The following is a 61,941-nucleotide window of genomic DNA, read 5'->3' on the forward strand; positions in this document are numbered from 1 at the left end:
AAAAGCAAAAGTACTCGTTGTTTACCATTACATGTTCAGTAAATGGCGTATTGTTTTTGCATTAATAATATTTAGTGATTATACTTATTCACTATTCTCAGCTTGAAACATTATCGAGAAAACCTGTGTACTTCTAATGGTGAGAAGTAATTTTATAGTTACAAATTTAAGGGCATAAGAAAAAAAAAATATGCTTTTAGTTGCAAATTTTGATGAGACGTCTAATTGCTTTTATTATTAATTTACTAAGATAGACAGCGAAAATAATGATAACCAATAATCAAGTCACAAATTATTTTGAGTTCTTATGATATTTATATTTGTGTTGTTTCAGTCTTATAAATACAATTATAGAGGTTTAATAATAATATTGCATTAAAATATTTTATCATTAGTAAATGTATTTGTAGGTAGGTAGTAGGTACTATACCTAATACTTTAATATTTGATATTTTGATAGGTAGTTTCTATAGTTGTAATTGTAGAGTACATTTTACATAGGTAAGTATTAAGACGTATACACTATACAATATAATACTTACTTTTTACCATACTAAATAAATTAATAACCTATATTTGATGACCAAATAATATATTTTATACTAAATTATTTATAATTACAAAAAGGTGTATTTAAATAAAATTTGCCTATTAGATTTTGTGAAATTTAACGAGCTGAGCTTTTAATTGTTAATAGGTACTTGATCGTTCATAAATTACAATTAGATAAATGGACAACAGTTTAAATTAAGTATTGAATAATATTATGATGGTAAAGTGAAAACTGTGTAATGCGGATCCTGAATAAAATGAAAAATTATCCAATACGGAATTTTTCTATGGCCCCGGAATGTTCCTATAGTTTTATATAGACATTGAACCTCAATAAAACGGCATCTTCCTAACGCGGAAACAGAACGGTTTTGTAGGTCCAATTATGTAAGTAAAAACTTTGCATAAGCTGGAAATATGACACGCGTCATGTTATATTAATATGAATATGAAGGTATATTGTAAAACAATAATTGAAATAAAACTGCATTACATAATATATTAGTTAGGTAATTTGTATTTTTTGGTTATCGTATCTACGATACAAACTTATCTTGTATGATAATGTATTGCTCTTAAACAGTTATGCACCAAAAATTTTACATTGAACAATTTGCTTGTACATACAAAACGTTGTCCATTCAAATACATATAACATTGGAAAAATAGTAACAGTGACAAAACAAAAACTCTACATGATTTTTAGAAAAGCTAAATGTTTAAATTTAATTTTCATCTTCATACTTATGTAATATGTATACATTTTTATTAATTTTGTAAGAACATTAGTCTATAATTATTCTAAAATACATTTTATAAAGTAAAGTAATAAATTAGGTTTATAATTAATCTCTATTACTCTCTAACTCAAAAAATAAAAATTATAGATGTTGTAAACTAATTTTTTAATGTGAAAAACTGATACAAATTTATAGGTAATCCGGAATTTTTCCATTTTATTCAATAAAACAAAAAACTGATTAATGCGGAATTTTTGATTATTCCCATGTTATTCCACATTAGACAGTTTTCACTATATTTATCAATGGCATGTAGATAATGATATTAATTATACGATATTATTAAACATATCATACTTGTGACAAATACCTATACTGAAAAAGTATCTAAAATATTTTTAAATACAAAATCAAATTCTTTTATACTTCCTGGTCAATTTAGTATTTTTATTTTTAGATTTGAATTTAAGTGAATACAAAAAAAAAAAAAATACAATTAAAAATTAAAATTTACAAATTATTTATTTAAATTTTGAGTTTACGTATCTATTATTATTTTATCTAATAAATGTTTGATTATTATGCTATTAATTATAATATTGTTATCTTAATAATTTTAAAAGTTTTGGGTTGCAAACTAAAAAACAAAAAACTTTTATATAATAAATTAATTTAAAATTGTTGGTTATTACTCATTTAATATTTATATCTACTTAAGTTATTTAAGAAATATAATTAATTATTATTAGCGTGATTTCCTTTTAGGGTATGCAAGAATTTTTTTTCGAACATAATATTTTAAATGTCTTTTAAATACAAAATATTATAATATTTAAATAGATCCATCATTTTAAATACATATTTAAATACCGAACAAGTATATAGTTTATTGTTCTAAAAATAGTCTGTGCTAAAAATATACGAAGTTTCTCATACTATCGCCGGATTTATCTCCGTCAATAACTTTTAAACAATTTTTTTTCAGATTTGTTTTTAGCGAATTAATTTATACGAAAATGTATTAAAAAATTATTTATATAAATTATTTTTTATTTATTCAATGTTATTTACAATCTATTAAATTAAAACGATACCCAAATTTGATAGTTAGGAGAAATAAAAATAAAATGTCCATAAAAAACTTGAAAAGGAAGCCGTTCACTAACGACACCTTAGAATTATACATTAGAGTGTTCACTTTTTGTTTTTTAATTAATTTAACTAAAAAAGAGTAGTAGTGATCTTTTTGGACTTTTAGATTAAATGTGTGTTGGTGATAGGTTATCCTGGCATAATATCGGCACGCCCGTACGCACGCCTATGTAATTAAATAGATCTTAATATCTTAAAGAAAAATATGGGATTGTAGAATTAAGAGTACCTGCCTAAGTCCAATCTATTTGTTTTATTTTATCGGAAGTTTTTTTTTTATTTTTAAAGGATGTTTGTAAGAAAGGTTATTTCAATAATAATCAATTTAATAGAATCGCAATTTCAATTCATGATTCAATTGAACATATTTCCTTGATATATTTATTTTAAACAATGTAACATTATAAATTAAATTTTAAGGAAATTAAGTATTTCAGATTTATATATATAAAGTTTTAGATTGAAAAAAAAAAACAAAGATATTATAGGTACAGTATAACATTCAACATTATATATATTATGATTACGTACTATTTATTATTTACATAGGTATTAAGTAGGTAGGTTAAGTATTATATAATTGGCAATTGACATAATTAATTATTACTCAAAGTACCAAGGAATGTATCCATCTAAACAATAAAATATTAACTTGGTAGTTTATAAATGTTATAATCAATTAAATAAAATATAAAATCGGGGAAGTCACTCTGCTATTATACTTATACACTAGATTTAGAGTACACTAAGTCATTGAGTAGATCACTGAAATAGTGAAATAGATTAAATTTGAATTCAATGATATATCATTGAAAATGATAACATGAAAAACAATTCTAAAGAGGAGATGGTGTATTAACCTTAATATTTAATGATATTTTAAAATTTAAATATATTTTATTAATTTATTTTTAATTATAGTAATAAGTACGAACTTGTACGGTATTCTCAGGTAGATTGAACGATAGATCTTTTAAAAACATCGGATGTACTCGTATTATACTTAAATAACTATTATAATTTATAATGTCATACACTGACACCTATCACATATAATATATTTTTGTTAATAGTTCTTAAGTCTTTACCGCGGCGTACCGTAAAACGGTATAAACAAGTTATTTAATGCTATAAATTATAAATAGTTTAAAATTTTGATTACTTTTTCATTAAATTGTATATAATAAAATAATATATGTTTAATAACAAAAAAATTGTTATTTTTCGCTTAAATATTCAGTTTTATATTATCATCAATAATGATTTTCACGTGGGTATATTTATTTCACTTTATTAAACATAGAGATATAAACTAGGTTTATGTACTTTATACTCAGGTCCGTTCAGAGATATCTTGGGTTCCGGGGCAGAATAATGCAAGAGACTCCTTTTTATTTAAATTTTATTTCAAGATATTAAATCTAGATACATATATTTCACAAAAATATGCTGATAGCTCTTATAGTCTATAGATTATGGTTTTTACACTTATCTAAGGTGGGTTTCTATAAATAACAACAAATTTTATATTTATATGAATTTTATTTATTATGTTTAAATATATTTGTTATACAAAATCATTATAATCGTAAATATTTTTTAAAAAAGTACAATTTATTGATAAATATTAAATAAGTAATTCTTTTTAATATAATAATAATATCTTATATTATTATGTATTAAACCTTGTTTCTCCTAACTAATATATAGGTACACAAGCATATACATCTGTAGAAATATGTTCTGAAATCCTTTTTGATAAATGTTATTAAATATTGCAACCTATTTTCATTTTTTACATCTATTATTATAAATTCATTATAAATTTTGATTCTTTACAGACTTTTTACAAAATTCTTAATCTTTCTTTTAGTTTTTGAGGAAAAACATTATTTGGATGGCTTTTGATCTGCAATATTGACTTATATTTTCTCGTTAATTTGTGTATTTGGTGGATTCACTATTAGAAAAAATAACTACGGAATACTAATTATTGTTCCAAGTTTTCATGATGTCTAATAATAAATAGTCAAATGATAAAAATATCTGAACCTTTTGCTCTAAATTTTGAAATCTTTTTTTTTTTATAATTAGAAAGCGTGAATTATCATGAAGTTTTAATAATATTCGATAGTAGGTATATTGGTATAATCTATAAATATAGAATTATGGAATTAACAATACAGTTATAAAAATCCATAAGAATTATTATATTAGATGTAAAAGGTACCGATCACAAATAATAATTTTACTTTGCAATAATAATATAATGTTAATGTTAATAGTTTATAATGCTCCGTTTATTAATATTAAACAGCATGTTATTAAATTTATTTTTCGTTAAGAGGATGCCGTACAATATAAAATGGATTTTGCTGAACGAAAATTTGCCATGTTGTATATATGTAAGACAGAGATAACACATGCGGGTGCGGCGTCCTCTTAATACAGCATTAAAATTGTCATTATATCTAACTTAAATTTGTGTGTTACACAGGTTGGGGACTTTGGATTAAATAAAATTAATTGATATTATTGTTTTTTTTTTGCACAGACGAATGAGGCTTTTTGGGGGATATCATGATTATTTGTCTTTCGGGGCCTAGAAAAATTTAGATTTTAGATCTATATAGACTTTCGCTCCGAACGGGCCTGCTTATACTATCATATTGAATCATGTTATTCAAAATTCTTATTTTTATTAATTTTTAAACTTTATCATAATATGTACGTACCTATTGTTGCATCAAATATCAAATATCAATTTATTATTTATTGATTATTTAATAATTTTTCGTAATAATATTTTTTGAAATTTCTGGATGATATAAAATATCTTTGACTCCTTAAATTTATAATACAATTTAATTCATGACTATATAAATATAAAATAAATTATAATTGTTTGTTTTTAGGTAGTTTTAAGTATTTTAAAATTAAAATGTTAGTTTTCCATTAAATATATTGTTTACCTATCCGATTTTCGTTTTTACAGAAGTACTTACACCGATAAATACTGAGTGATAGGTATAGGTACCTATAGTACCTACTACAGAAATATAAACTACTATAAATCTAAAAAATTGCATTATTGCTTTAATAATTAAACAATAGTGGGTACTTTATCTTTATGTAATATTTTTATTATACGAATTATACGTATACCTACTACATACATAGGTAATATCATCGTAACCTATGGACTACGGACTGTGATCTATGGTGGCACTTTTAGTATTTTGCGAATATTATGAAGGTATGTGAGAAAGAAAAGTTGTCACCCGGTTCGTGGTCACACTGCGGTTGTTGGGTTTTTCGTCGTCGGAGGTGGAAGCAAAGCCGTGGCGTGCGTCCAGCTGTCATGGAGTGGGAGTCGGTTGCAGGATGATCGCGGGACGGGCGCAGGGGACGAGCGAGAACGCATCTGCGGCGCGTCAACAAAACAACACGGTCCGCTTCGATGTATATACGCGTAACCGGCGGTCGTTAGTGCGATTTTTTTATCGTTTTAACTTGTGTGTGTATATATATATATATATTTATATACATGTACATGTATATATAGAGTAATAATATACGCACACAAAAGTATAAATATATATATGTATATTACATAAATATATACAGTCAGTGTTTTAAATACCGATCTACCGTCGCAAAGAATCATAAAAAAATTTTTTTTTCATTTTTAAATAATTCGGTACATTTTTCTATGGTATACCGCCCGGCAATTATAGTACCGTTGAAGTAACACTTTGAAAATCGAACTCCAAACATATTCGTAGACGATCGTCGAAAAGGAATAAAATACACGTAGTGTTGTTTCTAAATGATAACCATGAACAGCCACTCGAACGACATCGACTACAGTAACGGATACATGGAACCGGAAGAGGAATGGGAACGGGAAGGGCTATTGGATCCAGCGTGGGAAAAACAACAGAAAAAGGTAAACTTTATAATTCGCCACCGACATGAGTGCTATAAATTAAGTGTAGGTTTAATCGAAGAGGCGTTTACTGATTGCGTTAAGATGATTCCCTATTATCGCGAAATGCGAATGATCAGTGTTGCAGTTGGTTTGTCTTATAAACCGAATTAAAAAAAAGAAATAGTTCCCTTACAAAAAATACAAAATGTAAATAGATAACAGATATATTATATATCCTCAAAGACTCGGGTATTTTCCCATCATCAAAATAGACTCGTGGTTTAATTTGATTACCTTCTACAGTTTGCACAGTGATAACAATATCAGATTTTTATGGCTTATTGAGTTTCAATAGCTCAAGTTATATATATTTAAATATATATATATATATATATATATATATATATATATATGACCTCTATGTATGTAATTTTAGTTGTATTAGTATATTTAGCTAATGTGTATCTACTTGTTGAATTATTGTATTGATAAATATAAACAGTAGAAAAATAGGTACTGAACAGATTATTATTTTTTTTTTTATTGTTCTTAAGTTACATTGGCTGCAAAGGCCAATAATTACAATTTTTTTTCTTTTAAACATTTAGATAAATACTAAAAATTTTAAAAATAATATAATATTTGCAGATCTACTGTAGGAAATTGTGTTGTGATACTATTATCATTTAAATTTGACTGAACAGGTCAGTTTTTTTAAAGAAGTTAATCATGTTGTTGATGTCTTCTGTGTTCAGACAATCAAACAGATTATTATTTTTTGGTTACTTACCTTTTAAATAGGATTGAAGAGACTTCTAGTAGTCCAATCTAACCTAACCAAAATGCTGTCATTTATTATTGTAGATATTTTTGCCTATTCGCTGGTTTTTATTTTATAATTCAATATTGACTTTTATATTTAACTTATTATTTTAAGTAAACTATGTATGATTATAAATGTAACTAAATTAATTGTCTTTTAGAATTATAAGCAGATACTATAATTGTGACACACAATAATTTTGTCGTTTCAAGAGAAACCCATCATTAATTTTGATGTTAAAACTTAATTGATTTGACTAGATATAGAAAAAAAAGTTGTATTACCTTAATAATAAGACTTTACCTAAATATTGGCTGATTTTCAATTTTTTTATTGAGTTTATAATGTACTACTAATACTAATTAGTTATATATGTTAATTTAATTTTACAAATAAGTTAGGTATGTAATATACTAAAGTTAATAGATATTAAATAGCAGTTATATAAATTGTATTTGATTTATGAAATAAGCCAATTTATATAAATTTAGACTTGTTATAAACTAAAATAGGTCTACTTAAACTTTATACCTCCTTTATTACATTATAACAATGTTCTTGTAGGTTGAAGTATTTTCAAAATAATTTTTATTGGTATTTGTCATTTGTTATTGTAAACTTGGCTCACAAAAGTTCTAATCCTACACATCACCTATATTTAGTTTTGAAATGTTGGCAACTTTTCCAGAATTAAATAGACCTAAAGTCTTTTTTAAAGTTAACTGTTTTACATTATTATAACATTTATAACCAATACTTCTTTACTAATCTGTTCATTAATGTGTATTCAATTAATTTTAGTCTGTTGTATTTTAATTATTGTTAACAACTATTAATATAGTTGATATATGTAGTAAACATTATTTGAAAGTACCTAGGTAATAGGTATACATAATATCTTATCTTTTTTAAAAACTATTCCTACCTATGCAATTTAATTTTAAATGCTTGGCATTTTTTAGACTGTTAATTACTAGTATTTATCCTTATTTATTTTGGGATGAGTTAGGTAATTAATATGAAGTACTTAGGTAGTTATAGGTATTTATTGTTTTCAATTTTCGAAACTAGATAGCTTAATTGTAAAAGATTTAAAAATATTTTGCTGTAAAGAATATTATTTGTTGATATTTTAATTACCTATTAGAGTATTAATTCTAGAAGATACATTAGTAAAACACTAAATTAATCATGCATTTGAATTCTCACAACATATACTTAAAAAATAATCAATAACCTATTAAAATTAGTTTATTAAACATGTTTGCTGTTAGATTTTTTTAGACATTCAAATTTGGATTATCTAATAGTTTAATTCCAAACATAGTATATTCATTTTTATTTAATTTAAGTTTTTGTTTAAGATGATGGTTAGTAGTGTTTCTATGTTCTATGTTCTGTGTTTCTACTATGTAGTTTAGTTAAACTGATTGAATATAGAGCCAACTGAACTGTGACCGATCTCCTAAGGTTTTTTCATGCGTGAAAATCGAGGCCACTACAACGGTCAGTCCAATCTTCACGGTACTAACCTCTAAATTTTTTTCTCTACTAAACATATAGGTATTATATTGCCTGTGTTGATTATATACATATACATAATTCTATTCATTGTCTAACTACATTATATGATGTATGTGATAAATCAGAACACTAGGTCAATTCATTCATATCCTATTCTCAATAAATAATAATAATAATAATCATATTATATAGTTTTATTTTTTTAGTTGGGTCGATTTATTAATATAATATTAAATATTAATAGCTAGTATCTAAGATGCTCTTATTTGTTACTTATTATTAGAGCAATTATCCTAATGACTTTAAAGGTTATCTAAGATTTAGGTTGTAAATAAATTAACTGTGTTTAGATTATGCAGTATTGTATTTAATTTTTCTCATATATTAATTATCAACATTTAATTTATTTGACCTTTAATAATGTACTTACTGATCTAAAAAGTTCATCTTGTTTATTCTATTAGGTATTTTTTTTAAAAATACATCGATATTAATTGACCTAGTGCAATATTTTTTTTTGTACTTTTTACCTTTTTAGTTATTATAAAAATTGATATCTACTTATTAAAATGTGGATAGACTGTATTAAGTTAGTAAGAAGATGTTAATAGAAGCTTCTATTTCAGTTAAAAAATAATTAATTGTTTTTAGTACCTATTTTGATTAAAAATATTTTTTTGTATCTTTATTTAAAAATCAATTGTGCAAACTTACTGATCATTCTTTTATTAAAAAACAAGTTAGTCCAAGTTTATTTATCATAAATAATTAAATATTGAAATGATAATTGTGCTTATCTTTTTATTAATTATTTCATTATATAAATAATTTATAATTTATATTGATTTGTTAATCTGTTATGTAAACTTGGAATTTGAAAAATGTATCTTATTCAAATTTTTTTTTAAATCTGATAAATTCTAATTTCTAATTACTATCAGTGATAATTGATAAGTTATTTAAAGAATTAATACGTTTCGTGTTTATATTAAGTATATGACATGGTATAGAGGTTGTATTAAACAATAAATCGGAAAATCATCCCAGTATGTCAGTCAAAACTAGATTAATGATTTTCATTTTTTTTACACCTCAGTTAGTATATTTTCTAAATTTTAAAAATTTTTTAATTTAATGTCACTTTAAAAAATCCTTTTAAATACACTTATGAATATCTAGATGAATCTTTTAAGAGTGTGTTTGAGTTTAAATAAATTAAATTTATAGCTAATGTGGTGTTACTTTTGTTAAATTTTAGTTGTTGTACCAAAATTCAAGTAAAAAAGACTTTTTTTAAGTTTTTAACTTAATTTAAGTAATCTTAATGTTAATTGATTTATTGTTTACTGCGTAGTATTTCTATTGATAAGGTTATTAAAAATGCATCTAATATAATGTATTATGTACGTAATATATATTTGTTAAGTATTTCGTGACCGAATATAAAGAAAACATAAATATGGATATTTAAATTAAAAATGCAAGAATCCTGTTTTATATTTTATGTTCAGATTTCAAATTCTTCTATAATTTTACATGAGTGATTCTTTCGTTTTGTTTTCATTGCTTGTTTTGTATTTTTATTCAACTTTTTCAATCATAATTTCAACTAGTCTTTACGATTTTTTTTATATAGATAAAATGTTATAATCATATATTGTCAATAACTATTTTTACGTGAATACATTTTATAATATAATATGTGTTTATGTGTATAATATGTTATGTATACTGTGTATGAATGGTTATTGGGTACGGAATATACCCATTAGTGTGCTGTAGAAAATAGAGTACTCCATAATTAAATTATACAAAACACATATAAAATTGTTTAGTGTTGAAAAGAATAATATAATTTTTGATCACCTAGGTATAGGTGAAATTAATTTAACTTACTTCAACTATTGAAACAAAATAAATTCGGATACATTTTGATATTATAGTTTATAGACATTAATGTATTTTAGTTAATAATAGTAATAATAATTTTATTATAATATATATGTTGAAATAATAATTTAATTATTATACTTTATTAGATTTTAATTTTGTTTGTTTCAAATCTTTTTTTCATTAATATTCATAAAACTTATGGGTTGGAATGAATTTTCTGAAACGATTAACTTAATTAGGTTTAAAAATGTTAAAGCATGTATAACCATTGTATATTTATTTAATTGATGGTTATCTATGATCTGCATTGTGTAATATATATACTCTGGTGATTTAGTGTAGATGAAAATAAAAAGGTCTTTAAGCAGGTTGCGTTTTTACTGTTATTAGAATATTTAAAGTTGGTAGCTATTGTGTATTGCTAAACCACGTCGGTGTTGCTCAAAGATGAAAACAGACAGATAAAAGATTTTTCCTAAATGAATGTAATTAGGTATATCAAAAAGTACAGGCCAAAATTAATACGGTATTCGCAGCGAGATGTCTTTTAACATTTTTATTTCCGCGATACGCTCACCACCCTACCTATCGTTTCGCTCCAGTAGTTATCTGTTGTTACGCTGCAGCTTCGTTGACGACTAAATACGTACGGGAAACAGTGTGCGTAGATAGTCTCGAACGGGTTCATTTCGGAGCTCTCCCTCACACCTCCTTACCTTCTCGACAGGACGACATTGAACGCGCGTTTGATTTTTCTTTTTTTATTAAATCCGACATGAAAATAATAAACCTCTGCGTGACGGAATCGTCGATGATTTCCGTCGAGGACCTCCGCGATGATCACCTATGTGCTTCACTATATTACAATAATATAATATACGCTATGCTTGTGTACATCAGCCTAATTATAGGGCCTCAGGTTAGGACAAGGATGTTATATTAAATGTATATTTTTCAAATTATATGTGTAGGTTACCTCAAAAAGATGTTATACTCTGATTGTATTATTTAACAATAATCATACATCCATACTTTCTTATTGTTATCGTCTTTACTCTTTACCTGATTAAATAAATTAATGATTTATGTTTAAGAGACTGGCTAAATTCTGCTTCCTTGAAGTGAGCTGATTTCAATTTTTTTTAAAAAAATTAATCTTATTAGACTCTTTTCTAGGTTATTTTAGGAATTTTTTTTTATGTGTAAATTAAAATTGTGTTTAAATATCCTATTTTGATTTTTCAAATAACAATAAATTGTTTAAAAACTTCTAGCAGTTATAGAAATAATTTTGATGACGCTTTAAAATTTAAACTGTTACTAATATTATAATCAGACGTTTAAAATCTCTGGTTCGTCGAGATTCTAATAAAAAGTTATCGGTTTTTGATTTCTTTCGATCGTAGGGAGAGGTGGTATACTCAAAATATTGTCTGAATTTTTGTCTGACATCTTTTGTAAAGACACACGTAGCTCTTAAACGACATTTAAAGAAAGCTTTGTTTTACGTCGCTCTTGCGTCATTGTCAAGTGGGATTTTTTTCTCTCCTAATCGTATATAATATGTAGAAACAAAGACGATAGCAATTTGTAAGTCCGCGTTATTACTTATTTATTATGTCATTATCGTGTCAGAACGCAACCGCTGGCCGTTTCGATATCGAAAGGTCGACGACGTGCCTTGTCCCGATTGCTTCCGTTATCGCGTTTACGATTTATCTTCCATTAATTTCAATCGCGTAATCATTCATAATATGTAGGTATCACGTTCACGCGGGCGCGGTTGTGTACAAAAAATATATAAGTACTGTTATATTAAGTTCCGCCCGTCGTGCAGCCATACCCGATTCGCGGGATAACAATATAATATAATATTGTTGTTATAGGTTTCGCCCATCGTTTGGTAGGTGCAAAAAAAAAAAATAATACATTCGAGATTTGTTGGGCTACTGTCTGTTGCGATTAAAAATATTATAAAAGATACTCAATGAGTTCAATCCTATAACATAAATTATTTTTTAAACGATAATTTACTTATGATTATTTATGAATTTATAAGATATTAGTTAGATTTCATAAATCTATGAGATTAGTAGTTGCCTAAAACTTATTTTGTCACCCAGATTTCAAAAATATTTATTTGTCGGCGGAGAAGGAGGGAAACCCATACGGAGATAAGATTCAGTTGTTAACTATTACTGATTATTGGTACTAATTTTTTAAAGTTACCCAGTTAGAATTAAAAACGTCATCCACTCTTACTTAATAACTGAGATTTTTTTTATCATTTAACATGGGAATCGTGAAAGCTGTTCCCATACCCATACTTTTTGAGTGCTTTCGTTTTCTCACGAATTCTTTTACTTCGTACAGCACATTTTGTTATACGCATTTGGAAAATGAGTGAAAGTGACCTGTGTTTTAAATTATAATATTCATAGTGGTAACACAAAGTTATTTCTAATATACAAGTTGAGATCACGATTTAGCGTATTTTTGAACAGATTTTTGTTAATAGACTGCTCTATAACAATATGTTTTCAATTTTCGTTTCTATTCTAAACTTACAGTTGAATTTTTGTTGTCATTTGTTTATAAAAGGTTTTCTGCAAAGTATGTTTTGAAAATTAAATTTATTAAAGCTTATATACGGTCACAATTTGTATATTTTAATTATTACTTCCTTTATTTGTGTAAATCAAAAAAAAAAACCTTTTAAATTAATTGGCTATTATTAATAATATTAGATGGTCATTTTTTTATTACACATTTTATAATTTCAGCATAAAAATGTTTAATCTTATATTGTAAATAAAATACTAAATATACCTCTGTCTATCGAAAATTATTTTCATGAAAATATATCTACAATTTTTAAATAGAAAACTGCCTTAAATATAACTACTTAAGTCATTTGTGATGATCTTATCTTAAATTAAATATTACTTATAAACGAAACATATGTTTGAATGATTTTGTGTAGTATATAGTTAGAAAAATAAAATATACTTACATATTTGTTATTTTTGCTATTTATAATGTATAAATATTTAATATGTAGGTAACCAATTTTTCAATAATTTGTTAAGTTAATATGTTTAATTATTAAGTATATAAAGTTACTATTAAAGCTTCAATCATTCGCATGACTCATGTGATGAATAGTTCGTTTTGTCTATTTTTAAATGTTAAGCTATATATAATATACATATGAGTTATATAAAATTATTTATATCATTTAGTTCTCTGTGGAGCAGATGAAAATATAATTTCATCAAGGTTTCTGTCTGTCCTAATGAGATGTTTGTCATATTGGGAGATTAATTTTGATTTAAGATAAATGATACCTTGACATATTTTCTATGATTAAAAACTTTATTAGTTTAGTTTTTGATATTTTAAATTTAATATTTAAATTATAATAACTATATTTATAAATAAACTATTGAATAGTTACACATATTCAATGGCATATTTTGGACTTCCTTTTGGCGGGTATCTTGACTCCTGACAATACTTTTTCTCCTGATTTTTAACCTGATTATAAAACACTTTATACCTAAGCCATAAATTTCTTGTAAAAATTTTAAGTCTGTTATTTAAATTTTTAATTATAATTATGCTTGGAATAAAGTATAAACAATTTGACTGAATAAGTTAAGACTAATTTAACACTAAAATTTACTTAGTTTAATTAATTTTTTACTTGTATATTGTTATATTCTATAGGTATATTAAAAAAAAAAAAAAACTTAAATTTCTTTATATTAAAGGTAAACGTCTTTTTTACTGTCAATTCGTCTAGTACTTGATTACTTTTAATGCAGTTCTTCCGATTGATACTATGGATAGTCCATTTAACCTTTCTATTAAAAACAATATATTTTTCAATTTTCAAAACAGTTTTAAAATATTTTGTCATACGTTAACAATATTTTTTAATACTTCGGTAATTAAAAGAATTAGAAAAAAAATGGTGAGGAGGTTAACCCCCAGGATACTTTCCTAAATACGCCACTGCGTGTATTAAATAAGATAGTTACTACTAAAAGGTAAATCTTTTTATTTTTTGTTCAAATTAATTATATTTTATAGTTTCTTAGAGTAATAGTTTTTCTACTATACACAAGGAATCTTTTAGCTGTAAGCCTGTAAAAACCTCATTATCTTAAAAATTATTAATGTTAACAGAAATATTTTACACTATTCGGAGGATTAACATTTTGCAAGGTACCCTTGTCTATTAATTTCCGTTAATTAATAAATAATTAATTCCTATTAATAAATTATAAATCATATTAATTAACTACTAGTTTGAAATTTGATTTTGATAAATTGGAATTCCCGGAAAAATATTCTACTTTGTAATAAGAAAAAAAAATCTAAGCTGTTACTTCATGTTATTTAAAAAAGTAAAACCTTAACAATTATGACAGTTAAAAATAATTGTAAAAAAAGTGTTAATATAAATTAATAATTATTAAATAAATTGACAAATTTACCAAAGAAAAACTTTCAAGGTATCGTATACATTTTCATGTTATTTTATTTACAAAATAAAAATGTTGTTATACATTAATTTTAAATGCTTTTATAGTTATAATAGCACATCAAGTACTGATTTCTTATGAAAATTATTTTATATTAAGAAAATCGATTCATGTAAACTTAATTTTGAAGTATAAATTAATTTGTTTTCATTTAAAGTATGAATGAATAAATAATATAATTATTATTTAATTAGTTAACTTAAGTTGTTAGTTATAGAATAATATATAAATGATTTTGATTTATTTTATTTTAACCATGCTTAAACGTTTTTTTCTCAAATTAACCAAAAAGGTCAAATTCTTACAATGGGTTCTTAACAATAGGTAAGTTGAATAGTTAAAAAAAAAGGTAGATACGTGGGTACCGCTCTGTTGTACATTAAATATAGAGTAAGTCACTATTATGAGTGTGTTAAATTTGAATTCAACGATATACTATTGCATACGAAAAACGAATCTGAGCGAAAATGGCCTGTCAACCTATATTACTAAGTATATTTCATGATATATTTTTTTTTAATAAAGCTGTTAAAGTCACTTATTTTACTTAGTATTTTAGTAGATTGATAAACATTTTTTCCGAAAAAATTACAATTATTGTATCATTAATGTTTAATTATTTTAATAATAATATATTCTAATACTTGAATTAAATCACAAATTTTATTGCGTATTATAAAATTTATAATATATAATATATGTAAAAGTTTTAAGGCCAAATTTTAACTTAAATTATTTTAATAAACAAATAATTGTTTTTATAATTTTTTAAATGTCTGATTACAGTATAAACTACTTATGGGAAATTTTGTATTCTATTTTAAAAACTTAGGTATAAAAGAAAAGTTTTTATGAATTTTTTTTTTAACATAAAAATAATTGCAATATTTCGCAATTTTGATAAATTTTATCAATATTTTATTTTCAAACGTTTATAAAAAAAATTGTGATAATTGATTTTTGATATTTTTTAAATAAAATATTTTCAACAAACTAGCTTAGTACTAAATTTTTAAGCATTTCTATTCAATAAATAATTATTTGTAATTAACATTTATAGAAAAAAACTAACAAAAATGGAAAATGTCTCATGCCTATAAATAGCTCAAAAAGAGTTAAAATATTTTGAAAATTTTATTGTAAATATACATTTTTATTTTATTAAAAGAATGATTTATAATCTTTACATACAAATAGTATAATAAGTAAATTTGATAAATAATTTTTGACAATAAGTTGTGTTTACTGGTAGGTACTCATTAATGTTATCAAACCAGATTCAAGTGACTACGGTTATTTTGTTATTTATGTTTTACTTAAGAACAATTTGAACGATAATAATTTATTTATACGGATTTGTGTAACTGTTCCAATTAATATTATTCTAGATAACAATAATTATTCTTTATCTTTATTGAGTATACACTTAAGTAGACTATTTTAAGTTGAAATATTTTAAAAGTTATATAAGTATTTTTGTGATACAAATTTAATTAAATTAAGTTTTATTTTATTTTGGAATTATCGAATATTGTCTCAAATAACAAAATAAATCTTTATGAAATTGATTAAAAATAAAAAAACTTTTCGGTTACCAATTAAATTAATTTTTATAAACACTTCAAATGTGAAAAGTTAAAAAAATAAGTTTCGCTTTTAACCTTATTAGTTATTTGGTATTTGATTGATAGTTGATTGGATTTATACTTTGTAGTATTATTAATAGCTAAAAGTATTTTGCATTGAAGAATTGAATGAAGTGAGACGAGTGCCCAACATTCTTCATGTATAATGTATCCGCTCTTATTTTTTGTTATTATTGATTTGACATTTAGAAAATAAAAACTAATTTAATATGCTAGTGTTCAAATTGCAATATATTCTGTTTTTAATTTTATTACGATTTGAGTACTTCTGACTAATATGACTTCATTGATTTCTATTGTAACATAACGTTTGTAATTGAAATTAGATTTGTATAATATATACAAATATATTCGATAGGATTTGAACTTTTGTCGATGTAGATGGTCCGTCTAGTGTTTAGCGTTCTACTTGATTTAAATCGTAATACAAATTATAATAAGGTACACAATTATAAATATTGTCCGATTTCGTAAAAATTGTTTTCGGATATGACACCATTCTGGGCGGCATAATGATTATTAAATAATAACTTAGGTACTCGTGCGCGTTTGGCTTTTTAGTTTGGTGCTGTGAAAAAAAAAAAGTAGTGCGTATTTAATTTCCCCTTTAGGATTTCGGGGGACAGATGGCAATAGAGCAGTTTACCCACTACATACATACACACGTGCTCATCAAGCACACACGTACGCATTCACGTATATTATATTATATATATATATATATAGAACTATTGGGGCGCCTGCAGCCGCCGCTGATATTTATAGCTTCGCCGTGGATCCAGTCGGCCTAGATCCTCGTTTATTTCTGTGTGACGACGACCGGCGGACTATTTAAAATAGACGCGCATGCGCTACGCCAACCGATGGCTGCTTTTATACACGAACAGCAGGCCGTGGCTCTTGTAGCAGCAGCGCATTATGTTACCCCTCGGTGGCCGGTGACCAAAAATGGGCCGACACGTCGCCGCCGCTGCCGTCCGACCAGCTGCCCTCTGTTCGGGCCGTCGCGCTAGCACATGATGTTCCGCATAAATATTGCGCGAAAGACTATAATACGCGTGCTGTTTTCCTCCCTCCTGCGTCGCCTACCTGTTGCTCTTGTCATCGCTTTTCTCCCCGAGAATTACTGCCGGTAGTTTGACCTTTTTATTATAAATTATATTACCATCGCGTGTTTACAGTAAGACAAGCTGAATGGTTTTCGAATTCAACTAATAATCACAAATAGATTAATTTATTATATAAATTTAAAGACCAGATTTGTATGCATTTTCATATTTTTACTAAGAGTATATGCAGTTCAAGGGGAATAAGAGATATTAACGATTTATTTAGCAGACAAATCATAGAAAAAAAAAATGTAAAATGCAATTAATTGCATGCATGATTATTTTTTATTATACTATAAATTACGATATTTTTATTTTGTATTTTTTATTAAATTGATTTTTACTAAAGAAATGAAGTTTTATGTAAAATATTATAAAAAGTAATTTTCATAAACCATTTAATCAAATATTTTAAAGTGAATAAATTGTTTTTATATTATCTTTAAGTTAATCTAAAATTTTAATAGAAGTTTCGATAATTTTCATAGATGAAATAACAAAAAAAATTATATATAATGAATGCATATTTAACGAATTTTATGCATAAATGTATTTTACTTTAATTTATTTTTGTTTATAGTACATACAGATCCGACTTAAATTACAATCTAAGTTCTATGATTATGTTCAAGCGTACTATATACTCGAAGTGATCATTTTATTGTTTTTGTAATTCAAACATTTATACATAATTATTATTGTAAATAACATCGCTCACGTTTACCTCGTCTAAAAATGTAGAAAGCTAATTTTCGGGACGATGGGAAATAAATCGGTTGTCGCTATAGTATAGGTCATGCATTAGAATAAACTCAGGGGCAAATGAAAACAGTTGTGTCCTACATTATTTACGAGATTATTTTCTATCATTGTTTCGAATCTATAATCTATTTTCTACAGAACCTCTTATAGTAAACTCTGTTATCATTAAATAATATATGCAGTATACACTGTATAGTATCTATGTATGTTTATATATATCATTACGGTTCAATCTATAATAAACCGTGATCAATACTTTTGGGCAAAATACTTTATGTTGTGATATCGTCCGACGGTTTAATTTAATATTGTATTATTTCCGTGTATTAATTTCGTATAAACACTGTTTATAACTATACTACAATTAATTTTTACTTAATTCGTTAAGTGTACCAAAACGTATTAACAGTTATTATAGAAACGAAGATAAACTATGTCGTTGAACATGTTTTTACATTTATACGTATTGTAACATATAAATATTGTCGAATTTGTATAAAATGGGTCAACCGACTATCGTCTTCTGACCATTTTATTGAGATATTCGTCGATTTTGTATTACTATACACTCGTAATATAATTGGTATATATTTATACACTTCATAGGATTTTATATTATTATGCTCGCACATACCCTTCTCGTAGTTGACGGGGTTAAGAGAGGAACATGGGTGAACAATATTATTGTTATTATTGTAATTGTATAACCTGATATAACTTACGCGCGGTTGGCGGCGTCCGTGTTTGATACAATACGTGTTGTTAGAAAAAAAAACCGCCGTCGTCACGTTTTCCGTGGCGGGTCGCCAGTGGTCACATTCCTACATAATAATCGTTCTACTCCGGGGCTATAAGTAGTGGTGGTTGGTTCAAAGTTAAGGAAACCGGCACGTTGTCTTAACTCAGTTTAGACTCAACAATGCGTGGCCTATCGTGTTGCGGTTGTAGTCGGCCGTACTTTTGTTATTCCGATTATTTACTTTCAATTTATACATCTTCGATTGTTAACTGTATTACCTACATTTCGTAATGACCGCGGCGGGTTAGGTAACAATATATAACATTGTTGCTAAAATCCTAACCACGCCCGTGAAGAACCCCATTTATTTTATGCCGACTACACGTCCCGTTCGTTTTTTTTTTTTATTTCGTTTTGGAATCATTAATCATATTTTGTATGTAATAGAAATATACCTATACTCATATGTATTAGTAAATTACCTATTATTTATAGAATGTAGAAGTGTCATTGTTGTTGTCGATTTGTCAACTTAAATATCAAACACGATCAATATGCGTGTATGTTTATATTTTTGAGGTATAAAATATGAAGAGGCTAAGGGATTCTCTAACCAAGGGTCACTGGGAACCTTGATTTGTGTTCCAGCTGTGAGAAAGTTTTACATCCGAATCTAAATTGTTATAATAATATTATTGAATAAGCGTAAACACGGTGGCACGTCGTTTTTTGCGAATATGTAGGAGTAAGTGGTTGCGGTACGCAGTTAACTGCAGAGGCATGTGACAAATCCAATTATGTTGTTTGTGTTATATATTTATTATTTTTTCGGTGTCGAATTACACTTTTGAACACATGACACGCGTATGATGTACACTCATCTCTGACAATCTGACACCCTTTCCTACTATTTTTTGTAAATCACATACGCACATGTCCGTTAAGGAAGAGTAGTAAAACCAGTTGTCATAATTACTGCGTCCTTGAACTTAAACAATAATCGAGTAACAGGACTAGTTGAAAAGAAAAGGATACTATTTCAGGTCGTATATTATGTATTATTATATACATTATATGCACTTGTAAATACTTGGCAGTTATGCATTATAAATATTCAGGATATGACTTTTAGGAGCCATGTGTAATAACTCTGTATAATATACTATATACTATATATATGTATTATATTATAAAAAAAAGTTTTCCTGTTTTGAAAACTTGTGTATAATTTATATCACTACTATAATAATACTACCGACTATTCTTGACAATTATATCGTCATTAGTTTTTAGTCTATGGTATACTCGGGATAGCCTCTGGCACATTTTTTTCTTTTGTCTTATTTTTATCAATTGAACTCGTTATAGACGACAACGCATGGACATGATAGACGACCTTCAGGTTACCTCATAGTATAGGCCATATACAGTATTCGTTGTAGTGACACAATTGTTTTAAAAAAAATATATTGGGATAGTATATATTGACCTAATGAATTTGAAGCGTAAAAATATCTGCGTTTTTGTCAATAAAAAAAATGGAATATTTTAAACATTGTTAGAATATATTGGATATTATGAAGACATTTTGAATGTATACTTTTTGATTACCCGTTATAAACTATTAAAAATTTTTTAAATTAGAATATAATCAGATCGCTATAATTAGTAACTATCGAATAATAATAAGATCAATTAACAGCATGTTCTTTTCTTTCCATCCTATTTTGTAAAAAAAATGTCCAACTCAATGTTGCTGTCATATCGTATAGCTGTAAAATGATTTATTTTTAAAATTATATTACGTATTTAATTAGGCAGTTCAAATTTTAAATTGTTCATAAAAAAAAAAAAAGTCTTGTCGACAAAACGGCTAAAATTGTGTTTGCTGCTATTAAAAATTAAATACTGTTTTTGAAGGAACTTACCCACTTGGTGAAATGTGTTTTAAAATAAAACTATTCGCTAAGCTGAGCCAACATCCGAAAATATTTATTGGGTCGCTTTCCATGTTAGTGCATCATAGTATAAATTCATGTGTTCTATTTTATTCTGTGGACTTTTTTGAAAGTAAAATATTGACTATTTTTTGTTATACAATCATCAAACATATGTTTAAAATAATATATACTAATAGTCTAAAACAAATACGTGTTGTGGGCTGATATAATTTTGATAACAATTATTATTTAAAAGTTTAAAATATATTTAGTTTTACTATGAAAATCATTAATTTTAGTGATTTAACTTAACTACAAATTCTAGTTGAATTAAAATTTACCTAATAAATTAAAGTAAAAGTAAAAGTATTGTAATTTTTGAGTATGACGAATTTTTTTTTTTTGCTTATTATACTTTGGTCTTTATTATTTATAAGCTTATAATTTTTAATCGTTTTTGGTTTTCTTTAATTAAATAATTACTGATAATTGATCAATTCTATTTAATATTTATTAATAATCTTTAAGTATTGTAGTTTAGTATGATATTTTGCATTTATAGACTTATCTACCTATTACATTTTTCGTTTAAATAAATGTATGTTCATCGATTTGTTAAACATTTAAATCGGTGTAGTGATTTTATATATTATGCTTTTAAAGCTAGGTCATAATTTATATAATGATGGACATCTGTTACATATATGTATTACTTATTGGCTATTATTATTTAAATGATAACAATGTAATATTGTCATTATATAATTATTATTATTATAAAATTGTTAAATTATATTTAGATTTATAATAATACCTATAATTAAATCAATATTAGTTTACCGATTATAATTTATTATTATTTTAAAATATGACAGTTTTATTTCTGCCTCGGTTTCAGTGTAAACTTTACTTATCTACATAGTTAGTACTCGTATTTAAAATTAATAGTTTGTCGACGTTCAGCGCTAGGGTATAGCGAATAAAATAGCTAAAACATTTTTTATATTTTTCCCTTTTGTACATACACACCTTTACAATTTGATTCAATAGTACGTCAATTAACCGTTATGTATTAAATTTCAATTGAATTAATAATAGCATATTGTTTTTGTTGGTTATTATTTTATACATTCATTACATTATTGTATTTGAAAATTAGGTCTGGAAGATATGGGGTTTCGATAATATACCTTTTAAAACTATTGCTATTTATAATTGCTTTAAATCGTTAAAACTATTTTAAATTTATCTTCACATTTAATATATCTGTAAAATTCAGTCTGATATATTTACATATATACACACTTATATCATAAAATTAAACCATTAGTAATATTATGTGCGTTTTTTTGATATTTAATTCTTTTTTATTTGTCCTCGATATAACGATGTGGGCAACCACAATTTTATCTATGACATCGAATAAAATTTCTACTAATTAACCAATTCAATTTTCTGAACTTGTCCCCAAAAATCAGAATTTATCTCTTTCTATCTGACACGCATGTTATACATTTTAACTGGATCCAACTAAACTTTCGTTTCTAGACATGAAATTAAACATATTTACATAAATTACTATTAAAATTGTAACCGTCAGAAGTTTTTTCATTTATAATTAATTTACTTAGTATAATTAGTAGCATAATAAATAATAAATAAGAATAATAAAAGTGTATATGTATATTATGTTGGTACATAAACAAATAATATATTGCTATTTTGAATTTATAAATATTCGTAGGACGGGACAACTAAAGAATGTGAAACTAAGTACTGAAAAAGCATCGATAGAAACGATTAACTGAGTTATCTTAATTCGCAACTATTCTATAGTAGCTAATTCCGGGAACTTGTTTGTTATTATTATTAAAAAAACGTTGTGACATAATATAGTCACGATATATCATCAAACAAATTAAGTTGAAAATTATGTATACTTCTTATTGTTCTCTACACCTACACAGTATACAATATTTACGTTTAGCTGTTGTATTTTATTATTAATTAAATTTTAGCATATAGCTATTTTCATTAATATATTTATATATTATACATAAAACCATTTTAACCTTTTAGGTGTGTATTTATATTATATAATTGTTTTAATTTTTTTTAGTTTAAATGAGGTCGTTGGTATTTTTTACATACATACTTCATTAGCTATAGAAAAAAAAAAAATGCTAATTTAGTATATTATTATAATAAGTTTAAAAAATCGCCATAATGTACGTATAGTAATGTCTAATTGTGCGACTGTCGGTCGTTTTTAAAAGTACCTAACACTATACATACTATATGTAGACGATAGCTACTATTTACTTACTGTCGTAGTCGGCTGACATTTTTATGTTGTTCCGTGACATTCAAATGTAATATAATATAATATAATAAACATAAATATAATAATTCTTGACTTTAAAAAGACCGGTAGATAACTATATATTATAATACATAGCTGTGCACGATTTTTAGTCGTAAGACCACTTTTGTGCAGTGTTGAATTTTCTTACGATATTTCTTTGGAGTTTACGTTAACGTTTTATTTATTTATTTTTTAAATTAGACATGGTTCTTAGAGTAGGTCATAAATAGGTCATGCGCGCATTTATCGGCCAATGGTAAGAAGGAGGAAAAAAGAATTACTAACTATTCCGTCCGCGGAGAAACTGGTGTTGTTTTGTGTCAGGTGGCGGGCTAGCTGCAGTGCGCGTCTGACGTAGTTACGCGTTGGTATAATGACCTCTGCTCAGAAATTCTTAAACATTATATATTATGATATCCCATTAGATATAATGTTATCTTCATGTGTATTACGCCAATGAACATTGTTGCCTTTTATAAAATTATATGTATTTGTAAAATTGAAATGCATTTATAATAGGTTGCAGTGGGTATAAGCGCGTGTGCCGTGCATGTATAATAAAATGTATATAAATGAAATAATCTGCTTAAAATGTACTAATTGATGTCTGAGTCAAATATGATATTTTCGAACGATTAGGTTCTTGTTGGCATTCCAAGACCCGGGACTAATCACGTTATTGTTCCTAAAAGCTTTTCGGTTGATTAAAAAAAATATATTTTTTTATCTATAAATCCTCTTTGTTCTATTACTAGCTTTATTCAATAGTTCTTTTTTTTTATTGAAATTAATCCGGCTGTAAATAGTTAAGTCGTCAGCGATAGAAATCCTCATTCAACCGTAATACGACTGATTCAACGTTTCGTTTCAAGAAATTTCTCGTTTGAAGTAATATTCTATGGAAATAAGTTGACTACTTTATTAAAATATACCGTTTATTTGATCAAAAAAAAATATGTATTTTTTATTAGGTCTTTAACCTCATTTGGGATTTTATTGGCTATAAATACGAGTTTAGAATATTAGACTCTTTATTTTAAGAATATTATAGAATAACACTTAACTGCAGTGAAAATCATATAATTTATAATTCAAGCAAAAAGTGAATTAATTTTTATTACATTAATAATAAAAAGAGCTATTCATTATTTAAAATATTTTTTGTATTACACAATAGTTTATGCAGAATGCCAATAAATTTTTACTATTCTAGACTTAAGTTAAAAATTACAATAATATTAAATAATTATTATAAATATTCATATTATGGAACCTACCTACTCTCTTTAAAAAATAAATGAGTTGGAAGAAGTAGGATATTTTAAACAATATAAAATATTTAGTTATTTTCTCATGGAATAATACTTGCCATTTATTACTCTTCTTGAAAATTTAGATTAGATAATATAAGTTATTTTAAATTTTGGTTAAAAATCTAAAATTGACTGTAATTTTACTTTATTTCATTAGATTGTATTGTTATGCGACTAATATATTTCTTTCATTTGTGTTTACATCTGCCAACATGTTTTAATCATAGCAATACATGCATAATTTAATAGCTATGTTCATTGTACAAGTTGTTTTTGGTATAATTTAATGTAGGTATATAAATACTGCAATATTCACAACTATAATATTTTTATTGGTAGAACGACCTTACTCCAACCATTTAAATTTTTCTTTTTGTACCATTATACCTACTTAGATATGTTCTACCAAAATAAAAATATTTAATGTCAATGATAATTTGTCTATTCTATAATTTACATTTTCAATAGTTAAAATCGAATAATATAATGTTATTTAAACACACATTCATTAATTAAATTAACTATTTGAGTACCTATTCCAAAATAATTTTGAACGCATTGGTCGATAGCCAACTTGCAACTACTTTTATAGCGTCTAAAGTTACTTAATAAATAACGTTTTACATATATGTTATATAACAGTTACCGTCAATTAATGTAACGTTTTTACTAACTATTTTAAAATTTAAAACTGACTATTTAGTTGTTTAACTTATTTAAGTTTAATCAATTTTAACATGTTATAAACATCGCAGACTAACAATAATTCAATTTAGTTTATGCATATTTGTGGCTGAAATAGTATATGTATTTAAACATTGTTTTATTATTGTAGGGAATCTAAATATGTTTTACGCGATCATAAATATTGGAATGAGATCTTTATGATTAATCTGTGGTTATTAAATCAAATATTTCAACACATTTCTTTTTCGAAAAATTATATACACTGAATTTACGAAAGATATTTGTCTAATAATGAATTTTGGGAAAAAATTTAAAATAAAATAACCAAATAATTTAATAAAAATTCAAAGCAATGTTCAAATTATTAATATTATTCATGTAGTCTTTTTATGTAATAACAACTCTCGTATCGTCTCTGAAATAAATTTAAATAATATTGGTAACTGATTTAATTAATTTTAAGTATATATTATATATCTATAATGTTGTAACTCATGGAACATAGATAGTGAGTAAATGTTAATTTATTATTGTTTTATTCTAAGATAAATTATTAAATATTTTTTGAAACTTATATTAGTTAAAGAAAAAAAAGTGCAATACAAGTTAAAAACTTATTTAATAAATATAATTATCAATTGCTTAAAACACAAAATACTGTGTGCAAAGATTTTTTTTATAATTTAGATTAATTGATTTTAAATATGAGTATAAAATTATTATGAACAATAAATTATAGAACTTTTAGGCATAAAATTCCCTAAATATATTATTTTAATATACTTGGCTTGGAAATTACCTATATTGTATATAAACTTTCATTATTTTAAAAATAAAAGGTAATCCATGTAAATACTGTAAATTCCTTGGTCATGATATTACTTAGTTGTTTACGTTTTAGTTTAATAACTTGATGTTGTTCGCATTGTTGTCTACGTTTAAAAAAACGTCACGAATACTGAAAATGTACAAAACCTTATCTGAGTCGATTCTAATTGGTTCTTCAAAATATATACATCAAATTCTTAATATCCCGGAATTTTTCTTTCATCATAATACTAGTTTACCAACATTAAACGTCATAGCATTACAATTCTATTTAGCATGAAACTGGGTGGCGTTTACTACAAACAAAGGCGTTGTGTAGATTTTTATTTTTTTTCGATTACATTAAATAACAGAATATCAATATGCCAATTTGTTTATACAAAGTTTTGTAAAAAAATATAAGTTCGTTGTATGGAATTGTAATAAGGAAAAATTCAGTCAATTTAAATGGGCAGAAAAATTTCCGTTTAATTCAAGGCTATCTTTTATATATATATATTTTTTTTTGTTAGTAGATCGCGGGTTATACATATTATTTACTTATAGGTAATTTATATAGCTCGATTTTAAATTAATTTAATAATTTCATTATATCTGCGACATAATTGTAGACAAGACAAATAGACCTCCCGTCGATGCTTGTGCTACATAAAAAAAGAGTGTTGTTTTTACGTAATTGATCGTGGGAAATAGTTACTACTGCACAGTGATGGCTGTGTTGAAAGAAATATCAATCGCTGCATGTGGTTATTGGGAATTTTTATTTTTCACTGCAGCTATTCACTAAATATAAAATTGCATTTAAATCATTATGCTTTAAGTAATTATTTTGTGGTGGTGATGAACTTATAAGTAAACTTGATATTATAATATATAATAAATATAGTTACTATGATTGTATAGATTTTATTTTTTTTCGTTAAATAATAAGTATATATTATTATTATTATTATTTGTTTTGCCATGATACCGATATGTGATGACGAATAGTTATTTTTGCAAAAACCACACCAGAGGTTGATTAGCATTTCAGTATTTTACTTGTATAGAGATAGACGAATATACAAACATAGTTGTAGACATATTTTAATTGCTATGTATTATGAATTCTTAGAATGTGCCCACGTCATTATTAGTTATTTCAACTATTTTACTTTTTATAATATTTATAAAACGATAGTTACTCAATCATTATTTATTGGTGGTTTGCTTTCGTTATTCGTTAGAATAAAATATATCTGTGCACAATATACCTAACAATAATTCTAAATCGTATATTAAGTATATAGGTATTAGGTACTACACATTTGTAATTCATGTGTAATAGTTTAAAGTCTTGCTACTATTTATTTTAAATATTTAATTAATAATACGAGTATATTACAAAAATGTATGCTTTACAACAGGAACTATGTTTAGAAAGAGTCATTTTCTTTGTTACGTCTATTTATTTGATTGTGATACTGTCCAGTTATTAACGCAGAATATGTTTAGTGTTTTTTAATTTTCTTTCTGTATGAACATATAAATCATAAATTCTTTTTGGTTATTCAACAAACATAAGTACCTAATTAGTATTTATATTATATATATATAAATACATTGAAATGTAATTATTAACAGTTTATTTATTTTTATAAGTTAAAACCAATTTTACAGTTATTAAAACTTAATAAAAATATATACTTCAGTTATATAATGTGTTATTTTGAAATTTTTGTTTAAACAATGCTCATCAAGTACTTAAATTGTTTCGTTTTTTTTTTTTTTTTGAACTTGTTTATCTATATCACAAAAAATATAATATTAGGTTTACATTCTTTTTCACAACACGTTTTTAATTTTGATGCTTTAAACCAAAATCGCGTGGGAGAAAAAAAGTAATCAAATTTTGTGTAATGGAATTACATGATGGAGATTAATTTGTAATTTCGAAATTTAAAAATATTGTTGGTGACTTATTATGTTTTCTCTCTAATTAATAATTATAGATTCCGTGTTGAATAATTGATTTTGAAAAAAAAAATTAATGTCTATGTAGTTTTGTTATACTAAATGCAAAATACTACTTATAAATGTTTAAAATTGATGTTAACCTCGGTGTGGAGGTTAACTTACTTAAGTCGCTTAAAACACCAAATATCTTGTTGTTAGTTTTTATCGATATTTATTATAAGTTCATGTTGATAAGCGACGATAATAAGTAAATTATATTTGAAGTGGAATGGGGAAATTATGGAATTTCAATAATGTTGAGTAATATTCAAATATTTATATGTATTTTGAATTCCTCGTACACTATATATTAAGAAGTCACAGCAGTAAATATTTTAATTTCAATATCTTTGTAATTCGATAAATATGAAAATAATTACTTAGTCTATGAATTTATCCTGTATAATTTATTTATATTTTATTTTCAAACGTATCATTAAAAATATAAAGTAAGTAAAATATTCTATAACAGTTTAATAATTAGATAACTGCATAAGCTCCGTGAAGAATTGAAAACCATCTTTGTTTAATAAAAGTTAATACATTTTTATACTTAGCTATTATTTTAGAAATTTGTAGAATTGTTGACAATAGTTGATAAATACAAAAAATGCACATATTTTATCCCCTAAAAAATGTTTTTTTTTTACATAATTTCCTTCTCAATAATTAATCATATATATTATCAATCTATCTTCTAATCTTATTTAAATTTATGAGTCAATTTTAAATGAAATTTCTAAATTTTTATATAACGTAAGTACCTATTTATTATTTAATTAGTTTGATATTAAATTGCCAAGTGCATAAATGAGACTAAGTGTAAATTTTAGTAATTGAATATTATTTATAATAAATAATATAAATACGGTTATTTACTCCCCTTGTACTTATTCATAACATTTCGATTATTATGCATTCCTGTATAATATCTCAATCTTAGTATTTATATTATAGGTACTTATATTACAATTTAATCTCATGAAGGTGAAGATAAAGTTTAAATATGGTAATTATTACCTCGACTATGATCGTTTAATTGCAATGGTCGGAATCCATGTGTTTTATTCTTGATTTTTTTCCCTGACAATTTTCGACAACGAAAAGATATATATGGGTTACTGTTGCAATTTTACTGGAAGTATATTTAGAATAAACACAATTCTATTATATATAAGTATTATACAAAAGTAATGGTATATTTGCACCCATGAAAACAAACGTTATTTTATTTATTAGGATGTACAAAATAGGCATTCAAATGGTAGTTTATTACAAAAAAAGAAACACAACAATAAAAAATACCCAATATAATTAAACAGTTCAGTGACGTGATCGTTCAGTAATAACAATTATTCTTTTGTTTGAGATTTGTTTTTATTTCTCTGAATCTTTGCTATACCTACGCCGTGTATTTTACACTTCTATATCAATCGATTTCCCCAAGATTCTTTTACGAAGTACTTTTAATTTAAAGTATTTTACATAGAACCTATTTTTATTATACCTTGAAACTCTGAGACGTAAATATACGTCATACGATATGCACTAAGTTAATGCCACTAATTTAGTTGTAATTTTTTACTTGTAAAAATATGAATACTAAATAGTAAAATAATGTAATTTTAGTTTATTACAAGTGAAGTAAGATTTACTCTACCATTTTTTTAATATTTGAATTACTTATAGGTACTTCTTATTTAATATTCGATGTATAATATTATTATGAAATCTAATGCATTTAACCAATGTGGATTCTTCGTTCTTGTTTTGAATTTATATTTTATCAATCCTTGTTTATTTTCCTTTTTATAAATTCATGTAATTTTCAATCTTTATATAATTATTTGTAAATAAGACAGATTATACTACAATATGTTATCCAAAAGGTTTAGTCTATATAAACAATAATTTTTTTTTTTTAATATGAAGAATATGAGTTCTCGTTAAGAAACAGATATTCACAGTGTTATTACTTGAAACTTGAAAGTACTTCATATTATAAAACAAAAACTTATTCAAACCAAAACAATTTATTGGGTTAAGTTAAATTTCAAGTCATTCTGTTCATAGATTTGTTTATGAAACACGTTTATACATACATAGGGTGTTTAAAGAGAGGGTTAAAAACTAAACAGCAATGTATAAAACTCAATATTTTATTTTTTTAAATTTGCATAAAACCTTATTATTTTTACCGTATTGCAATAATATATCTTTAAGAGTACAATTTATTATAACTATTAATAAAGTATACTTAGAAAAAACATAATTTAAAATACTCAGACTTGTTGAGTTTGGTTGGTTAACTCTTAAACGGACTGTGTAAGACGAACACTTAGTATACGATTAGTGAATGCTGATGCTGATCCCTTCCGTAGATAGACTGACCGCGTGACTGCAACGTAGACATATTGTTAGAATAATTGTTCATAGAATTGCTGATCAATTGATTTTAAATAATATATATGCTACACAATCTCCTTAAATTCTTCTAAGTATAAAGATTCGTATATAACTATAAATAATAAATATTGACTAACAGTGAAAAGTTATATAGAAAGTAAGATTTGTACTTTGATTGTTGTAAATATAGTGAACATAAACTGACTAACTACTATAATATTGTCTGAGCAACTAGTTCAAAATCGTTGAGTCATATTTTCTCTAATTCAAATATTCCCGTTATCGTTTGTATTATATTGCATATCTACTAAAACAAATTCACATTCGGCTTATGTTGATTTTAATGAAGCCTCGTGCTCGCCTAATTGAATGTGATTGCTGAATATATTGTTATCGTTTTATAATAAAATGTTATTATTACTTCTCGTGTTCATTTGTTACATTAGCGTTTGAAATCAATTTAATTTCACTAAATTTAATGGAGGATTCAATTTTGTTCTTCGAGTTTTAGTCATACTTTTACCAAGGATAATGTAAAACATATTGGCCCAATACTAAAATAATAATTATAAGTAGGTCACAATAAGTCACATCTGTTAATTATATTTACGTTAATATAGTTAAAATTATTAATCTATATTCTAAACAAACTCATTTTTTTTTAAACATACACGTAAACAATACTGTTTTTACTAACAGTACTAACTAATATATACCCATAACGGCCATAACATGTATGATATGATTATTTTTTTTCTTTTTTTATTATAGTATACAAGGGAAAGTTATTGCTTTTAAAACGCTTGTAAATATGCAGCTAAAAAATTACAAATTATATAGACGTATTATTATGAATAGATGTTTTAAAATTATTTATCTTTTGTTTAATTTATTTTATCAAATTTTTTTTAAATGTGATGTAATAACTTGTATTTTAAAATATAAAATTTGGAATAAATCACCGTATTATATTGTGTATTATATTACTATGACTATGTGTATTGTGTATAAAAACATTGAAAATTGTATGCTTTGACAGACTTTTATCTACATAATATTTATATTATAATATAATATTTTGTTTATGAAATCGTGAAAATTATAATAATATATGATTTTTTTGTTTTTAGACCTTTACAGCATGGTGCAACTCGCACTTACGCAAAGCGGGTACAGCCATCGAGAACATCGAAGAAGACTTCCGAAACGGCCTCAAACTCATGTTGCTCCTCGAAGTAATTTCTGGTGAAACGTTACCAAAACCTGATAGAGGTAAAATGCGTTTCCACAAGATTGCCAATGTCAACAAAGCACTCGACTTTATAGCCAGCAAGGGCGTGAAATTGGTATCGATCGGTGCCGAAGGTACGTTGACCTAAAACAAAGTATATTATTTACTGTTTGGTTCTAGATGTAGATTAAGCCTAGGGAAAAGAACTTATTATTTATTTTATTATTATTTAAAAACTATTTATTATTAATAGTATCAGTTTCACCCAGTTTAATTAAACTACATTGCTTTTGGTTACTGGATAACCGTTTTGTAGTTCGTTCAAATATTTTAACGTCATTGCTCATCAACATCTTTTCTGCAGGGCTATAATTGTTAATCATATATAATGTCAAATTGCAAACTAACCATTATTGTATTTATTATTGTGGTGTATTTATCATTAATGTATATCCATTTGTAGAAATTGTCGACGGAAATTTAAAAATGACTCTGGGTATGATCTGGACAATTATCTTGAGATTCGCTATCCAGGACATTTCTGTGGAGGAGATGACCGCCAAGGAGGGTCTGTTGCTGTGGTGCCAGCGTAAAACCGCCCCGTACAAGAACGTAAACGTGCAAAACTTCCATCTCAGGTGCGTTTAAGTAGATTGCAAATATCATTAGTACAGGTTATTTTATTTTTATTTTAAATGCACAAAAAATGGAATATTTAAAAAAAATTAGTTTCTGCATTATATTTTAAGTTTTTTTAATATCACACGAGTCCTTTCTTTACAATATGAATAATTTAATTATTATATCTTATACCGGCCATATTTTAATTCTAGTTTCAAAGACGGTTTGGCATTCTGTGCTCTCATTCATCGTCATCGGCCCGATCTCATCGATTACCATAAGCTGTCTAAGGACAATCCGCTTCAGAATTTGAACACTGCATTTGATGTCGCCGAGAAGTATTTGGATATACCTCGCATGTTGGACCCCGAAGGTATGTCTACGTTACTGTTAATTTGTTATCATATAATTCTGATTAAAGATACATTATTTAATTAATATTAAACATATTACAATTGTGACTAATTTTATATTCTATCTTGTCCCGCGCGTATTATCCAGTTAGGAAAATACACTTATATATTCAATAAAAGTAAATATTACCATTGTTTTCGATGCCATTTCCAACATCTTATTACCAATAGTATTATTACACCGATGATTTATCGCAATTGCATATTATTATATTTTAAATAAAAACTTTTACACGGTCGTGTTTTGTATAGATTTGATAAACACTCCGAAACCGGACGAACGCGCGATCATGACCTATGTGTCGTGTTATTATCACGCATTCCAAGGGGCGCAACAGGTAAAAACGCGTATATATCCCGCTTTTGTCCAGCGTAAATCACTAACAAATTTCCATTAATAATAAGCGTCTGCATTTTGTGTGATAGTTAAATAATTTTATTTTTGCGGTGTATATTTTCCAGTCAATACTTACTAATGTTATAATATATAGGTGTCTACTGTCCACTTATAAATAGTGAATCAAGCATAACGATTCTTCAAAACTATTTAATTATATTATTATGATTCTATACACAAATTGTATAATAATAACGTTATTAATAAAAACAAAAAAATGTTTTGTAATAGTTATTAATAATTTAAAAAAATTAAATGGCGTAGTTTCAATTTTTTTTTTTTTTAATTAAAATTCACGCAGGTCTACAGTTTGAAGATTTTAGCATGTCAAATTCTTTTAACGTACCTATAACAAGTAATCTTTTTTAATAAGTATCGAAAATATAATTAATATTAAATTACAGATTATAATATAATGATACATTTTAATAGGGTATTTATCAATTGTAAGGTAAAATTGTTACGCTATAATTAATATAGGTATTATAATAGTACCAATATGATACGTTTATTTTGTTAACGTCAATTTGTTTAAGGTCGTCATTAGGAATCTTAGGAGATCATTATAGTGTATTAATGATTACTGATAAAATCCCGATATTTATATAATAATCATAGGCAACACAAAATTATGTAATACAATTTAATAGCTGCCGAAAATAAAAATAAAAAAAGCTTAATCCAAAAACAAAAAAATACGAACTGACCCAATAAAATAAAATACTCTTTAAATATATCGTGTGACTGCAACTACACTATTGTTTATAATAATAATATAAAATATTTAACACTAAATTTATATTTTGATTGCTTTTGAGTTTTGAGTGAATTTAACATATGCATGTTTGTTATAACATTGATAGATATGACCAATACGGCAATGCCAGACGAAAGAGCCATAATGACTTATGTTTCATCGTATTACCATTGCTTTTCTGGAGCTCAGAAGGTAATTGTGCCTTTTATAGCTTTTTGTGACTAATATCCTTAATGAATAATAAATTTATGGCTTTACGATTATTGATCGTTTTATAGGCTGAGACCGCAGCAAACAGAATTTGTAAAGTACTCAAAGTGAACCAAGAGAACGAGCGTTTGATGGAAGAATATGAACGTTTGGCCAGTGACGTAAGTATATTATTTACAAGTTACGGCTATCAGGAAATATCAAAATATGTTGATTTGTGATTTTTGTCCATTTATTATTTAGCTATTGGAATGGATCAGGCGCACATTGCCGTGGCTGCAAAGCCGACAGGCCGACAACTCGTTATCCGGTGTGCAGAAGAGGCTCGAGGAATACCGTACTTACAGGCGTAAACATAAGCCCCCACGTGTAGAACAGAAAGCCAAGCTTGAGACAAACTTTAACACGCTGCAAACAAAATTGCGTTTGTCCAACAGACCTGCATACATGCCAACTGAGGGTAAAATGGTTTCTGTGAGTAAAAATCCATTTTGTAATCATTTTTTCCTTCTTCATCACAAAAACACTAGTTGATTGATATTTTTGTAAACAATTTACTAGGATATTGCCAATGCATGGAAAGGTCTTGAACAGTCAGAAAAGTCATTTGAAGACTGGCTGTTGTCTGAAATGATGAGACTAGAACGTTTGGAACATTTGGCACAAAAGTTCAAAGCCAAGGCAGACACACATGAAGATTGGACACGTGGCAAAGAAGAGATGTTACAGAGCTCTGATTTTAGGCAATGCAAGCTAAACGATCTAAAAGCTTTGAAAAAAAAACATGAAGCTTTTGAGAGTGATTTAGCTGCACATCAAGACAGAGTTGAGCAAATTGCAGCTATAGCACATGAATTAAAGTAAATTAATAATTCCTTAATGTTGGATATTATTTCCATTTATTTTAAATGTATGACGTTTTGTGTATTTTATTTGTTTTCAGTACTTTGGAATATCATGACAGTACAAGCGTAAATATACGCTGTCAACGTATTTGTGACCAATGGGACAGATTAGGCAGCTTAACACAGAAACGCAGAACTGATTTGGACGATGCGGAAAAAATATTGGAGAAAATTGATATATTGCATTTGGAATTTGCCAAGAGAGCAGCTGTAAGTGCAATTAAAGAAGTAGTCCTAAGTTCTGGCTTAATGGGCTGTAACATCAACATTTGTTCATTTTTTAATAAGTTATTAATGATTAAAGACAAAAAATTAAGTTAATGTTACTTTATATGCCAATTTATTAGGCCAACGTATAAGAAATATTCTTCTTTATAAAATGTATAAAGAAGCTGTTTTTCTTAAACTGAATTAAAGAATTGTTTACCTTTATTGTGCTCAAGATAAGTAAAGAAAACAAATGTTGGTTTTGCTTCTTAAGATATCTGAGAATTAAAATTAATTATAATTTTCATACTAAATTAGCCTTTCAACAACTGGTTGGATGGTACACGTGAAGATTTAGTGGACATGTTCATTGTACATACTGTTGAGGAAATCCAAGGATTGATTGATGCACATGGACAATTCAAGGCTACTTTGTCTGATGCAGACAAAGAGTACAATTCTATCATTGGACTGGTTAAAGATGTTGAGTCAACTGTACAAAAATATCAAATACCTGGTGGTCTTCAGAACCCATATACTACTTTGACTTCAAGTGTATGTATAATTTTTGTAATACTTATTATTTTTTAACTTGACTTTTATGTATTTTTATTTACAGGATTTAAGCAAAAAATGGTCTGAAGTGAAACATCTAGTACCCCAAAGAGACACGACCCTCCAAGCTGAACTCAGAAAACAACAAAGTAATTTTTACAATATTTTGTTGTAGTTTATTTATGTATAACATTGATTTTTTAACTGATATTGTTTTTTGTAGACAATGAGATGCTACGTCGTCAATTTGCGGAGAAGTCAAATCAAGTGGGTCCTTGGATTGAAAGACAAATGGATGCTGTTACAGCCATTGGTATGGGATTGCAAGGTTCTCTGGAAGATCAACTGCATCAACTTAAACAATATGAACAGAATGTGTTTGCGTACAAGCCACATATTGAAGAATTAGAAAAAATTCATCAAGCTGTTCAAGAGGGCATGATCTTTGAAAACAGGTATAGTTAATAGCTTATTATGAAAATGTTGCAACAGCTTATTAAATTAATGCATTGTCTATAGATATACTCAATATACAATGGAGACACTACGTGTTGGATGGGAACAATTGTTGACATCCATCAACCGTAATGTGAACGAAGTAGAAAATCAGATATTAACCAGAGACTCCAAAGGTATAACTCAAGAACAACTTAACGAATTTAGGGCTAGTTTCAATCATTTTGACAAAAACCGTACTGGCCGATTGGCACCTGAAGAATTTAAATCATGTTTGGTGTCTATTGGTTATAGCATTGGAAAGGATAGACAGGTAAATTATATTTTATTGTTTAATGTATGTTTTATATTTATTACTTAACAATGAGATTATGATGTACAGGGTGAAATTGATTTCCAACGCATATTAGCTGTTGTTGATCCCAATAGTACTGGATATGTGCACTTTGATGCGTTTTTGGACTTTATGACTCGAGAATCTACAGACACTGATACAGCTGAACAAGTGATTGATTCGTTCCGTATTTTGGCAGGCGACAAGGTATAATAAATTTATTTTGTATAAATTATTATAATTAAAATTTTGTTGATTCTATATCCATTTCTTTACAGCCATATATATTGTCTGATGAACTAAGGCGGGAACTTCCACCAGATCAGGCAGAATATTGTATACAGCGCATGGCTCCATACAAGGGCGTTAATGCTGTACCAGGAGCTCTGGACTACATGTCATTTTCAACTGCCTTATATGGCGAGTCAGATCTGTAAATCATTGTTACTTATAAACAAACTAAAACAAAAAAATAATAACAATATTTAAACGAGTTAAAAAAAATTTACCATGGATTATTAACAACTAGATTATTACAAATGAATGAAGAATAAAATTCATTCTTAAATTCTTTAATCGGATCATCTACTAGTCACATCTACTCTTTACACGTCCGTCCGCGCGTCTTAATAATAAAAAAAATACTGAAAATCATATTTATTATTGTTTTAGGATACCTTAAAAACAATAGAAATGAAAAGCATATAAAATAAAAAAAAATTAATTTCTACCGTATTACTTTTCAAAGAATTTTTATTTCTTAGATTTAGAAGATATTTATTATAGGCTTATTAAAGAATATTTTATTTTTGGCCTTAACATTTTTTTTCTTCTAATTATTTGATAAGAAATATTTCAGTTTTTCTATGTTTTGTTTATTTATTCATTGCCTTAGAACAATTTAACATTTTGACTAATCTTAGAAACTTTACACATATCTACAGGACCAACTTTTGCCAAAACCACATAATGTGTTATAATCAAATTATCTGTTGTTCAACTAATGTTGTATTTTTCAAAGTTATGAAAAAGTATTAAATTGTTTCAATATAAGCGATTACAAAAAGATTCTTGCTCAACGCACATTTATTTTTGTACAATAAAATAGTTAATTAAAATTTAATATATTATATAATTTCATCAGATACCTTGCTATATTTTTGGTGTACTCACACAAAACAATCATATGTAATTTTTTGTGTGGATTATCACATTAAAAAATCAATTATTTTGTTTTTTTTCTATTTTTCCCTCTTTCTCATAAACACCTTATTTACCATCATTTTACCGCGAATGATAACTCTCAACTTATTTATTCTTATTGTATAGTGTGTATTTTATTTTTAGTTATTATTATTATTATTTTATTATATGTATGATTATTATTATTGTGCGCGGAAAAAACATGATTTTATTTATTTATTTATTTTTTTTTTGCAAAATTGAATGTATTTTCCGTAGCGCATTCGCTGCTGCGTATGTCACGCAACTTTGAGATGCCATAAGAAGAGTAATATTTTCTTCTCCCCCTCCCCTCTCATCGACCGAATAATTTGAGTTTTTTTTGTAAGTTATAAGCTGCATAGGAGCAACGTCACACAATCAGTTGTGACCATTGTTAACGTGTCTATCCCTCCTCTTACAAGTTTTGAGAAATATTGTCTCTAAAATATGTTTTAATCCGATTAAATTCCTATGTGAAATCTACGACAAAAGCGTGTATTTACAGTTAATCAAATAGTTGATATGTTAACAATGATGTTTACTAAACACATCATTGAAAAAAAAAAAAACCACAAAAATGTATTTATTTAAATATATACCGGTTGTATTGTGAGAACTATTTTATTTTTGTTTTTATTTATTGTGCGTGCATTCCTTGATTGTTCAAATTCTAACACAAAAGCTGAAGATTTTCATTATTAAAGAAAGTTGTAATTTTTAATTTATGAATGATAACAATTAAATGTTTATAATATTTTTAAAACGGTTTATTCAATAGGTATTTTATTTATATTATTTATAGTTATTTATCTTGCCTGAATATCATAAAATATTTTTAGCTGAGATGAAGTAATTTTTTAAAAATGTGCTTATCTCAATTATTTCTTTTAATAATGAATTTATTCAAATTTTTATTTATAAAATTTTTAAATTTACTCAAAGACAATATTTTTAAGTTCTTGAGTTATATTGTATTACTTGTGTTAACTGGTAACATATAACCTCTGTTTTTTTTTTTACCAAGAACCCGTATATTATAAATCAATTAGCGAATAATATTTTAGAAAATTATTAATTCAAAATTCTAATGAGCAGTTGCTCAGTTATCAAAATGTTTTTAGTAAGGATAATAGTCCTTAAAAATGGTTTTAAAAAAATATTTAAAATTTATGTTTTATTGGATCTATTATTTATAACTAAATTCCAAAGCCAAAGTTTGCACATTTCTTCCGCTGGATTGAAACACCTAACAATTCTAGATCGTCATTTTTTAGGGTAAGTAATTACTTACTTAAACATCAAAAATTAATTTCCACAAGCTACTTGTGACAACTGGAAATGTAAAAATATTTACCATTGTTCAGAAATTAAAAAAAATAATAAGAAAAACGTAGAATATTCAACATCATGGTCGATATAAAAATTAGTATTATTGTTCACTATAAACAAATTTTCATTGTACACTGTTGTGCGGCCCATACTAGTTGCCTCCCAAAATATACGAATAATTGCCTCCCATCCTTATCGTAAATAAAAAGGTTAATTTACACTAGTTGCCTCCGATGACCAGGTAGTTCATAATTATATACGAGTTGCCTCCCATATAGAATTAAGTAGTGGTTCATAAACTTCACTAAACAGTTCCACATAAATAGGTAATGTTTATTCATTATTAAAAATATCAGAGTTGGTTAAAAACAATAATAATATAAAAATAATCAATAAAAATAAATCATATTATACTACTTATTAAAAATATATAGTGCAGTTAAAAACATCAGTCTTAAGTATAATAATATGTAGAATAATGTTATAATAGTATTTTTAGATAAACTTTTGCTGTCTGGGGTACGTCGGGAGGCAATTCGTATAAAAATTATTGACCTTTTTGACTTCGGGAGGCAACTAGTGTGTGTCCCTGTTGTGTTTGAATAATATACCTATATTATTATTATTTCCAACGCGTTTTAGGTGTTTAGTATATATAATATAATTTCACTGATTCTAGCAACTAGAGAACGCTGCTGTACTATTAGTTTTCAATTTTTGAAATCTTGATTCTAAATCGATCCACAAAGGCGAAACCAACGATTTGTAAGTTAAATTATTGTAATAATGTTAGTGGGCTGGGCCCTTTTTTTGTAATATTATGTAATTAAATAGAGACTGCTCTTAAAGTTTTAAACATTGTTATTTTTACTTTGAATCATAATTGCGTTCAAATTCAAACGGATGGACGGGTAGGGTAAATATTAAGTTGTGGAAGAATAGAAAGTTTAATCACTTATACGCTATTATTATGCTTTCATGATTTAATCATAGTTCATGTAAACTTAATTCAGTTAGTTCAAAATATGTATGAGTTATTTAGACCTCCATCTCAATTTATACTTCTAAAGAATGTATTTTATTTACCAGATATTATTTTTTTAGTGGCTAATATTTAATATTACCTATATGTGGCTATGTTAATATGTATAACTTATATATAAATATAATCTTAATTATTTTATTTTATTTTACTATTTAAAACTATGTCTATAGATTATAATACAATCATAACATTACCTATTTATATTTTAAATATATAACAAGTCAAAGTAAAAACTTTGAAAAATAAATATACAGTAGGTATATAATATCTGTACTTTTTGGTTCTCAGTTAAATATATAATTGAAATGTAAAATATTTACTTTTAAAACGTAATATTTTACTTTAGTACAAAGAATAAATAACCTACCTATCAATAATTCAACATTAAAATTTAAAACTATTTTTTTTAAATTAATGTACCATCTGTTATAATGACCATACGGCGTACACAGGTAAATATTATTTTAACAGTTTTTTGTTGTTATTAAATATTTTTAAGTACATTTTTGATCATAATACCTTATTATTAGCAATTTGTTATAATGTCTGTAAAGATATCAAATTTATTGACATATAAGCGTTTTATATTTTGAGCTAACGTACATTTAATTGGTTGAAAAAAATACATTTAAAAAATTTAAGAAAACTTAAAAAGTTAAGTTTATGATCTAAATTGCTGTATAATCTAAATACTCGATAAAAAAATATACTGGTACCTACTATTGAATGTCTGAATTAATAAATAATAATTACCTACCTAGTAATAATGCTGGTATTTTTGTACATTACACCATGTGTTAAGTATTTTATACTTAAAAATTAGCAATTTTGTGTTATATTTTATTTTTACTATTGTAAATTAATTCCAAAATCTGATTTATTAATTATAAATTATTTTTGGTGGCTATATAATATTATTTCAGGTAGGTATCTAAGTATACAATACACTAGGTTGTTATGGGCTACGAGATATGCTAATAATATAAGTATATATAATATAATATGTAATATTGCTAGAAATGTTAGCAATAGTAATATAGATATAAATGTGGCCTAATAATTATAATATATACGAGATATTAGATTCATATTTGTAAAAACATCATAATAAATCAAAATAGCAGTCGTGTGACGAGGTCGTTTAAATGTATATTGCATTTCCACGAATTGCCAATTAAGAACAGAAGACATCCTGAAGATTGTTATTTTCAAGTGTGAAAACAATTCCAAGAATTAATATAAATTAGAAGGTTGTCGACTACAACAACAAGAAGCTTTTTCATATATAATGGAGCCCAGAGACCAGCAACAGCAGATGTACCAGAGCTACGAAGACCTGAGCAACTTCACGACACTCAGCCACTTTTTGTAACAGTTACATGTACTTTATTTATACGTAATAAAACATTATTGTATTTAAGAGTAGTAAATTTCATTTAAATAACACCCTGGATCTGGATCTGATATTGGCACGCAACAAGGTACTCGTTTTGGTACAATATAAATTCATTATACGAGTATAAAACGATTATATATTTTAATTAATTTCTATGATTTTTTTTTATAAAACATGTTTTTTTTTGTACTACGTTTTATTCTTTTTTTTAGTTCTAAGAAATTAAAAGAAATCATTTCGGTTTTTTGAAAAATTCATAGGAATATCTATAAGTAAAATATTTTAATTTTTTACAATAATTTGAGTTTGTTTAAACTAAATATTTTATTGAATATTTCTTTAACTGCGGGAGTCATAAACTTTATAATAATTAACTTAGATAATGACATTTACCTAACCTTATTTAAATGGAAAATCTGTAATAAAAACAAGTGAAATATAATCAATATTATATGATAAATACATCAACAATATACAAATCTATAGTTAAAAAATAGACACTATGCGTAATTACATTTTTAATAGGCCTCTTTACCTACGTAAAGTTTGGCAATATTAACAATACTCAAATGTATATAATAAACAGTTTATCGTACATGAACATAATTGATTTTGTATAAGGGTCATACTTCATTGCGTTCATTCAAGCGTTGTTTACGAGTTTTAATTGTGCCAAAGGCGGAGTCGTAGTCGGACATGTCGTACATCAAATTAAAAAGATTGGACTGTACATGTGTACAGAACTAACCACATTATACCGACGCTGTTGTCTCGAAATTGATTCTCATGTAGGAGCAAAAATGATTATAATATTTTTGAATTACATAATATTTTATGCACATATTAGTATTACAACGTACGTTATACATTATTGTATTTTATACATTTGTATAAATAACACGTATTTTAAAGCGTATTTTTTCTCTGAAATTATTTACGGTACTAATTTTTAAAATCATTGCAATTTGCTGATTCGAGAAAAAAAAATAATAAAATAAAATTTGTCGTATTTGGCAACGATAGGTTTAATAAAACATATACCGTTCTCACGAGCTTATATTTCATATATTATACTAAACAAACATGACATTGTATAATATTGAAGTATATTGTAAAATAAAATGTTAAAGGTATAATGAAATGACGGAAAACAAGTTAAAGGTTGATTTACTTAAGAAATAAATGTTTTAAATTTACTAATAAATATGGACTATGTTGCAGACAAAATAGAAAGTCAATCGACAAAGATATTCATTTTTTTTATTTACGAAAAAATGATGTTATTGCATTAGTTTTATGTTTAATGCTACCGAATTTCAACAATAATTATGCCCACAAAGCTGATTGCTAGATTCTATAATATCTGGTGCTGTCATATGTCAACCTTGCCATAAATTTTCGGAAATGGTCCAATGTACGACTTATATATGATTAAATCAATGTATTGTTTTCAAACTTTAATCTTGTGTTTTATCATAATATGTAGTAAGTACAGAACTTTGGCTATTCAATTCTCTAAGGGAATTACTGTATTACATTATTATATTATGGTATATTTTATTTGTTTTTCTGATGCCAATAAATAACCATTATCATTTTTTTTTCTTAAAAATATATATTTTATTATATTTTATGAATTATAAATGTGTTAAGGTCATAGAACATAAAAGGTGGCTTCTTATTACAGGACAGGTCAAACGTTGGGCCTGTGCCAAATGTACTGTTACAAAATTAAAATTATACCATTTTAAAATTAAATGTCGATCTACTCTTCAGAGTTTTAAATTTATCAGGGATACGACTAATATAGAATTTTAGTGTTTTTTTTTTTTTAAAACACGAAGATATAATATATCTTATATATCTTATATTTTTAAGGTTTATTATTCTAGTGAATAATTATAGGCTTTAAAGGACACCGCACCCGCATGTGTTATCTCCGTCTAGCATACAACATAGAAAATTTTCGTTCTGCAGAATCTATTTTAAGTTGTCAGCTTTCACATTAGAGTATATTTACCTATTATCGAACTTAAAGGTAAGAATTTTATCTAAGCAATCACATAGGCTTTTATTGATATTATAATTTAAAACTGAGTTATAGCTATATAATATATTAAAACTTTAAAATGGTCATAACTCACTTTAAAATTATAATATTATTAAAAGGCAATATGTGATGGCCTGGATAAAATTCTTTCTTATAAGTTTGATATTAGGTAAATTTATCTAATATTAAAGCTAATAATAAAAAATGGATTTTGTTAAAGGAAAATTTGCTATGTTGTATGCATGTAAGACGAAGACAACACATGCGGGTACAGCGTCCTCTTAAGTATCAAATAAATAAATCAAAAATATTTTTACACACATTCAGCTATTTTTCTTATTATTTTTAATATTATTAAAATTATTAATTAATAAATGAATATAATTGTAGAATATTATTTGTTAATGCGTAATAGTTATATATAATTTGATCAAATGTTATGATGTCAGTTCTTCATAAATATCGAAACATTTATACCACTTGTTCGTTTAATATTTTCTATGGTCTATGTCTCTATGGGTTATAAATATATTTACCATGTAAAAATCATAATAAAATTTATAATTAATAAATTATTATTATTATATATTTTCCCTTGGAATTTGGCGGTTGGTCGTCAATATTCTCAGTTGTCGAAATTCGAACCACAATAAAAATGTATAATAAAAGTAAAAAAATACAAAATACAAAATATCAGATTTAAAATACATATCAGTGCTTTTGTTTCATATTTTGGCAGACCATTGAAGGTGTTTTACAAAAAAATAAATGGGGTGAATGCACGTTCTGCCCTCTCCCACTCATCACAAATGACACGGCATATATTATAATTATAGACTATAGGCATAATATGCGTGCATTAGAATAATATAGGTACCTATTAAGAACAAATCTCTAATGTCATCAATGGATTTTTCTGTCGAACATGTCATATGTTTTGTGTTTGGAGCACATTAGGTCATTGGACTACCACCGATTCACCAGACGGCAACAATGATATTATTATCAATACGTATCGTTCGGAACAAGATATTATTATGGAAGTGTGTACTTGGCAGAAATTCCGATTTATGAACCGTCGTACACTTTATGGCCGCATATTATAATCGAACAATATAGATGTATAGTAAACTGCAATTTATACAGATCGATTATTCGATTATTTTAACGGCAATCACCAGTTATTCCGAAATAGATAAATTAGGTTGTATTGGATTTTAATAATAATTCGACCAAGCAGAGTATTTTTATGAAAACGTTGATGTGAAACATGATGAATTGGAAATATCGAAACTTTAATAATAATAGCCATGCTATACTACAAATTTGTCACTCCGTTCGTTTTAGACATTTATAATAACAAATAGATGTAGAATGTAGATGAATCAAAAAAATTTTTGAAAATATTTTAATATTTTTTAATACTCGAAAAGATCAAAGGAAGATTCTGCTTCAAATTTTGAAATAAAAAGCTTAGGTAAATATTTGAAAGCTAAAATATTTTATTGATTTTGTTAATAGCTAATTAAAGTGATGAATTCAAATTTTTCAAAAAGTAAAGGCTAGAATTATTTTAAAACCCTTTGAAGTAAAATATTTGTTTGATGGAAAAATTTATTAGTCTGTATATTGTCATTTTAATCACATGGTACCCATAATATGTTATAAATATACAAACACAATAAGTACCTACTTATATAATATACGCTCGTGAAAATGAGTTATTAATGAATAGCAAATTTACATTTAGATTTGTAATTGTGTGTGTCACAATAATTGAAAACTACGGATTGTATCTATATTATATAGAGTTGTTTATTACAGTGAGTGATTGTACGAAGATAATGATTTTTGATTAAAATACAATAATAATCAAGCTTTAAAAGAGGATAAAAATAAAATAAAAAAATAAATAAAAATTTCAATGAAAATGTTATCGTCTCGATATAGTTGGTTTAAATTTTGTTTATGATTATCAAAACAAACAACAAAAAATATTTACTATCCGTTGAACTTGCTTATTTTAAATGTAAAAAGAGAAAGAATTATTTTTGTAGTATCTATTTCATAAATAATTTGAAACATTTTCTTATCAAAATATTTTTTAAGAAAATTATTTAAGCTGACTATATTATTTCGTATGGAAAAATATTTTTATCAACTTGCATATTTTTGATAAAACGTAAATGATTAAAGTGATACTTTATTATAAATTTAATATTAATAATAAAAATGAATAAACAATGTTAATAAGTAAATAATATTATAAATGATAATTAAAATAAAATATATATTTAGAAACTTAAGATATTTTCATATTTTTGAATTTAAATGAAAATAAACATTAGGTATTTATAAACAATGGAGTTTTTAAGTTATATAATATTTTGTAGTTCTATTACGTTTGATTTAAAATACTGTAAATATTAAACAGATCTATAAATAATTTATATTTATTAGTATTAGCAACTTTATAAATTATTCGATGTTAAAATAATTATCGTTGGTAATAAAATGTTGACATATTTTTTTAAATGATTAAGATGATGTATTTTTATGTTTTTATATAAGTTAACTCTTAAATATTATAATATAATTTAAAAAAATAATAAAAGCGAAAAATCAAAAACACAAAAATGTAAGCACTTAAGTTATAGTTTTTACAAAATTGTTTAAAAATTAAGACGTTTGCAAGTATGTTTTGTATCCAATAAAACATTTTTATATTGATATTTGATGATTTAAATATTACTGCTGCTTGTTATATTATCAGGTGGCTTTATAGTTTATGATGTGGATATTGCCAAAAATTTAAAGTGAATAATTGATGACTGGGTGATTAATGTACATGTACAAAACTGTATAACTATTATACAGGTACAATCAATTTTATTGATATTTTATAATCATAAATGGAAATGAATACAACACTTTGTGTATTGTTTAGTATAGTTAATAACGCATAAGTGTATAACATTTTTTATGATAAATTAAATAGTGCCATTAGATTTAACTTGTCTTAAACTTCGTTAAACGTAAACTATACATATGTTAACACAGTCATAATTGTAGTTTTAATCAAATGAGAAAGCTAAAATTATATCTAATAAGTAATAAGTAATAACTATTTTATTTTTTGTAACCTATGACAATTCTATATTTTCGAAAAAAACAATCTTGTTTTGTTAGCAAATAAATCCTTGTGTGAGCTTCTTTTTAAAAGTCAAAATTTAAAAATGTTGATTCCAGGTGCTTATCCTCACATATAATATTTTACCTAAGCACCAAATTTCAGAACCACGAATGCGATAGGCTTGGCTATGAATAATTATATACATCAATATTGCCTTTTATTAATATAGTTTAAAAATCTGTAGAATTTGTATATTTTAACGCGGTAATCTTAGAAATTATAATACCAGTCTGATTACAAATTTTTTTCCATTAGATTAAAGCCTATTTGTTGCGGAAATTTATAGGCTATATTGCCTATATTTATAAAATCACGAAAAATTCAGTCCCTAGATATTGACTTACATATGCATTTTATTTCGAATAATTAATTTGGAATAGTTTTTTTTTTTATTTATAAGGTTGCCCCATCAGCTATAGAAAATAAAATAATTATAATGATTGGATATAATTTAATTTTTAAGGAAATTTTAGTTAAAATAAATGTTAGTAATTGAAGATTAATTTGGATAAATATTATATTTTTTTTCACGGTAAATTATATGTTGCTTGTTCTAGGGCAATCACTCCTAAAAATGAGTTCATACATTTAACTAGTAATATAAAAATAAACATTATTTATTACAAAACTTTTAAAAATTGATTATTTTGAAATTGTTTACAATCTCAATAATTTTTATTATTTATAAATCGTATTGCAAATGCCATGTATTGAAATTTTATATTATGTGACTTTTAAACATTTGCAATTATTATAAAATGTAATATTACAGAAAAAATGTACAGATTTATTTGGCTGTCTGTCTATTTGTGTATCTCTTTGTCTGGGGAGCCTTTGAAAAGGATGAACCGATTTTTATGGGGTTTTCATAAGTATTGTATTATAAAATGGAAAAACCGTTCATATATTTGTTCCTTATATATTCAAAAAATACACGTCCGATTTTGATGAAAACGCCAAAGATTGTTTTTGAAAATATTAGGTTTATAGTATAGCTTGAACTGCGTTTAAAAATATACCAAATATTACGTCCAATCAGACACATGCGGATTGCCCATTTCAGACGAAATAGTTCACAAAGAGAGTTGCACTAACGACGATTTTTTAGTAAACTAAAACAGATATACTCCATTAATACAACATTTTTTTTTTATATTTATTAGTTTTTATAGTTCGAAGTTGGCATATACATTTAGTTTATTAATTTATTATAATATTAATAATAATACGCAGTAAGCATTATTACTGATATTAGTTGGACGGCGCAGTATACAGGCAATTTCGGTACAACAGCTTATTATAGTGAAGGACAACGAATATGCGGTTCCAAAAAAACTGTGATGAATGATGATGTGTAAACATCATCGTATAATTCTGTATAATTCTTCGTTAAGTTTATGTAATTAGCTTGTAATTTTTCGCGTTAATTGAATTGCAATGAATTATTTATTTTATAGGTGGTCTTATTTTTATTTTGTTATTTTGGATTTATCTACCAAGGGATGACTAATATATTTTGTATGTGTGAACGGGAGGGAAGGGTAAATATGTCTCCTTGTTAAAAAATGTACAGGACAATTGTTATTGGGGCACGTTTCGTGACTATATAATATAAAGATAGCTTCACAAACTATGCTAAGTTCCCTTTTCTTCTTCAATAATGCAGTTATTAAAAAAAAAGAAAGTGGTATATTATAAAAGTACATCCAATCCATGTTAGATGTTAAGTGGGTCACTTTAATGGATGTGTTAAGTTTGAATTAAATAATATATCATTGAATACGAAAAAAATTGAGAGTGGAGACGGTCTGTTAGCCTATATCACTAAATTTAATTTATATTTTCATGAGATATTTTTTAATATAGTTATAAAAGTCATTAGTTTTACTATAAGTATTACGGTAGGTTAATTATCTAATTATTTTTTGAAAACATTGAATTAATTATATTATTAGTATTTAATTATTGTAATAATATAACCATATTATATTATTGTTATTAACTTTCGTATTCATAATAATTTAGTGTAAATATCGTAAAACAGTGTGATTAGGTTCATAAAATAAATAGATACCTAATATATTAAATTAATCTACACATTATTTCGAAAATAGCATTGTGTAAAATAAAATTTGTAATACATGGAAAAGTTATAAGTCTTCACGAGTAATGTTTTGAATGATTATAAAATAATTAACATTTTTTTTTTTCAATATAATATATAATATAATATAATATAATATAATATAATATAATATAATATAATAAATAACTTCATCCATATTTTGACTTAAATTATCTATAAAAAATAATTATAATTATATTTATTTTAAATCTTTTAGTTTCACTACTTAACATTTACAAGAAAAATTGTATTACATTTTTATATCTAAGCCGTAATTAAAAAAGCTTTAACTGAATTTTACGTATCTATAGTTATTTTTTTAATACAAAAAAAAAAAAATAAAAATAAAAAGATTTTGTTAAATACCTACTAATTTTGCGTGAAAATTCCTTTTTCTTCTTTGTTTTTACTCAAATATTTTGAAAATTACCAACTGGAAATATTTAATATTTGATCGCTCCGCTCAGAACTAAAGATCTGATTTTTGTAATTCAAAAATTTACTTAAAGACTATATATTCATATTTCTGAGATTTGTTTATACTACTTGAGGAATACCAAAACTATGACATTATAATTCTATAGATATGTTCTATAAACTTATTTTTATGATTTACTAATTACTATAAAAATGATAGCATGATTATTGATTTATGATGTTTATACATATATTAAACTGTAGTTACTATTATATCAATGTTTTATTAGTTAAGTAAATAATAATAAAGGTAATAAATAAAAAGTCAAGTAGGACCTATATTGTATAGATATTATGCAGGTATATACTGCACACGCAAATCGATAAAACGATAATACTTATAACTCATGTATCAAAGAACTTAATACAATTTTCATATGAACTATATATGTTGTTTGACTAGAAGTTTTGGTCTCAAGTGTGTATTTAATGAGATTTAGTTTGAAAATTTAACAAACACTCATACACACACACACACAGATCTCAACTCTCAAATATTTGACTAAAAGAAAAATGTAGTAAATGAAAAACAAAATAAATATATTCTGATTATAATCGGCGAGTGCGTATATCTAAATCAATAAAACAAACGAGTAATAGAATAAGGACGACCGTTTTGTCAACAGTTTGACAACCATAGATAATTAGGTATAGGTATGTGTTTTGTTAAACAGCAATTAATATATGGCCTGTATCGTAAAATGTTGTCTCTGCCTGACGATTACTATTTTTTAAATAATTCATATACGTCGATTTTTTGACAGCTCAAACTCCGCACCAAATCCACGCGAAGAGCGACTGTGATAACTGACTACGAATACTTGAATCGCATAATTTTCAATTGAAAATCGTTCGATTTGTGAATACAATAATGAAGATAATGTATATTCACGGAAAAAGAAAACAATTGTTTCACATACATTTTTAACATTATTTAAATGCGACATTCTAATGTCTGACCATATTTAATGGTGTTTAACGTATTATATAAACACCTACACGATATGAATGCACCGCACGGGAAATCAACTGAAATACATTTATATGGGAAATATTTATCTCCATCATATGTTTCGTGTTTGCATAGGGATGTAGACTATTATCAAATACGTGAGTAATGTCATAAATGTGTGTACCCATCTTGCACAGAATCAGACTATATCATATTTAATTGTACACTATATTAAATATATATTTAAATTTATATTTATATTTTTACGTTCGACTGCCTAATTAAATAAACCGTTTTCGAAGAAATTATTATTTCACATTTTCATGTTTAAACAAAGCGCGATTTAAATAAACTAAACATATACTTTATTACCCATCTTTATTATTCCAAAACATTCATTTTTGATTGCTAGAAAAATTCATGATTTTTTTTTTTGTTAATATCAATGAATAATTTTACATTGTTTACTAAAGTTTTTATAGGCTATTATCTTCAAATCAACATATTTGTAATAGTATTGGTTTTAACAAAATTAGATAGGTACTATCAAAATAAATAAAATTACTATAGAAGTCGTTAATTAAAACAACATATATGCATAATATACATACGATATTATAATATACATGTTAATATAAAGTGTAAACATAATTTTTAGAACTTACAGTTACATAAGTTTATTAAAATTGTATAATAAATTAATAAATTGACATTCTTTTATTAAAAAAAAAAAAAAATTATAGTTTTAAAATATTATTGTTTTAACAAAAGAACGTTAACTGAAGTTTATTCTTTAAAAGCGAGATATTTCTGTACACCTATGATTTTTGAATGAGAATATAAATATATTATTTTTAGTTAGTTTAAGCCGATAAGTATGCGTTTATATTTTAAAATTAAATTTTTATTCGTCAGTAATAAATTATATCTACTTAGTTTTAATAAAACAATCAACTTGTATTGGTATTTAAAAATACTTTTTTGAATTTATTATCTACAAAATTGATAAATATCTTTAAATATTATTAAGTACAATATTTTTACTACTTTTAATTTTATCATCATTATGAATGGGAATTTTTGAATAAGAAAAATCAGAAACAATATTCTCACAAATCCTCTAGATTACGAGTACTTTGATAATTATTTATCAATCCGATACTCAATACACTTCCCTCAAATGTGAAATGGCTAATGTGTGAAATATACTCCATTTTATATTTCTTAAGACTTCAATATACTTAATAGTAATATTTTTTTATCCAGTAACTTCTAAAGATGTACTAAAGAAATTATCAAAGAGAAGCAACCAATTTTTTGTAATGATCAATTTTCTATAAAAAAATAAAAAAATAAAATGTTATTTTATTTATTAATGTAAAAAATTATAAAAACTAAAATCAAAAATAGCTCAACTCCTAAATATTAACACATTTTGCTAAATTTCATTATTGACTTTTTTTTTAATAAATATTCATTAATCATTATTAAACATAATAATAATCTATTAAAAATAAATTTGAAAGTTTATTAAAATTAATTTAATATAAAATCCTGAAATCAATAATTAATACGTGATATTCGTCTTTTGACTGAATAATTTTTTAAATACTTGTTTTGTTTACGTGTTTGAATATATATGAATTTATACACAAAATAAATATCTAACGTTTTACTTATTATTTTTAATATAAACTTAAAAACAGTAAAATATTGTTCGATTGGTATAAATTATTATAGTCGTACCTTTGAATTAAAGTTAACAAAAATTAATATATCTACAGGTATCATTATTTTGCATGGTGTTTCTATAACATGGTGTATTCATTCCAATGCATCACATCGTCATCATAAATTTTCTCTCGTTTTTTACAAACTTAAACTTATTTTTTGAACTTTATACTATAGATTGTTTTGAATTTTTATCTTCAGATTAAATTAGTGTTCAATGCTTAAGCAAACTTAACCTAAACAATGTATTAATATATCTTAGTGGCGCAACCAGGATTTATTCAAGGGGGGTCCAAAAATGTATCTACTGTTTTTCTTAAATAATACATAAATTTTATTGCTTAATAAACAAAATTATATTATTTAATACACATACATATTTTTTTCATTTTTAAATTTATATTTACAATATATGTCAATTAATTATCATTATTATGCCAGTTAAATTATGGTATTAATTATTAGTGTTATTAGTCTTAATATTGATTTTATCTATTCATCGGATTCGACGTGTTATTAACAAAATACCAAATCTAATAATTAATCTAATCAATAAAATTTGATAAAAATTTCAGGGAAACTTTAAAAAATAAAAATAAATACTATGACATAAACCAAGGAGAGAGGTCCAGACACGGGGTTCATTTCCCTGGGTTCACCACTGATATATCCAAAGATAAAAATCATGCTTACAAACAATCCTCTGTCTATTTGTATTATAATATTATTGTTAACAGCAGTATATTGAATATTCTATAACATCGTCCATACCTTATAGTGGTTAATGTTTATTGTATCCGGTTAATGTCGGAAGTAGTGATTAAAAACAAACAGTTTAATAATAATATACAATAGTCAAAGTGTTTAGTTAAAATGAATATTAATACCGGATAATATTAGCATTAGAATTTAGTCAAATAGCTGACTTTACCCATAACAAACTAATACGTAATGCACATATTAGAAGAATTGTAAATTACAAATGTTCAAATTATTTTTACTTATTGATTACTGTTTTTGTTTCATGTATAGTCAAAGTAGATACTATTTTAAGATTTAAAAACAATTTAAAAAGAAATTTATTTCTAAATTTATACTCGTAATAACTTGTTAAACAATATAATTTATTAATAATAAATATGTAAACATAATATACTTTTTAAATTGTAATAAATAAATTAAAAATATTCTTGGTCTTTATAAAATTAGTAAAAATTATCTATCGTTCGTTTGTTAATGATTTTTCAAATTAATAAAAAAATGTATACGTACATACTGCTATTTTTTTAGATATTTAAAATATAATAAATACAAAATTTATATAACATACTATATTATTATATCAGTTTATTTATATTCAATGGTAACTTCAAAAGGAATTCAATATTTTAATATTCTTGTTGATTTGTAGATATACGTATACTCATTGAAATTTGTAAAACTAATAAATGAAAAACAGTTGTAAGAAATACAAACACGTATTTACCATTTCTTTTAATTCATTTAGATTTAATTTGGGTTTGGATTTACTCTATAGAAAAGTCGTTATTTTACAGTTTAATAATTCTTTTTCTACCATGATTGTATCGAAAATAAAATAAATGTATTTAAAAGTATTATTTGTTAATATTTTATTGTTAGATAAATTTTGGAATTTAATTTATTAAAAAAAAATTAAAATAAACATATAAAAATGAGAGGAATAGTATAAAACATTTTAATATATTTTACGTTTGGCATTGTATTTTTTATTGTTATTCGTTTAACAAAGTTATACATTATTTATCGGAATTTTAAAGCAACGATAAACCATTAAATTTAAATGAAGTAAAGGGGATTTTGAACAGAGTTGAAACAATATTTTTTTAAACACTAAGCGATCATAAAAATTTACCTTATATATTATAATTATAATTCAAAAAAATGTTTATAACACAATATTGTAATTATACATACCAAGTGTATTGAATTAAAATGTTTAATTAATTTAAAAATATCTATTATTTCTATAAAATTAATTGATTTTGTCTTAAAAAAAAAAAAAAAACTATATTCCTATTATAAAAACTCTTATGAAAAAAATATCAAATAAGGATCATGATATATGTACGAGTATATAATGCATCGTGATAAAAACTTTATTTCCATATGCACATGTTGTTTGAACAACAAACTGCAATTTTTTAGAAACGCATACAATTTATATTTAACTACGAGCATTTTTTATTAGCCTAAAAATGAATGAATGTACATTTAAGGATTTAATTGTGTTTTTAAGTATACGTTTATACTTGAAACTATTTGTCTAAATTTAAATAAGTTTAATTTAAAATACTCATAATATTTAAATTTATTAATAACTTAGCAAATAAACTAGAATATTATCATAAATCACAATATCGCTTACTTTTATTTTACTTTCTTGTCAGTATTTTTTATACACAATGAAAATAATGTTAGATTTTAGTTTTGTAACTGCGTGTATAGTGTATGTATTAGTTATAAATGAATACATATATATATATTGTGCATACTATTAGGATGTACCGTCCTTTTTAATAGATAATTGAGATCTATAAATACTTACGTATTTTGTTTATTTTTGAAATTGTAATCATAAAATTGAATTCAATACCATATTGTAAATATTTTATTTAAATATGCAATCATACAATATTCTCTGTTACGGTGTCAGACGTCAGTGTATCACAAGTCTGTAGTCAATTTTCCATTGAATAGTAACTACTGTTGTCTGTTATAATGTTTGTTATTCGTTTACATGTAGTCGTATGTATTTCGTGCTACAAACTACAAAGCGATTGAGACATTTCAATTATTGAATTCTATTTACCATTTCAATCGAGTCGTCAATTGTAAATTTGTTTATCGATTGTCCAACTTATTTCACTTTGCTATGGTATTATGCTATAAGAAAATAATTACATGGTTGTATAATATGGATGTCGCGTTATTTCAGAATTCCGAGATTCGTGTATACATTATAAGTTACTTATAGGCTACAGGTGTTTGTTTTTTAAACAACGAAACAACTTCAGTACTAAATATTTATCAAAAGAAATTAAAGTTTATGAAATGTAAAATGTATAATAATATACGAGTATACTATACACATATTATACAAATTATTATTTTTTGCAAGTAAATACAAATTTATTTGATGATAAATTAACGATTTTTTTTTATGGCATAAGAAATATACAAGTACTTTATGCACGATATGTGTATTTTTAAATTTAATAATAATTATTATTTAATATTTTATTGATACAAATATAATTAAATTTAACAAAAGTTACTTAAAAATTCTTAATTCGTAATTAATTATTTTTCTATTATATAGACATTTTTATTTAATATTCTAGTAAATACAAACTATTGAAGGCGGAAAATTGGAAAATCGAATAATCTGGTAATAGCTGTTTTCATTAACATAATTCATACTTTAAAATGTGAATTGTAAAATAAACGTATCAAGACTGACGAAATGTTATTGAAATTATTTTACATCATATTTTTAATACTACGAGTAACAATATCAAATATATTTCTTTAATAGAACCAATAACTGGTAATAATTTTTATAAATTAATATAATTCTACTCCATTTTTGGAAGTTTTTCTTGATACTTTAAAAACTTATCAAAGATTAAAATCATTTAAGATTTTTTTTTTCTTCTTAATACAGACTTTTAACATTATAATTATAAACAAAGAACTCAATTATACAAAATAATAAACTTTGAATATTAAAATAGCACAAAGTCAATTATCTCTGATTTTAATCAGTGTACAACATACTATATTTTTTTCAATTATTACAAAGTTAATCGATTTAAAAGGTTAATTTTTGACGACTTGTTGGGAACTTTAATTATATAATACAAACAAATTACGTTTCTCACAAACAAATTATGATCACTGCTGTATCGAATATTTATACAGCAAAAGGACATTTTTGCTTTTGAACATTTTTACTTTGTCTATAAGACTCATACAATCGCAGATATATATTAATATATATCTGTGCACACAAAGCTAAGTATTATAAATAATAATTTTAGAAATTTGAGTTGCTACGCTCAGAATTAAAAATTTTTAATTAAAATTTTAAATATGAAATTAAATAATATTTGAAAAATTTGATGTAATTTAATTTGTGTCAAATCGTGCATTCTAAGCAATTTTTTTAGTTATAAAATATGACGATCTTTAACGTCTTAAATCTCATCATTATAGATTAGTCCATTATTTGTATATTGTGTGTACAATTCTGTAAGGAGTTTATTATGATTTGCATTGAAAATAATAAACCAAGTATAAGTTTAAATAATGTATATTTTTCATTGTCATTATTTTACTATTGTTATACAGTATAATACGCTACCTATATATTGTTTCATTATAAATAACTAGATAGTTTCCATTTTTAGTTGTTTGTAGGTACCAAAATAAGGTGTGTGACGAGTTTGTATCTTGCTAAGTTAAAACAAATAATAATATTATTGTAGAATGTTTTGGTTTCGATACTTAGACAAATACTTATACTAGTTTCAAGTTTGTATAGCTGCAAAATGTAACGACATTCATTATATTTTGATTTAGACTTACGAACATAAGTACATATATAAATATATATTTATATTTATTTATGGATGAATAAATGTCACCATTGTTTGTCGTACTGTAATTATTATTGTCTGTTTATCTTCAGATATTAGTACTATTTCGATGGTTATACACATTTTACGATATACGCCTACCTCTTCAACTTGCATTGATACGTGTAATAATGACACATAAACTATACATTATTTGTACTTTTGCAACATTATTTCTGAAGTCAATTTTGTCAACAATGACACTTTTGTATTTTAATATTAATACCTTTATAGTATTGCGTATTCTCTATTTTTGTACAATGTTGGACAAATAAAACACAATTTTGTACAACCCCTCCAAGCACAACCAAACTTGATTTTCCTATGACCACTAAAAGTGTAATCGAATATTTACCATTTGGTGATCAATTGAATATAATTATTAATTTCTTAATATTATCATAAATCATAAACGGGAAAGTTAATAATGTAATTCGCAATTGGCGCCAAATATTAACCAAAACTAAAAAAGAATAATATAATTTGTAAACTGGAAATGTATACAAAATATAACAATATTATTATATTATATTTTGGTTTCCATTTTTAGACAAATACTTATATTAGTCCACATAGCTTCATAATGTAAAGACATTTGATATTCATTTTATTTTGATTTAAACTTGAGTACAAATATATTCTATATATTTCAATGAAGATATAAATGTCGTCATTGTCTATCATACTACAATAAATTATTATTGTCTGTTTTCTCACAGGTATTAACACTAACTTCACTACTTCGATGGTTGTACAAATTGTATAATATACACGAACCTAATCAACGTGTCCAATGTCCATACACGAATAAAATGTCATATACTATTCATCATTAATTCTAATTATACTTCTGCAACATTATTTCTATAAAAAAATATCCTCAGGTATTTTTCATTTGGTAATTATTACAGGATATTTAAGTAGAAAACTAACATTATGAATTATACATATTTCAATTTTATTTATAAATATAGACTAATTAGTGGTAACTGGTAGGTATGCAGCAAATTGTGTAGCCTATTGACACGCGACGAAAATGGTGTTCTAAAATCTAGTGCTCAAATTAATTTCGTACGATCATGAATATATTTATCTGAACAAACATAGATTTTTTTTATCTTTTAAACAAAGTATAATGTAATTTATGTTGGTTATAATATGATATAATTTTATAAAACTTTATGATGTACTATCCAGTTATACTATTATAATTAAGTTATAATAATAATTAATAATAAAAAAAATAAATATATTGTGTATGATTATTGATAACTGTTAAATTTGGAAAAATGAAGTTAGTTGAAAAGAGTAAAATAAATGATTAAAAAAAAAAAACTAAAGAACAATTTTTATTCTTTTGACTAATAAATGCTAATTTTTTATTTTACTTATCAAAATGAAATAACACTGAACTTTCTTACAGGTGAATACCAACAATTTTTGTAGAAGTAGTTGCCCACCTTTTCCGTACACTAGAACCGCCACTGTATACTGAGATGTTAGGGTGATAAAAAGTTCGGTACTCGTTAAGTTTTCTACTTAAAATCTACACGACATTTTTTGATTAAGATTGCCACGACTACAATTTTATTTTTTTATTTAAAAGCATAATATTTAATATTGAAGAAAATGAATTATCAAGTAGACAAGTTATTATATTTTGGTAATTCAGTACCTACCACCTACGCGTGTTTTAATATTAAAATAAATTTATAAAAAAAAATATATTAACATAATGTCATATTTTTCATGTTAGTTAGCTGTGGTTAGCATGAACGTTGGTAAATCAAGTTAGTTAATAAAATAGATAAAACTGTAATAATATTTAAAAAATGTGTGATTTTTACGTTTCAGTGTGTGTTGAGTTAGTGTAACGCAAACGTGTAATCGTGTAATTATAAATTTGTAAATTTCAAAAGTTCAATAGGTAAAAATCCCAACAAATTTATTGATCACAACTATACAATTAAAGTAATTTTGTATTTTAATTTTTAACGTATTAATATTATAATATAAGTATTAATCAACGTTGCGATAAGCGAGTACGGATTTATATAACATTTTTGTTGAAATAATAAATCGTTAACTCGGTACCACATCTACTTAGAAAATGCACGGAATAATTTTAAAACTATATTAATTACACTTTATATGCGAACCATAACACCTATATTATATAATATAGGTATAAATATATCACAAGAATATCTTACTATAATATTATTGTCTATATAAAATATAGTTATATAAATACCTGTTTACGAAGTGTATAATATTATATATATCAATACCGGATTCGATTGGTATTGAATAGAAAAAATGGATGTTTACCACAATATATCACCAGCGAATAATAATGTATCAACGTGGTTTCTATTGTTAATTATATATTATTACGACATTACCTGAACAGCATAGTATTCATTCGTACCGGCAGATAAGTCTATATACGAATAAAACATTTGTCGTTATATTGTATTTGTAATTCGAAACGACGACAGTGAAACAAGTATTATAATAAAACTAGAAAGTAACGATGCCTGCCTGCTTTATGCCGTATATTATGTTAGCTTTAAGTATACGGATCAGCTTATTTCTCCTACCATAAATGTATAGTTGCTGAATAATACGCCGACGACAAAGCTGTATTCTATCTTTTCACGGAAAACTACCTACAACTTTCAATAGTCTTCATTCACACTTGCATGATATAAAATCATGGTAGATATATCAAGAGTGAAAAGAAAAAAAATTAATAAAAATAAATCATAACACATCACGTCCATGCTCACTCAGACATGACTTTTGACCACAAATAACATTATAATACTCGTTTTAGACACAACAAAATATCTCGGAATAAACTTTGACAAAGAACCAACGTTGTCGTACACCGTACATGTCACATGAAATTAAATTAAAATAACGCCTGCGCTTAAAAAGATCGCATTTATCCACACCAAAATCTAAACTCAAATTCTTTACAAAACTAAATCTCTTCAATCTATTCTTTCTTGTTAATCAAACACACCATTTTCAACTCTAGTCTACCCTTAAAAAAAATTAAATAATACAAAAAAAATAAATATTTTCTAGCTAATCACTAATAATGCGTCATTTTTTTAATTTTTATTACAAATCAAACCTTTTACGCGGATTTAAAACAATAACAATAGTAGAAATAGCTAAAAAATCGTACTTAAAACAGGTGATTATTATCTATTTCTTTTTCAAAAAAAAAAAAAGAAATAGTGTAATCAATAGACAGTTTTTTAAAATCGAGTTTTTTGTTAATATTATTTGATTGTGTTAATCAATTGAAGAATTTAAAAACAAAAACCTAAGTATACGACCTAATGCAATTATATATGCTTAATAATAATAACAATAGTTAGTTTTGTCGTCTATAATAGGAGTTCGTTGAATACCTATTTAAACCCTGCTGGATATACCGTCACGCTACGACGGTGATGCAGAGTTGTCCCGCAAAAAGTTTCTAATTGGATGGGAAAACCCACGATGGAAAGAAAAGGATATGCGTGCAAAAGATCTCTTCATTACTATTGGTTTGCTGTGTGAGGGAGAGAATGTTGGATAGAAGTTAACCGAATCAGCGATACGTGCAGCAGTAGTTTGGTTTAGAACCCAGTATGCTGCAGGATTAGAAAGGAAAAAAATCGTGATTGGTAATCTTTATCTTAAATGCTTAATAAATACCTATAATATTAGTCTAACACTTAATACTTATCTATGATTAAAATTGACCACGTACTAGCGCGTATTGAACATTTTATTTTTTAAATTTAAATTTATAAAATGTAAGTACGATGATTTGTATTTCGGGATAGTTTAACCAAAATAATAAAACGATAGGATAATAATTAAACCGTTTAGATGGTATTTTGATATATTTTATTACACTTATGCTTGTCGGTATTCATAATGTATGGATTGATTATTTTTTTCTGACATTAAAATTATTATCATAATTGTTACAATTATGTAATATGACACTACACAACTAACTGTTAACCAACACAATCCACATTCATATATAAATTATAATTAACTGTAAGGCCTATCTGCCAATACACACCATGTAAGAACGACAGTTCGCGTTGCACATACTAGACATCAACGCACCACTGACGTCCGAACTTTGTAGGACTATGATACAGTCACATTTTATTATAAGATATTGAAGTCACTTGTATGTAAGTATTAATTGTTATAAGTATTTTCAAGTAATATAATATCAATAACTGTTATTGAGTCCATAGTTATTTAAATATATTTTAAATCCTTTTATCTCTATATTTTACCCCCGACTAGTGATAATTATATCCACAAGGTCCTAGGACTTTCTTCGGATATCTTATAACTTTATACTGGTCGTTCCTCGCCAACCACTTAGTACGATATTTTTATTAAAATATGTTATCTTAAATCTTGAAATAATCACGTCACATGAAATAATTAAAAGAAAGTACCTAATATAATTTTTATAAATTAAAAGCAATGTGTGTTGTGTATAAGTCATTCATAGCCAAGTACTTATGGTTCTGAAATAGTGTATTGGTATAAACACGAGGATTCGAGTACCTCGAATCTAAACGTTTAAATTTTCAGAAATAAATGAAAATAAATGAAATAAATGGAAATAATTTTTATATTTGGTTAAAAGATCACATGCAGTATT

The 61,941-nt window shown here is 25.3% G+C and overlaps 1 protein-coding gene across 3 annotated transcripts; it reads left to right on the forward strand.

Annotated features, from left to right (window-relative positions):
• The first annotated feature begins 5,871 nt into the window (after window positions 1-5,871).
• On the forward strand, window positions 5,872-37,741 carry LOC112601994 (alpha-actinin, sarcomeric). Of its 3 annotated transcripts, XM_025349904.1 has the most exons (16): window positions 5,872-6,393; window positions 32,086-32,320; window positions 32,650-32,824; window positions 33,020-33,180; window positions 33,473-33,568; window positions 34,481-34,566; window positions 34,653-34,745; window positions 34,828-35,058; window positions 35,146-35,444; window positions 35,528-35,699; window positions 36,015-36,251; window positions 36,316-36,400; window positions 36,475-36,706; window positions 36,771-37,020; window positions 37,090-37,248; window positions 37,320-37,741. In XM_025349904.1, the coding sequence occupies exons 1-16, from the start codon at window positions 6,274-6,276 to the stop codon at window positions 37,476-37,478; spliced, it is 2,790 nt and encodes a 929-aa protein (XP_025205689.1). In that variant the 5' UTR covers window positions 5,872-6,273; the 3' UTR covers window positions 37,479-37,741. The 3 variants fall into 3 exon arrangements, with proteins under 3 accessions (XP_025205689.1, XP_025205687.1, XP_025205688.1); XM_025349902.1 differs by lacking the exon at window positions 34,481-34,566 and having other exon boundaries at window positions 6,274-6,393; window positions 33,473-33,558; XM_025349903.1 differs by lacking the exon at window positions 33,473-33,568 and having other exon boundaries at window positions 6,274-6,393; window positions 37,320-37,478.
• Window positions 37,742-61,941: the final 24,200 nt, after the last annotated feature.

The sequence above is a fragment of the Melanaphis sacchari genome, unplaced genomic scaffold (genome assembly GCF_002803265.2).
Source record: "Melanaphis sacchari strain LSU unplaced genomic scaffold, SCAv2.0 Contig80_pilon_pilon, whole genome shotgun sequence".
Lineage (NCBI taxonomy): Eukaryota > Metazoa > Arthropoda > Insecta > Hemiptera > Aphididae > Melanaphis > Melanaphis sacchari.

Bases quoted from the DNA above. Each gene is read 5' to 3' on its own strand.
- LOC112601994 (XM_025349904.1), top strand. From the start codon at position 6,274: ATGATAACCATGAACAGCCACTCGAACGACATCGACTACAGTAACGGA. The intron at 33,569-34,480 runs GTATATATCCCG...TAACATTGATAG, and splicing joins GGCGCAACAGGTAAAAACGC to ATATGACCAATACGGCAATG. The intron at 36,252-36,315 runs GTATGTATAATT...TTTTATTTACAG, and splicing joins ATACTACTTTGACTTCAAGT to GATTTAAGCAAAAAATGGTC.